Source organism: Spinacia oleracea, chromosome 3, assembly GCF_020520425.1.
Source record: "Spinacia oleracea cultivar Varoflay chromosome 3, BTI_SOV_V1, whole genome shotgun sequence".
In the NCBI taxonomy this organism is placed as follows: Eukaryota; Viridiplantae; Streptophyta; class Magnoliopsida; order Caryophyllales; family Amaranthaceae; genus Spinacia; species Spinacia oleracea.
In genome coordinates, this window is record NC_079489.1 from 146,604,960 (window position 1) to 146,677,048 (window position 72,089).

Here is a 72,089-nt window from a genome sequence, read left to right on the forward strand (position 1 = left end):
AATCGCATAAAATTTTAAAATTTATATTTAAAATTAATGACAAATTAATAAATATTATTAATTTCATAATTTTAGGGCGAAAAAATCGAAAATTTATTATCCAATTGATTTCCGATTGATATGGATTCAAGTCTAGGTCATAAAAATTTAAAATTTATCGTAAATTTACAATTTTTATGGTGGTTTTTAATCATAGGTTTCTAATTAAATTACAATTAATTATGAAAATCAAATTAATTCTAAATTATTCTAATTTTCAACAAATTAATCATAATTACAAATTAGATTGCATAATTAACAAGACTAGGCATTCAAACTTGTTAAACATATGCAGTAGGTCAATCAAAAATTCAAGATTTATCAACAGGAATAGCAAATATTTAATTTAACATCTTAAATTTACGAAATTTTGCATTCGAAAAACTAAAACCTTCGAAAAGTCATAGTTAGGCTTCGAATTTGAGAATTCTGGGTTCGGCAGAAAAATACTATTTTTGTCAAAATTTTAGAATGCCTTTTACATGCGGAATTGACACAAAAATCACTCAATTCGGATGAGTAATGAAGAAACTGCCGAGAAACTGCGTACATATAATTAAATAAACGCAATTTGCAATTAATTAACAATTACGAAAATTAATCACCCCTTTTAATTCTTGCAAATTTGTAATATTTAACCATGTTCATGCAATTTAGATTATGAAAATAATAAGGGGCTCGTGATACCACTGTTAGGTTATGATACATATGACACTACATAGATCATGCGGAAACAACCATTAACCCAGGACAACATATTATTTACACATAATCATATAGCATAGTTTAGATGCATACTCTTTGTTGCGTGCCCTCCCTAGCTGCGCCCGAACCGAACAAGAACAAGTCTTTTAGGACTCCAAGTGTCGTCCCTCCGTAGATAGTCCACAGCACGTCCGGATTCGCCTTAAGATTGACCAACTAGAATCGCCCTTAAGGTACTAGAAAATTTCGGCACTTTTGAGCAAGATGTGTGTTTGATTTTCTCTCAAAAAACTCACTTTTGAATACTTTGAAACTTGTGTATAAATTATGACCCCTAGGCCTTTATTTATAGAGTTATGGAAAAGGAATCGTAATCCTAGTAGGATGCGAATTAATTGGAATTAGAATCCTACATGAATTCTATTTAATTAATTTATCCAATTAGGAATAGAAATTTAATCATACACTGACTCTTGTAGATTCAGGAATCACGCATGAGCACAAACTCACACACACACGGCAGCCACAAGGGCTGCCCATGCGCGTGCGAGCAGCAGCCCGCGCAGCACGGCCCACGCAGCCGTGGCCCTTGGCGCGCGCTGGGCCTGCCTTGCGGTAGGCCTGGCCGCTGCCTTGGCTGGGCTTGTGGCGCGCATGCTTGCTGGGCGATGGCCCCGGCTTCGTGCTGGGCCTTCGTCCGGCAAGCCTCGTCCGATGCTAATTCGTACGATACGTTTCCGATTAAATTTCCATTTCCGGAATCTATTTCCGATACGAACAATATTTAATATTTCCGATTCCGGAATTAATTTCCGTTTCGAACAAATATTTAATATTTCCGTTTCCGGAATTATTTTCCGATTCCGGCAATATTTCCGATTCTGACAATATTTCCGTTTCCGGTAATATTTCCGATTCTGGTAATATTTCCATTTCCAATAATATTTTCCGATACGTACCATGTTTCCGTTTCCGGCAACATCTACGACTTGGATAATATTCATATTTCCGATACGATCCATATTTCCGTTTCCGGCAATATCATCGTTTCCGGAGTATTCATTTCTTGCCTGTGACGATCTTAGCTCCCACTGAAACCAAGATCCGTCGGTTCCGAATATTCATAGATGGAGTATTTAATGCCATTAAATACTTGATCCGTTTACGTACTATTTGTGTGACCCTACGGGTTCAGTCAAGAGTAAGTTGTGGATTAATATCATTAATTCCACTTGAACTGAAGCGGCCTCTAGCTAGGCATTCAGCTCACTTGATCTCACTGAATTATTAACTTGTTAATTAATACTGAACCGCATTTATTAGACTTAACATAGAATGCATACTTGGACCAAGGGCATTATTTCCTTCATACACTTGCTTGGATATCCTTTACATCAATCTAGTAATAGTTTTCGCTCAGCGAGGTGTTACTTATTGGTCCTAAAGGGGCAAGGTACACAAATAATTGTGAGTACATGTTAGTTTTGGTGAAACTCAACGATATAAGTAAGGAGTCCTTTTACGTCGTGGCAAAATCGATAGGTTTACCTAATAAGTTCTTAAACGTACCTATCAACCAAGAATAGTTTCTAGACTATTAGCAAAAGGCTTTTGCTTACCTAAGATGTTTTAGGATTAAGTCGACAAACTGTTCTTAGGTCTTCAATGATTTTAGGATCTTGGAATCATTTTATTCACACCTGCCGGAACACATAACTTGAATAAAATGCTTAATAAACATTGAATTATGCATGTATGCTAGAATTTAAGTTTATTAAGAGAAACTGTGAATGGTTATTTATTTGTTTATTCTTTTCAATTGTAGTTTTAAATATGGCAAACAACAATTCATTCAACATTCGATCAATTCTCGAAAAGGAGAAGTTGAACGGGAAAAACTTCCTTGACTGGCAAAGGAACTTGCAAATAGTTCTTATGCAGGAAGAAAAGGAGTATGTCCTAGAAGAGGCGATGCCCGAAGCCGCAGGCGACGGGGTCACTCAGGCAGCCCTCAATCGTTGGATTGATGCCAACAAGGATGTGAAATGTCTAATGCTCGCCACCATGAGTGCGGATCTGCAGAAAACGTTCATCAACTCAGATGCTTTCACAATCATCAGTGAGTTGAAGAACATGTTCCAAGATCTGGCTCGAGTCGAAAGATTCGAGACTCATAGGAAAATTCTTGAGACCAAGCTTAAGAAAGGCGAGCCCGTAAGTCCACATGTTCTCAAAATGATTGGACTCATTGAGAATATGAGTCGGCTGGATCAGCAATTTTCTCAGGAAATGGCTATAGACACCATCCTCCATTCTCTTCATAACGGGTATGATCAGTTCAAACTGAACTACAGTATGAATAGTCTGGACAAAACGCTCACTGAGCTTCACGGTATGCTGAAGACCGCTGAAAAGACGCTCAAAAGTGATAAGCAGGATGTGCTTATGGTGCGTGGGGGCAAGTTCAAGAAATCTGGAAAGAAGAGGAATGCTAAGAAAGGTGGCAACAAGGCCAGCCCAACTAAGCAAACTGGCGCCAAATCTGTAAAGAGGAAGGTCAGTCAACCCACTTCTGAATCCGAATGCTTCTACTGCAAGAAGAAGGGGCATTGGAAAAGAGATTGCTTGAAGCTAAAGGAAGATCAGAAGAACGGAACAGTCGTTCCATCTTCAGGTATTTTCGTTATAGACTGTATACTTGCTAATTCAACTTCTTGGGTATTAGATATAGGTTGTGGCTCACACTTATGTTCCAATCCACAGGGACTAAGAAGAAGTAGAAAGTTAAGCAAGGGTGAAGTCGACCTACGAGTGGGAAATGGAGCACGGATTGTTGCATTAGCTGTAGGAACTTACTATTTGTCGTTGCCCTCCGGGCTAGTTTTGGAACTGGAAGAATGTTTCCATGTTCCAAGTCTTACTAAAAACATCATTTCAGTTTCTTGCTTAGATGCTAAGGGATTTTCCTTTTTAATAAAAGACAATAGTTGTTCGTTTTATTTTAAAGAGATGTTTTATGGATCTGCTAGATTAGTCAATGGACTTTATTTATTAGATCACGACAAACAAGTATATAACATAAATACCAAAAAGGCCAAAAATGATGATTCAGATCTCACCTATCTGTGGCATTGTCGATTAGGCCATATAAACTTGAAACGCTTAGAAAGACTTCAAAAGGAAGGAATTCTAGAACCATTTGACTTAGAGGATTATGGTAAATACGAATCATGTTTACTTGGCAAAATGACAAAGCAACCTTTCTCTAAAGTTGGAGAAAGAGCAAATGAACTATTGGGTTTAATCCATACAGATGTATGTGGACCAATGAGTACAAATGCTAGAGGTGGTTTCAGCTACTTTATCACTTTCACTGATGACTTCAGTAGATATGGTTATGTCTACCTAATGAAGCATAAGTCTGAATCCTTTGACAAATTCAAGGAATTTCAGAGTGAAGTAGAGAATCAATTAGGCAAGAAGATTAAGGCACTGCGGTCTGATAGAGGCGGTGAATATCTGAGCTATGAATTTGATGACCATCTGAAAGAATGTGGAATTCTATCAGAATTGACTCCTCCTGGAACACCACAATGGAACGGTGTGTCGGAACGGAGGAACAGAACCTTGCTAGACATGGTCAGGTCAATGATGGGTCAGGCCAAACTTCCATTAGAATTTTGGGGACATGCACTAAATACAGCTGCACTCACTATAAATAGAGCTCCGTCTAAAGCTGTCGAAAAGACTCCATACGAATTATGGTTTGGAAAGCCTCCAAATGTGTCTTTTCTGAAGATTTGGGGATGTGAAGTATACGTCAAACGATTGATTTCAGACAAACTTCATCCAAAATCTGACAAATGTATCCTTGTGGGCTATCCAAAGGAAACAAAGGGGTATTACTTCTACAATACATCTGAGAACAATGTGTTTGTTGCTCGAGATGGTGTCTTTTTGGAGAAAGATCACATTTCCAAAATGACAAGTGGGAGAAAAGTAGACCTCGAAGAAATTCGAGTCGAACAACAAACTCTAGAGAATGCTCAAGATGACATTCAAGATGAAACTTAGAGATCTTTAGAAGAATCTGGTGAGAATCATGGCCAATCTAGAAATGTTACCCCGCGTAGATCGCAAAGATATAGATCTCAACCGGAAAGGTACTTAGGTATTTTGACGAACGAGAGCTATGACGTTCTATTACTTGAAAGTGATGAACCTGCGACTTACAAACAAGCTATGACGAGCCCTAGCTCCAAGCAATGGCAAGAAGCCATGCAATCTGAATTAGACTCCATGTCTGAAAACCAAGTATGGGATTTGGTCGATTTGCCAGATGGCTACCAAGCCATTTGAAGCAAATGGGTTTTCAAACTGAAAAAGGACATGGATGGGAAACTTGAAGTTTTCAAAGCTAGATTGGTTGCAAAAGGTTACAGGCAAGTCCACGGTGTGGATTACGATGAAACCTTTTCACCAGTTGCAATGCTAAAGTCTATTCGGATAATGTTAGCAATCGCTGCATATTACGATTACGAAATATGGCAGATGGATGTCAAAACTGCTTTCTTAAACGGCGTTTTAACAGAAACTGTGTTTATGACACAGCCTGAAGGTTTTGAGGATCCAAAGAATGCTAAAAAGGTATGCAAGCTAAAGAAGTCAATCTACGGATTGAAGCAGGCATCCAGGAGCTGGAATATACGTTTTGATGAAGCAGTCAGTGACTTTGGTTTCATCAAGAACGCAGACGAATCTTGTGTATACAAGAAGGTCAGTGGGAGCAAAATTGCTTTCCTAGTATTATATGTCGACGACATATTACTTATCGGAAATGACATTCCTATGTTGAACTCTGTCAAGATTTGGCTTGGGAAATGTTTTTCGATGAAAGATCTAGGAGAAGCACAGTACATATTGGGCATCAAGATTTACAGAGATAGATCTAAAAGGATGATTGGACTTAGTCAAAGCACTTATATCAATAAGGTGCTTGATAGGTTCAAGATGGCGGACTCCAAGCGAGGCTACCTACCCATGTCTCATGGAATGACTCTAAGCAAGAATCAGTGCCCAAAAACACTTGATGAGCGTAGACGAATGAATGGGATTCCATATGCATCATTGATTGGTTCAATAATGTATGCTATGATATGTACACGCCCGGATGTTGCGTACGCACTCAGTGCTACGAGCAGATACCAGTCAGACCCAGGAGAGGCACATTGGACTGCTGCCAAGAATATTCTGAAGTACCTGAAAAGGCACAAAGATGACTTCCTGGTCTATGGTGGAGATGATGAATTAATTGTTAAAGGCTATACGGACGCAAGTTTCCAAACCGACAAAGATGATTTCAGATCACAGTCTAGGTTTGTCTTCTGCCTCAACGGAGGAGCAGTAAGCTGGAAAAGTGCTAAGCAAAGCACCATTGCGGATTCTACAACTGAAGCGGAGTACATTGCTGCACATGAAGCAGCAAAGGAAGCTATATGGCTAAGGAAGTTCATAGGTGAACTTGGTGTAGTCCCCTCCATTAAAGGACCAATAGCCCTGTATTGTGATAATAACGGAGCTATTGCACAGGCAAAGGAGCCTAGACACCACCAGAGAGTCAAGCATGTACTTCGTAGATTTCACCTTCTACAAGAGTTCGTTGAAAGAAAAGAAGTCGAGATAAGCAAAATTGGAACTGATGACAACATATCAGATCCATTGACTAAACCTCTGCCGCAGGCGAAGCACAACTCGCACACTGCAGCTATGGGAATCAAGCATGTTGGAGAATGGCTTTGATATCCTTGTTTAATGTTTTAAAGTTTTAGAGTTTAAATCTTTGTAAAACATTATTGGTTAATCATTCACAATAAATGAAAAGAATTCATTTTTCCATTTAATTTGTGGTTTATTAAATGATGAGTCCCTTCAATTTGACGATATATTCAAGATAGACTGTCAGGACCAGTCCTGTGACTAAGAAATGTCTATCAAGTGAACTTGAATGTCAAAGGTTGAAAATGGTCCCTAGTCGGAGTTTTCTATAAAATTAGACGCATAGAAAACGTTAGACGACTAGAATGCAAGATGACTAGTAGTTCTGTTTCTTGAACTATGTGGACATGGCAATGTCATAATCATTTGCATAGATACTTACTTTGGGAAGACTAGTATCGGACAAGACCTATGAAACTTTACTGTAAGAGATGAAAATCTGTCATAAGTAAATTTCATTAAAATTATTAGACACTAAATCCTCAATACCTGAGTGATTTGAGATTACTTGTTTGAGAAACTGGTTGCTTTGACGTTAACCAACCGTCGCACCGTAAAAGGAGGCTATAAAGGCAACGCTCAGGTAATCACCTATCAAACGAAGTCTAATCTCAAGATCGCAAGATTGGGATTGTCCTCCCATAAATCGGGATGAGATGCTTAAAAGTTGTACAAGGCCACTCGGAGAGCTAGAAACTGTGAAATGCATGGCCGTGCTCGGATGAATCATAGGCTATGATTATCTGTTTATTTGATCAGTTGAACTCTGAAACCGAGGAACACCTCTGGACATAATAAGGATGACAACTCTTACCTTATGTTCAAGAGCAAGCATCGAGCGACAAAGGAATTAGGAAATGCACACTTGTCCCTAAGGACAAGTGGGAGACTGAAGGAAATAATGCCCTTGGTCCAAGTATGCATTCAATGTTAAGTCTAATAAATGAGGTTCAGTATTAATTAACAAGTTAATAATTCAGTGAGATCAAGTGAGCTGAATGCCTAGCTAGAGGCCGCTTCAGTTCAAGTGGAATTAATGATATTAATCCACAGCTTACTCTTGACTGAACCCGTAGGGTCACACAAATAGTACGTAAACGGATCAAGTATTTAATGGCATTAAATACTCCATCTATGGATATTCGGAATCGACGGATCTTGGTTTCAGTGGGAGCTGAGATCGTCACAGGCAAGAAATGAATACTCCGGAAATGATGATATTGCCGGAAACGGAAATATGGATCGTATCGGAAATATAAATATTATCCAAGTCGTAGATGTTGCCGGAAACGGAAACATGGTACGTATCGGAAAATATTATCGGAAATGGAAATATTGCCGGAATCGGAAATATTGCCGGAAACGGAAATATTGTCAGAATCGGAAATATTATCGGAATCGGAAAATAATTCCGGAAACGGAAATATTAAATATTTGTTCGAAACGGAAATTGATTCCGGAATCGGAAATGTTGAATATTGTTCGTATCGGAAATGAATTCCGGAATCGGGAATTTAATCGGAAGCGTATCGTACGAATTAGCATCGGACGAGGCCCGCTAGACGAAGGCCCAGCACGAAGCCAGGCCATCGCCCAGCGAGCCAACACGCACCATCGCATGCCAAGCCTCGACCAGGCCCAGCGCAAGGCCAGGCCTAGCCAAGGCCTGGGGCGCGCGCGCGAGAGCACAGCGGCAGTGGGCCGAGCGCTGTGCGCCTAGCTTGGGCCGCAAGGCTTGCGCGGGTGTACGGTGCTCGTGCAATGCTTGTGCGGGAATCCTAAAGCAATCAGGATTCGAAATATGATTAAATCCTAAAACTATTAGATAATGATTATTTAATTAGAGTCCTAGTAGGATTATAATTTAATTAATTAGTATCCTAATAGGATTCCAAATCCTTTTCCATAACTCTATAAATAGGTGCCTAGGGTCACATATTTACCGAGATTATTCAAGTATTCAAAGTGAGTTTTTGAGAGCAAAATTCAATTACACAATTGCCTAAAAGTGCCGAAAATAATAGTACCTTAAGGGCGATTCTAGTTGGTCAATCTTAAGGCGGATCCGGACGTGCTGTGGACTATCTACGGAGGGACGACACTTGGAGTCCTAAAGACTTGTTCTTGTTCGGTTCGGGCGCAGCTAGGGAAGGCACGCAACAAAGAGTATGCATCTAAACTATGCTAAATGATTATGTGTAAATAATATGTTTTCCTGGCTATATGGTTTTTCCGCATGATTTATGAATTGTCATATGTATCATAACCTAACAAACCCAGACTGTGATCTGAAATCATCTCTGTCGGTTTGAAAGCTTGCGTCCGTATAACCCTTAACAATCAACTCATCCGTACCACCATAAACCAGAAACTGATCCTTAGTCCTTTTTAGGTACTTTAGGATATTCTTGGCAGCAGTCCAATGTGCCTCACCTGGTTCTGACTAGTACCTGCTCGTTGCACTGAGTGCAAACGAAACATCCGGCCGTGTACAGATCATAGCATACATGATGGATCCAATAGCCGAAGCGTATGGAATTCCACTCATCTTTCTACGCTCATCAGATGTCTTGGGACACTGAGTTTTGCTTAGATATGTGCCATGTGACATGGGTAGATGGCCTCTTTTGGCTTCCATCATATTGAACCTAGCTAGCACTTTGTCAATGTCAATGCTCTGGCTTAGTCCAATCATCCTCTTAGATCTATCCCTATAGATCTTGATGCCCAATATGTACTGTGCCTCTCCTAAGTCCTTCATTGAGAAACACTTTCCAAGCCAAGTCTTTACAGACTCCAACATAGGAATGTCGTTTCCAATAAGCAGTATGTCATCTACATACAAGACTAGCAATGCAATTTCACTCCCACTGACCTTCTTGTATACACAAGATTCGTCCTAATTCTGGATGAATCCAAACTTATTAACTGCTTCATCAAATCGTTTATTCCAACTCCTTGATGCCTGCTTTAATCCATAAATGGACTTCTTAAGCTTGCATACCTTTCCTTGGTTATTTTGATCGACAAAACCCTCCGGCTGTGTCATAAACACAGTCTCTTCAAGAACACCATTCAAGAAGGAAGTTTTGACATCCATTTGCCATATCTCATAGTCATGAAACACGACAATCGCAAGGATTATCCGAATAGACTTAAACATCGCGATTGGAGAAAAGGTTTCATCGTAGTCAACGCCGTGAACTTGCCTGTAACCTTTTGCTACCAATCTAGCCTTGTATATTTATACAATTCCATCTTTGTCTTTCTTCAATTTGAAGACCCATTTGCATCCGATAGGTGTGTGTTAGGTTATGATACATATGACAATTCATAAATCATGCGGAAACAACCATTAAGCCAGGAATACATATTATTTACACATAATCATTTAGCACAGTTTAGATGCATACTCTTTGTTGCGTGCCTTCCCTAGCTGCGCCCGAACCGAACAAGAACAAGTCTTTAGGACTCCAAGTGTCGTCCCTCCGTAGATAGTCCACAGCACGTCCGGATCCGCCTTAAGATTGACCAACTAGAATCGCCCTTAAGGTACTATTATTTTCGGCATTTTTAGGCAAATATGTGACTGAATTTTTCTCTCAAAACTCACTTTGAATACTTAAAAACTCGTTGTAAATATGTGACCCTAGGCACTTATTTATAGAGTTTATGGAAAGGAATTATAATCCTATTAGAATACAAATCTATTTAATTATAACCCTACTAGGATTCTAATTAAACAAAGTTTATCTATTAGGATTAGATTTAATCATATTACGAATCCCGATAGCCTTAGGATTCCGAGTAACACACACGAGTGGCGTACAAGCACCGCACGCCCGCACGCAGGCCTTGCGGCCCACGCCGAGCGCACGGCGCAAGGCCCACTGTCGCAACCTTGTCCGCGCGCGCGCCCAAGCTACGGCTGGGCCTGGCTTTTGCGCTGGGCCTAGTCGTATGCTTGGCGTGTGGTTGTTGCGCTTGGCTTGCTGGGCGATGGCCCGGCTTCGTGCTGGGCCTTCGTCTGGTAGGCCTCGTCCGTTGCTAATTCGTACGATACGCTTCCGATTAAATTCTCAATTCCGGAATTCATTTCCGATACGAACAATATTTAATATTTCCGATTCCTGAATTAATTTCCGTTTCGAACAAATATTTAATATTTCCGTTTCCGGAATTATTTTCCGATTCCGATAATATTTCCGATTCTGACAATATTTCCGTTTCCGGCAATATTTCCGATTCCGGCAATATTTCCATTTCCGATAATATTTTCCGATACGTACCATGTTTCCGTTTCCGGCAACATCTACGACTTGGATAATATTTATATTTCCGATACGATCCATATTTTCGTTTTCGGCAATATCATCGTTTCTGGAGTATTCTTTTCTTGCCTGTGACGATCTCAGCTCCCACTGAAACCAAGATCCGTCGATTCCGAATATCCATAGATGGAGTATTTAATGCCATTAAATACTTGATCCGTTTACGTACTATTTGTGTGACCCTACGGGTTCAGTCAAGAGTAAGCTGTGGATTAATATCATTAATTCCACTTGAACTGAAGCGGCCTCTAGCTAGGCATTCAGCTCACTTGATCTCACTGAATTATTAACTTGTTAATTAATACTGAACCGCATTTATTAGACTTAACATTGAATGCATACTTGGACCAAGGGCATTATTTCCTTCAGTGTGAACCTATCCGGCAAATCTACCAAATCCAGAACTTGATTTTCAAACATGGAGTCTATCTCGGATTTCATGGCCTCTAACCATTTAGTGGAGCTTGGGCTCGTCATAGCTTGCTTGTAAGTCATAGGTTCATCACTATCTAATATGAGAACGTCTAAGTTTTAAGTCAAGAGGACGCCTGTCCATCTGTCCGGGTGAACCTTAGTTCTATTTGACTTACGAGGGGAACACCGTTTTGAGGAACTACTCCCACTGGCTCTTCTAAAGGCCTTGGAGGTTCTTCATCTTGAACTGCTTCTAAAGAGTTCTTGGTTCGTTGTTCGTCTCGAATCTCTTCGAGGTCTATTATTCTCCCACTTGTCAATTTGGAAATATGATTTCTTTCCAAAAGACACCGTCACGAGCAACGAATACTTTGTTCTCTGACTTGTTGTAGAAGTAATACCCCTTTGTTTCTTTTGGATACCCAACGAAGAAACATTTGTCAGATTTTGGTTCGAGCTTGTCCGAAATTAATAGCTTGACATATGCTTCGCAACCCCAAATCTTTAGAAAAGACAACTTTGGAAGCTTTCCAGTCCATAATTCGTATAGAGTCTTTTCAACAGCTTTTGACGGAGCACGATTCAGTGTGAGTGCTGCTGTTTGCAACGCATGTCCCCAAAATTATAAAGGAAGTTCGGCTTGACCCATCATTGACCTGACCAAATCAAGTAAGTGAAGGAAATAATTCCCTTGGTCCAAGTATGCATTTAATGCTAAGTCTAATAAATGCGATTCAGTATTAATTATACAAGTTAATAATTAAGTGAGATCAATTGAACTGTATGCCTAGCTAGAGGCCGCTTCAGTTCAAGTGGAATTAATAATATTAATCCACAGCCCCTATATTGAGCTTTTTCAAAATTAGATTTTTCACCCAAAACTCTCTTCCAAACCTCTCCTAACCAAACACTCCCAATTAGATTTTTCTAAATGTCAAACCTCTAATTCACCCCAAAAAACTCTTTCCCCCTCAAACCTCGCCTAACCAAACACCCCCAATGTCTTGATGAGTCTGGATATTGTGACCTATTGCGACAACATAGACTGCTGCGCAATTGGCTTTTCGATTAATGTGGCGAGAGGAAGAAGTCTCAAAATATTGTAAAAGTTGATTGACATCTTTCATTAGCACCTGAATCTTCCATGGGCAATGAACTTGACCTTGTAAAATATTAATAATCAATAAGTTATCACCTTCTATGAAAACATGATGAATGTTATGTTCAATGGCTAAAAGAAGACTGTTACAAAGAGCCATAGCTTCAGCAAGGAGAGGAAACAATGTTCCAAAATTGTAGGATCTACTACGCATTTTCGGTGGTATCACTCAACTTTCGATATTTGGTTTTCGAATTTTGAAATCTAGGGCGTGTTTGGCGGTAGCGTTTGAGGTAGCGGGTAGCATTTTGACCTAGTCAAAACGCTACTTGTAAAATTTGTAAGTATTTGGTAAAGTAGCGATTTAGGTAGCGGTTAGCGGTTGAGGTAGCGGTTGGGTAGCTTTTGTTAAACGTTAAAATTAGTAGCGTTTAAGATAGCGGGTAGCCTTTGACAAATTTATAATAAAGTTTTAAATAATATTCTTGCTTTTATTTTTATTTTTATAATATCAACCGCTACTTTTACCGAATACTCGTATTAGTTACCGCTACTTTGACAGCTAATCGTTACCCGCTACTATTCACCGCTACTCGCTACTTTAACCGCTACCCGCTACTCAACCGCTAACCGCTACCCGCTACCCGCTACCGCTAATTTTGCCGAACAGGGCCCTAGTATAATTAGTCATATTGATACATTCTTAATCCGTTTGGCATGAGAGACTAATACTACGTACAAGATTCCAAAGATAATTCTAATTGAACAACTCATAGAATTACGAAACAAATTGGTTAAACCAATCATTTTTTCACACACGACATTCATTTATTCAGTCATTCATTCATTCATAATGAATCACTCTCGGCATTGAGACTTGTTGTTTTACATATAATATTTGAAATTAATCGATCAATAATGTATTGGCCTAGTGGTTAACACTGATCCCTTGTGTACGATAAGTCTCATCTTTGCAATATACGGAGTATATTGTAAATTGGCAAAGGCTAAAAGAGTAGCATCCCAGTTGAGACAATCAGTAAAACATATCCAACCCAGTTGAGAGAATTAGTAAAAAGAAAGACTGGCCCGACCACATAAAAGCCTAACAAAAGCCTTGATGAGAACTAACTTTTGGGCCAGGAAACTGAGACCAACACAATATTGATGCACAAAGCCACAAAGGATGAAGTAAACTAATTTTGATTAAGAAAAAATTACTACCAAGTATAAAAACTCAATCTTGTTCTTGGGTACAAATAAACAACATAAAGTCTACCTTACCCCTTTTGGCCCTTCAATTCTTCCTTATTATGAATTCCTTAAGGCCAAAAAAGGCTTGGGCCATTTTATAACTAAACTTAATTTTAAGTTGTCCAAAATCCATTAAAATAATTTTAAATCAGGCCGGGCCAAAATAATGGGCTTGAAATCTGCCAAAATCCGCTATTTCTCGGGGAGGGGCGAACGGGTTTAAGTTGATGAGGTCTAGTTTCAGGTCCAAATAAGTGCAGATACGTTCTAACTAGGTTAAGAAACAGTGGCATCACGTCCACATGATTTAATAATGAATGATCTATATTTTAGTAAATTCACTTTTGGTGTCTCCCTTGGACTACTAAAATACCAGCTACACTTATATAATAGAGAACATAATGACAACCTATCTAATAGGAAAAAGCTCAAAGAAGCAATTTAATCAATCTAGCCCCTTAAATAAATTCTTACTATTTTAATCAATCTGTTTATATGCTTTCGGCTCTATCTAACTTATATGTTTCTTATATTCGCACGCTTCGAATTTATTTTATATTTTTTTACATACTCCCTCCGTATTTTTTTAAGAGATATACTTGCCTTTTCCGGTCGTATTTATTTAAGAGATACACTTGCCATTTTTAGTAACTTATCAACCCCACCATCTAATTAAATAATACATCTAATATACCTATCACCCACCATCCTATTAAACAAATATTTTCATAAACTCACCCTACCCTCCACCCACCAAAATGACATGGTCCCCACATATTTAATTATTAAAATATCTATCCAACCCCACTTGCTTTATTATTTTATTTCATTCAATTATTCTTCTTAATACTTGTGCCCGGCCAAGTGTATCTCTTAAAAAAAAATACGTAGGGAGTATTATTTAGGTTCGTTTCTTATATTCGCACGCATCACGTGCATATAAGACTAGTGTTAACTAAGACTAGATGGTAACATCATTAACAAGAGTGTCCACCCAACAACGGTACAAAAGCATATCGACGATGACGACGGAGATGCGGCTAATTGTTATGAGTTATAACAGGGGCACGATATACCATTGTTTATTTTATTTTATACCATTGTTCTTTTTTCAATACCATTTTTTTTTTTTCGCAGTTGTTTTCATTTTTGATGTCATTTAAAGTTTAATGTATTTATAGAATTGACATATTATGTTTTTACGTACTCTGTATCGTATACATAACAATTATTGAGATTTACTTCCTCGATCGATGATGGTAGGGGGAAATTAATGTGATCAATAGATGAACAAAAGGCAAAAAGGCAATTTTACATACAACGTAACTCTTTAATTTTTATCTCTCAAAATCTACAATGATTTGGTATGGATCAAAGTGAAGTCAGCCATACATTAGTAGCAAATCTAAGGACCATGATAGTATGACGAAGACGACGACGACGGAGGTGGAGGTGTTGATGGAGAAGTTGATGTAATCTTTTCTAGAACGTGGAGGGCGTCTTTCATTGAGGGTCTCTTTTGTGGCACATTTGAAATACAATTATACCCTAACTTTAAGCAACTTAACAAAGCCTCCTCTTGACCTTCCAAGTCACCCCGGATAGTCGGGTCCGCCATCCGGAGCATCCGAGTCCGATCCTCCAACCCAACTGCCAACTCGGCTAATACGGGCGGCCCATATTCGTCCGATATCACCACCTTACCCGTTAGTAATTCAAGTAGCATCACCCCGAATGAGTAAACGTCCCATTTTGAGTTCGGCTTTAGGCTCCGTAATGATTCGGGCGGGTGGTAAGGTGAAACTGACCCGATGGAGCTTCCACTCGGGCTTGGGGTGGCCCCAACTGAATAGTCTTGGAAGCTCTCCCTTGAGGCTGTGGATCTTTTGCTACCAAAATGACGGGTTGACCCGCCGGGTATAAAACTAAATTTACCCATGGATAGTCTCTCAAGCCCAAAATCACTAATCTTGGGCTCCATATCTGCGTCCAGGAGTACGTTATTGGGCTTGAGGTTACCATGTACATTCTTCTTTTCGTGAATATAATTTAGTCCACGGGCTATCCCTTTTGCTATTCGGAGCCGAACACTCCATGGTATGTGACATGGTGAGGACCCGGTTTTTCCTGTCAATTACAGATCAAACATATTAGGGTCTACTTTCACTTTATTCTTATTGTTTATTAGATCAGACTGGAAAATTATATCAAAAAAGTAAATATCAGACCCGAACATACCAGATCAGATCAGAAAGAGTCATAAAATACCATATCAGAAACTAGAAAAAACAGACCAGACTAGGTGAAGAGAAAAGAGCATTACTCGGTACTCTTTGTTTCCGGAAACGTTAGGGCAGATGTATTGCATATTAGTCAAATACTTCAATGCATGCTTCTTAATTACTCTAATTTGCATTTTTAAAAAAAATATAGTTAATGAAATTTGCATCAACAAAATTTAAAATAAAATATGAGGTATGAACCTTTGCATTGAAAAAGAGAGTCAATGAAGTAGTTTCTAAGTCAACACCTTTTCTCGTTTTCAATGGTGAATTGATTAACTTAAGACAACTACTCCTTAGTTCTTGTAATATTATAATCACATTAATCTAACAAAAATAACATAATTTGAGCATTCCTAAGATATGACTTGAGTCACTTTGACTTTTTCTATTTTATAAGGTCCAAATGTCATAGCTTGCTTGTTAAACCCTATAAAACCAACTTAATAGAAGTCTAAAAGGTTCATAATCAATGACGGAGCCAGAAATTTTATGTATTGTAGGCGGAAAAATAAGGTCTAAGTTATTTTGCATTAAAAATGATTTTGATATTAAAAAAAAAAAAAAAATCTATGGGGATGGGGGCAACCCCGATTGCCCCTGTCTCCGCCACCGTTCCTAAGGAGTATGATATTTTTATAGGATAAATTGGTTATAATTAATTTGATATTTTTTTCTTTGTTTTATGAAGGAAATGGGTGTAATTTTATTGAATGGACATAGACGAATAAAAAAGATGAACAGAATTTCAAAAAATTAATAATAATATGAAACCAAAAAAGTTACAGTTCTTTGTAATAAGCTAGTTGTACGTACATGCAGAAACTGCATGTGAAAATGGGAGTAATTCCAAGTATCATTAATTCACAAGGTGTAATTTCGTAATGAAGTTAAAAATGATATGACGTTCGAACACATCATATACAGTATAATCTTTTATTTATTTATTTTAGTATTTTATTCATTAAGTTAATATGTAATTACCTCATTCTTGAATACTCGCAACACTTGCAACACTTTCTTTATTGTAACAACGTTTTGTTGTTTTTCACTCACGCTAACCCTAATTGTGTCAATTCTTTTTTTAAAAATTAAAAAATAATCTCATACGGAGTACTCCATACTACCTAAAAACTTACTCCATACAAAATTACGAGCAAACATAAGTGTTTTGAATATTTAGAAACGGAGAAAGTAATATTTATTTAATCCAAAAAAGAAAAAAACAGAATTGATAAATACAAGCGATTTCCTTCAATAATGCTTGAATATTCGTAAATTCCCAAAATACGCTACTTTTCCACTTATTTCTCACTCTACCGTCCACGTCAGCAACAAAAGCCGGTCTAATTTTTTTTTATAAAATCTACAATAAACCGCTATCTGAAACAGCGGTTTAAAGGGGTAAACCGCTATCTGAAATAGCGGCTTACGTATTTAATGAACCGCCATTTCAGGTAGCGGTTAACCGCTTAAAAAATCGCGCGGTTTTGTTTTAAAACAAACTGCTATCTCAGATAAGTAGATAACGGTTTATACCATTGAACCGTCATCTGAGATAGCGTTTATACCATTGAACCGCCATCTGAGATAGCGGTTTGTTTTAAAACAAAACCGTCAACTCATATGGCGGTTCAACGCTGAACCGGAAAAAATATTACTTTTCTTTCTATCTTGCTGACGTGGACGATATGTTGAAAATTAAGTTAGAAAGTAACATATTTTGATAATTATTGAATTTTTATGCAATATTGAAGGAAATCGCTAGATAAATACATCCATCCAGCAGGCCCCAATAAGAGTAAATATAGCAGTGAAGTGTGAACCTAAAAACAGAAAATGTACAGTTACGTGTTTAATAAGTCTAAGATAAAATTGATAATGGGACCAAATAAAAATTGGCAGGCAGTTCAACTTCAATGTACAGTTACAGTACGTGAGAATTAACACCATTAATTTACGAGCATTTAAAAATAGTGAATGATTTCCGTTACAACCACTCTACCACCTCTTGTTTCCTCCTCAAATCTATTGCAATGTGTCCCCTTCTTTCCCCACTTTTCTCTAAAATATCTTTACAGTACATCATTATTGATGGAGTTATTTTATTTGTTAAAAATGTTCTGGTCCAATTAGGATAATTACAAGAAAAAAGGACCTTTAGACTCTTAATTAAATTAATTAATAAATAATGGATATTCGTAATAATTTAAGAATGTACGACAAAATCTATCATGTTGAACAGTGTTTTTCGTTTTGAATGCTTAGACTCTGTTCTGTTCGACTTATTTTGACTTATTTCAGACAAAATAAGTTCAGATAATATAAATTCAGCAAAAATAAGTTTTTTCAGTTATTTTTACACACAAATAAGTTTATTTCAGACAAAATAATTTTTTTTCAAATAAAATAAGTTCAGATAAATTCAGTTAAGTTCAGATAATATAAGTTCAGCCAAAGTAAGTCCAATAGAACGGAGCCTTAATAATTTTTAAATGACGGATTATGCACTAAATGTTGCAATACTATTTTCCTAAATTTAATTATAATCCCTTGATAACTCTTTATTCTTTCTAAATATGTAATATTGAATCTTGTTTAAGGATTAGAAACAATACATTAAGAGTCTGTTAATTTCAACTTAATACGTATATTAATTTGTTGACTTATTTTAGCAAAATTAAGTCTGGGTAAGTTTATACGAAGTATAAGTTTTGATAAGTTGAATTCAACAAAAAAAAAAGTTTTTTCCAGCAAAAAGTAGTTCACTTAATTTCATTCAAATTCAATTGAACAAAACAAAGTCTTTTTGAACAAAGGTTAATTGACTCTTATGAAGGATTAATATTACTATGATTGACTAGTTCATAGTTTGCCTCCAAAATTCACATGAATTACAAACCAATCACATTCATGTTCTGTTTTTTCTCATGATTGTGCAATCATCCCTTTATAATGAAGTAAGTAGATGACAAGTTTGTGTGACATACTGCTTAAGCCAAATTAAGACATGGACCATACCTAAAAGACCCCCCAAAAAACCAATGGAAAAAGAGCACATACACCATTATACATACACCCAAATCTGATTCAAAATAAACGATGAGAACAAACCTAGATAATTACTCTATTCGTTCATTGAAAATATTTTGGTTTCTATCAAAATAAACGACGAGAGCAAATTCCAGATAATTACTCTATCCGTTCCTTGAAAATATTTTGGTTTCTATCAAAATAAACGATGAGAACAAATTCCAGATAATTACTCTATTCGTTCCTTGAAAATATTTTGGTTTTTGTTTTATGCGTTTTACAATTGCAACTTTAATCATTGTTATATGTAGTTCCATATAAATAAAAGTTATAAAAGTTATAAAAGTTTAAATTTGATACAAATACGACAAGATTATACAAGATAATTTACGAGAGGCGGTCAAAATTTTATAAATTTGACCAAATAAAAAATAAACTGAAACATATTTATGGAACGGGGTGAGTAGTGAGCACATATAGCCATATAGGGAGTATTATGTACGTTTTAAACATTTAAAAAGGCTTGTCAAAAACAAAAGGCAAATACAAAGTCAATTACAAGATCATAATAAAACACATGGTCTAGCACTAGATTTAAAACTTCATGAGTCAAAGTACGTGAGCTATCTGGAGAAAAGGAACTTTACACCACATTCCTTTAACTTCCTTACTACTGTACTTATGGAGTAATTTGTAAAGTATTCTTAAAATAATCATTACTCCGTACTTGCTAATAACGATTTAAACTAATAATCTCTTCATTACTAAATCATACCTCCGTTTCATAATGTTCTTTACAGTACTCTTTTACACAAAAAGTAGGAAAAGAGAGAACACATGATTGTAAAAAGGTAGATTAGTACAAGAAAAATATACATAAGATATTGGTGAGTATATATGTGTAAAAGAAAAAAAGATAGCGTAAGCGAGAACGCGTCAAAAAAGTGTAAATGTTGTGGAGTAAGATGGGTAAAATAATTTTCATGTTCAAAAATAGTACTTCGTACTTTGTATAAGGACTTTGTTAAGATCATCATGAAACGAAGGTAGTACGTACTCTGCAGTAATTATCACTTTAACTAATTTTATAGGGGTTTAAATGATTGTCGCTATTAGCTAGGTATAAATGTAACTAGCTTCAACTTGGATTAGTTAAATAATTGCATTGCTCACTTTATGGAATTGACTTTGAGATATAAAGACATGCACTATGCAAAGAAGTACAAACACTGCCTTAATTAATTCTAAGCTTGTATGATAAAAAGATTTATTTTGCAGCTATGTGTAATGCCGTAGGCTATTGCTTAACATAACTGCTCATTATGACATGCAGTTCCACCAACTCCTTCATTATAACTAGTGGTTATAGATACGGAGTAAACTCTGTTGTTCAAATCTGAGTTACTTACTTCGCCACATTTTAGGTTATGTTCTGTTCGACTTATTTTGACTTATTTCAGACAAAAATAAGTTCAAATAAATTTAGTTAAGTTCATATAAGTTCAAATAATATAATTTCATCAAAAATAAGTTTTTTAAAACATTTTCACACACAAAATAAGTTTATTTCAGATAAAATAAGTTCAATAATATAAATTCAGTCAAAATAAGTCTAATAGAACGGAACCTTACTTGCTCTATTCTAACTCGAAAACTCACAGAAGTTGATAAAATGAAGCAAGTGAAATGAGACGGACAAAGAAACTGTACAAAAAAAATTAAAAATAAAACAAATGCATTCATCTAAGAGATCGCTAAGGTATTGACCTGGTGGTGATAGTCTGTGTACGATAGTTCCCAGTTCGAATACTACTCCCCCATTTATAAAAATTTGCCCTTAAAAATAAATCCAAAATCCAAACCATGCATGATGCAATGCAAGAAACAAGAACACAAAACCAGAAGAAAGAAGAAGAAAAGAGAATACAAAACAATAAGAAAAAAAGTACTCACTGTAACGGGCGTTGGCGAGGCTACCATTGGAAACATACTCGTAAATCACCAACTTCTCATCAGAACCCCAATAGAACCCACGAACCTTAACCAAATTCGGATGAACAAACTTCGCAACGGCCCGAACATGACCCTCAAAATCCTTCATCTTCTCCACACTATTCGACTCCCCAACTCTCCTAACTGCTAAAACAGTCCCATCTTCTAGAACAGCCTTGTATGTTATGCTTGTACCACTTGCTCCTAATATATAGGCTGACGCTTTTAAAAGCGTCTCTAATTCTAACTCCATCTCTCCTCCATCTACTGTTACTAGCTTTCCTTGCTGTTGTTGGCGTTGCTCGCTTTTTCTGTCGTCGTCGGACCTGCATTCTGATTCTGATTCTGTATCGTCGTCATCGTCGTCGTTGTTGTTATCGTCGTTTTTTACTTTTCGAAGACAAGACCATTTGGATATTCCTTTTGATTCCGATGACGATGAGGATGACCTTGATGTTGACGACGACTTATGAATATCATCTCTCCTAAATCCTGCTGCTGAAGCTGGACTTCTGTTATTCAGAGTTTTTACAGTGTTTATAATGGTGTCGTCGTCGTCGTCACTGTTGTTTTTTCTTTTACAAGCGTAGAGGAAAACCATGGCGAGGATTGCAATCCCGGTTAAATCGCCGACGACAATGGCGGCGATTATACGAGGGCGAAGTCCATGATCTTTCTTCGGTGGGGGGTTTTCTTGATTTGGGCCGCCGTCGGGGGAGGTGGCGAAGGATTTGGGAATGGCGGCGAAGGCGGGTGGTGGAATGGGCTGACTTGTGGTGGCGGTAGGGAGACTAGTTGGACTTGAAGGGATCGCGCATGGGTTACCCGAAGGGGGCCCACAGAGATCCGGATTTCCGGCGAAGGAATCCTTTTCCTGAGAAACAAACACATTGGAATCCGGAATCTCACCGGTTATATTATTGTAGGAGAAATCTAAAGTCGCGTTTTCTGGTATTTTATTACCGAAAATCGGAGAAATATCGCCGGATATCCGGTTGAAGGAAAGGTTAAATCTCTGGATTTGTTCACCCCCTAAATCAACGGGGAGTGACCCGTTTAACAAGTTGGAGGATAAATCCATAAACCGAACCCGGTTAAACCCACCCGGAATACTCCCGGAAAAATAGTTACCCTTCAAAGAAACGAAGCTTAGATTTCTCAACGTCCCAAGATTCCTCGGAATATTCCCGGCGAGGGCATTTTCGGAAACGTCAAGCACCTCCAAACTCCGTAACCCGCCAATAGAGTCAAGCAGTTCCCCAGTGATCAAGTTATTTGACACGTCAAGAACACGGAGATCCGGTAAGCTAAATAGCGAGTCGGGGATTGACCCGTTTAGCGAGTTGGAGGATAAGTTAAAGATTTGGAGGTGGTTAAGGAGGCCGAGATCGGCGGGTAATGACCCGAGAAGTTGACATCCAGGAAGAGACACTCCTACAACACGAGGGGTGTCTCCTCCTCCTCCCCAACCGCCATCTAAGGCGGTCAAGTTAAAAGAACTGCTATTACTATTACTACTACTATTACAACTGACGCCGCGCCATAAACATGGCGTGGCGTCGTTATAATCCCAACCCTCTAAGACTTTTAGAGGGTCGTTTAAGATGGAGTACTTGAAAGAAAGAAGGAGAACACCGTCGGAATTGAGACTAGAAGAGATGTGTATTGTAGAGAGGAAGATGATGATGGATAGTAGTAGTAGTAGGATGGTTGATGATGTTGGCATCATTTCATCATCATCTAGGGAACAATTATTCCACCATCTTTAAGGGTTAAAGATAGATAAATTGGAAGAAAATAATGTTTAAGAGTATAATTCTTTTTTCAAAGGCAAAAAAAAAAGAGGGGCAAGTATGTATGGGGGGAGAATATTTGTAAGGGGATAGGAGGGGAAACCATGTGAGGAGGAATTTGTTTTATGAAATTAAAGAAGTAACACTACACAGCTCACTAGACAGTAGACACTAGTTAATTAACTACACCCAAATAAACTTTTTTTTTCTTTCTTTTAATACCTCGTTCAATTATTATACTGCTTCCCTTCACATTGCTGAAAAAGGGTAAGTAATAAATTACATATGTCCTACTTAACTTCTTGGTGTGACTACAAGAGGGCAAGAGGCAAAAATGATCAATAGGAGTAGTAAGTAGTTGACAGATTTTCACACTTGGTTACTACTTCGTACTTCCTACCACTATAGATAGAACAGGTTTTAAAAGCTGACCCGATCTGTAAGATTACCTATAATCAAGCTTTACCGGTCTATTTCGATTTGAATAATTCTAGATTCTAGATCGACGTGCACTTGGCTCGAATTCAACCTGAATCATTTCGACTCAGATAATTTCAGGCCTGAAACCGACCTAGACTCGACCAGAAATCAACATGAAACCAGTTAGACTCGGTAAACTAACATTTGTAATTGTTATATTTTTCGATCCAAAGTCAACTCGAACAGATCACCAGTTATTTATATTTAAAATAGATAGGGTATAAAGGTTGACTTATTCAGATTTAATCAAAAGATACACTTGTTTTTTTCATACTGTTCAAAATTTGACTTTTTTACATCGATCATTTTTCCTAAAAAAATAAAAATCAAAGTCAAAGTCAAAGTAATATTGAGTAGCTTATACGAATAATGGCCTTAGTCAAAAGGTTTTAACTAATAAGAAAAAAAGAAATACGTATCAGCTTTAAGATAGATTTCGGGATTTTTTTTAACAAATCTCTATTATATAAGTGAAGAGGTGAAGTTATTTTAGTAAATCCACTTTTAATGTCCTATTGGATTACTAAAATACCCTCCACACTTATAGAAAAGATAATATAATGACAACCTATCCAATAGGAAAAATCCAAATAAGCATTTTAATCAATCTAGTCCATTAAATAAAATCTTACCGGCCATTTTAATCAATCTGTTTATATGCTTTCGGCTTTATCTAACTTATATGTTTCTTATATTCGCACACATCACAATTATATTATATTTTTTACATGTTATTTTAGGTTATAATGTAATTACACAAATCTGTTTCTTATATTCGTACGCATCACGTGCATATAAGACTAGTAATGTCCTGTGGTAAACACTTGCTAAAATTCATCATACTATCCAAGAAATTAAATTATTGAAGATATGAATTTTCACCTTATTTTCACTTACTCTAGGGAAAATATGTTCAGAAAAAATAAGAGTTACTCGTGAATATAATTTATAACTACTAACACATTAATATAAGTAAAAATCAACTGAATAGTCTACCCTAATTAAGAAAACAATTGTTTTCAATCATAATTGTACAATTAAAAAATATAGACATTGTATTAAGACTATGTTTTATTCGACTTATGTTATCTAAACTTATATTATTGGAATTTAACTGAATTTGTCTAAATTTATCTGAAGTGTAAAAAACTTATTTTGACTGAAATATAGTATTCCGTACTTATTTGTGTGTGAAAATTGTATGGAACAAAATTTTTTTTGCACTTAAATTATCTTAACCGAACTTAGCTATCTGAACTTATTTTGTTTGACATAAATCAAAATACGTCGAACAGAGTTCGGTATCGCTGCCAGTTTACTGTTTTTAATTTTTTGGTTATAAAAGTCATATGGTTTATATTGAATCGTGAACTAAAAAATAGTCATACTTATAGTAATCATGTTGATTTTGAAAACTGAAAACTATTTTTTGTGATTTTCTTATTTTGATTTAGTTTTGTAAAAAACAAAAAATTGAAAAAAAAAAAAAAAAAAACACCGAACGGAGCCTAAGCTATAGAACAAAGCCTAAGTTTCACAATTTCCTTGTTTAGGGATTTTTCTTTAAACTTAACGGCCAAATTGCCAAAAATAAAATGTGGATGAGAAAAAAGAAAAAAGAAAGGAAAAAAACGATTATGCAATGCCAGATAAGATTTTGTTGGTTGAAAATTGATTCCCACGTACGTATTTTCAAATCTTCCCATCATAATTGTAGAATCATCCCACGTACATTCTAATATACTCTAGAAAAAGTTTTAGTAAATAATGAATTAATGATATACTCCATCCGTCCCGGAATACTTACAACGGTTTGACGTTTTCCACTATTCACATAATTCACTTTGACCCTATTTCATTTATAATATATGAAAATAAATGTTAGTATATAATATATTGTTGGCTTCATCTTAATATATATTTTCAAAATATTAATATTTTATAAGTTTTTATAATATATAATTGAAGATATTGGTGGTCAAAGTTGTGCATTGGCAAATGTGTTCAGTAAAACTGTTGCGAGTATTCCGGAACGGAGGGAGTAACTAATAATCTAGAAATTGCAAAACAAAAGAAAAAGTAAGGGATGAGATGAATTTTGAATCTTTTTTACTAGGTTATCTAGTAATCTGCGTATGATTACAAATCAATTAGATCATTATTCCCAAACTCTATTATGAATTTCTGACCACATACTCTATATTCTATAATCCCCTCTCATGATCTCTTACTTCTCCAAGCTTAGGTTATGGAAGAAGGAGAGGGAGGTATAATATCAACAACAAAATACAAATGTTTCATCATAGGATAACACATGATATCACTAGAAGAAAATCGGGTTCTAGCGATTGAACTACATAGTCACAAAATCAATTAAATCCCTCGTAAAAATGAAATTGCGACTCATCAAGTAACTTTTTTTTTATAGATGTACTTCATATTCATATACATGTTCCACTACAAGAAATTGTACTATTAACGACGGGAAATCCCGTCGTGAAAGGCCAATAATCGTTGATTAACGACGGGATTTCCTGTCACGAACCCGTCATAAAAGGGGGCCGTCGCTAATAGAAATCCCGTCGTAAATTCGTCGTAAACCCGTCGTAAAAGACATTTGCGACGGTTATTCCCGTCATTATTTGGTTGTTAGCCCCGTCGCAAAAGGATTTTACGACGGGATTTTTGACCCGTCGTAATTAGGTTGTCGTTAAAGATACAAATTATTGTAGTGTTCATATTGATGTGCTTCATATTTTTTTTTAGCCATTTAAAAATAAATTCTCATTTCATCTATTTTTAGACATATTATACATAATACTCCTCATTTTATTATTTTTTTGTCATGTTTTCTCCAGTTATCTTATTTTCTCATTTTGTTTTCTTATTCTAATATAATTCTACTATTTTTATAATTTACCATTATTTTCTTAGAACAATCTACTACGTACTATTTACATCAGTTTATTATTATTTTCTACAACAATTCATTACTTACAATCATTTAATTGGTTTTTTTGGAAAAACTAGTGAGAACTGAGAAGCATGTGCCATGCACTTGTTGGACCGACACACATTTATAAATTTTACTACTCATATTTTAATTAAGTTGTTTTCTATAACTTAATTTTTTTTGCTATAATGCAATTAGGCAACATGCTTGTATTAAAATTTTAAATTTGTCATTGCACACATATTAGCATATCTAAAAATCAAGATTATAAATTAATTTATATTTGCTAATTAGGCAACATGCTTGAAATGCCGGCCTCAAAATTATCTTAAGAACTCCCTATATTATATTGACACTTAATTAATTACAACGTGATGAAGTTTTTTGGATGAACTTTTATCTAATTCAGAGTACACTACTACGATATCTCATAATCATATCTATCATATCCCCTCCGTATTTTTTTAGGACTCACAATTACTATATCCGATCGATAATTTTTTAGGAGTCACAATTCTATCTTTGGAACTTTTACACTCACTCCCCAATTGTTTATTATTTTTTACTTTCCTATGTCCCCACTTAAATCATAATAATTCTATTTTTGCTAACTTTTACACCCCACTTATTTTTTTATACTCCGTATTTCTTTATTGTCAACTACTCCACTTGCATCATTATATCAAATTCAACTATGATTAATTAATACTTGTTCCGATCAACATGTGACTCCTAAAAAATACGGAGAGAGTATTAAACTTGATCCATGATCAGCACTTGACAATCATAAAAATAAAAATGAAATCAACTAAAAAGAGATTGTTTAAACAAAAAATAGAAACAACTAAATTGAGATTGTAATAAGTAATTGAATGAAGGGACAAAATGTGAACAAAAAATTACGCAAAATGTTGCAACTCTTTCGGCTTTTTATAGAGGTGATGAAATAAAATGTAACTATATTTTTAAGGAGGTGTACTCGGTCGATCTGAAACTTCTATAACATGACCTATGGAGGAGTGTGTAAAAATCGGTCCGGACAGAAAAAATGGAGTAGACTGACCGGTCTTCGAGTCGAGAAATAATACTTTTGGACTTCATCCTGTTCCGTTCCAAATCCCCATTACAAGAAAAAGCTAGCTCATATAACGACGTGACCAAATCCGTCTCTAAATTGGTTAAATCCGTCGCTATATGTGCTTAGGGACGGATTACATTCGTTATTAAAAACCTTGTCACTAATTCAATTTAGGGACCGATTCCATAAAATCCGAATCTAATATTTAGAGACGAATTTTTGAATCCGTCTCTAAAATTTAGGGACGAATTCAAAAATCTGTCTCTAAATTTAACAAGTAAAAATAATTTCTACCTATTGTTAATGTTCGGTTCAACTCGGTCCCATTACTAGTTCGAAATCTCGCTTAGTTCAACCCGATCCAGCTTTGCAAGGGGAGGGGATAAGGGGAATCGAACTTGTGACCTTAAGGAGAAACTCCAACCAACTACACCAAGTACAACTTGTATACTTCTATGTGTGAAATTGAAAATAATTAAAAGAAATATTATGAAAATTTGTCTGTAAATTAGGGACGAATTTAACATTCTGTCTCTAAATTAGGGACGGGTTTAAAATTCCGTCTCTAATTTAGAGAAATTGCTAAAACACATTAGGGACGAATTTTAAAATTCCATCTCTAATTTAGATCTAACTTTCTACGAAAAGTCTAGGAGAAAAAGCGTTAAACAATTAGTTTTCTCTATATATTTTTCTTTTTTACCATATGTTGCAGAAAAAACAAAAAATATGTAGAAATTATTCTCAACCGGTCCAAACCAGACCGATTTTTCGGGTCCAATTATAACCGGTCAGGTCTCCAGATTTTAAATCATCAAATTTCCGGTCTTCAATTCTGTGCGGTCCAGATCGGTTGGTTCCGGTCCGGGTTTGAACCGGTGAACACCCCTAGACCTACGAAGATTGATACGGTGTATCTTAGCCTGTTTCTAGCAAGATTATTTTTTTTGTATTAGCACCCGATTCACCCTTATGGCTAATCCGGATTCGGGGCGAGTTCTGGGTGGATAGGTTTCAGCCCCCTCCCAATTGTTGTTGTGGGGGATCGAACACGAGTTCTCCCTACCAAGTTCAGCCCCAATCACCACTAAACCAACATACAATTGGTTGTTTCTAGCAAGATTATACATGCGTTCGACTCGTACGGCAGGCTATATGTGTTTGTCCATTCCCAAAACGAAAATAAAACTTTGTGTCTTTGGTTTATTTTTGTTGGCCCAGTACTTCAGTATTCGGTCTTTTTGTTAATTAGCTGGAGTAATCGACCAGGACATACAATTTGGTATGATAATGAAAGACTAATTACCTCCTTGACCTGTATTCAAATAATTCAATTACATAATGTCAAATTCAAATATACTTCAACAAAGTCCTTTTCGAACAACTCAATATGGGTCTGTCTAGGAAGTACTATATATATATTCTTTAAGACGTACCTTTAGGTCATAGCCTGATGTATTCTATAATTTGTACTTTTCAAGATCAATAAATCTTTCATCTTCTGGTTGTGGACGTATCTAATTAACACATAGTTAGTGAACCACGTTAAACTTCCTTGTTCTTTATTTACGTTCTTAATTATTTTTCTAGCCAGCTTCCGTTATAATATGAACCTAGATTCAGTGTTTTTACAAAAAATCGGATCTTTGAGAAGAACAATAGGGTTTGATCCGACCATAACATCAAAGGGGAACATGACGTAGATAAAAAAGAGTACTCCGTAAATTATCAGTTACAGAATGACAACAAGCGCATTACAATGTTACGAGTAATAAAGTTGCAATATATGATAGTAATTAAAAGTGATAAAGGTGACAACTTGCGATAAATTATTAACCGGTATTAATGACAATGGTAGGCTCGTAGCATATTGAGTGAGTATTATTTATTGATGTTGGTATGTTTTATATGAGCAGTAGGCTGTAGGTTTCCAGCTTATGGCATCCACAATAGATGTTATGGTCGGATCCAATTAAGTTGTCGTCAATTGCTCACATGCTGATTGCTCAGTAGGAACTGAACAAATTTGGTTACTCCAAATTAGTACAGTATTATGATACGTTTTCAACTCCATAGTGGTACCAAATTGGTGCAAATTAGTCATAAAGGTACGGAGTAATTAATACAAACAACAAAGGAAAAGTCATGATTTAAACCTGTTACATATATATCGTATACATGCTCTCGTGATTTAAACCTGTTACATATCGTATACATACTCTCAATCTTAACTACTACTACGTACGTTAAAACCTCATTGATATCGATTAATCGATAAGAGGAAACCCCAATTTTTTTTATGTGTGAGAGGGTGGTACATCCAAGTGGTACAATTGTTATATAAGAAAGTATCATTCTAGCTTTCATTCACTATATACATAGCTAATTAGCTATCTTCTTCTAACCAACATAAGTTGGTGGAGTTGGTGGGGAACTCACCTTGTGACTTGGAGGTCACAAGTTCGAGCCCCATCAACTGCGTAATGCTTGGGAGTGGCTCAAGCGATGACCTGCGGAGCTGGGCTGGTTCACCTGTGCTAGGTGCTGGTTCAGTTAGGGTCCCTTTTTCTTACCTATTAAAAAAAAAAAAAAAAAAATTAGCTATCTTCTGATCATTATTGACTTAACCAGCGGATGGGGTCGGATCTTTGAATCACTCCAAAGGTAGTTAACGTATTTACGTTCGGTTCTTTTTGGCTTAGTTGCAGTTTCAGGATATATTTGACTGTTCAGATCAGTTCAGCTCTAAAAAACAGGGTCTTACTATCTAGTTCCCTATCACATACTACGTACGTAAGAGACAAAAGATCAGATTAGTACCTAACACTGTTCCCATTCCACACCCAAAACATATATATAATCCGTAGTATTTTGAAATGATGAAAGTGATGAAATTCTACAGAGTAAAGTTAATAATTAATACATCCATTTTGTTGGCCGGTGTGGGGGTCGGATTTGAATGATTGAAGAGAAATGTACGTAGGGTTCTTAGAACACCATGATTATATATATCTTCCAACTTGTTTTCTGAATCGCACTTCCTGTAGCTAAAAAGTCAATATTTTTTGGAAATTTCGACAAAATTCAAGGCTGCAGATATTTCACCTGAAATTTTCTCAATAAGCTTTGATTATATACGTAAATACTTATATTTAATAACTTATGGAGTTATCCTATTCAACAAAAATTTGCTAAACCTTAAATTACTTTTATTGTCTAAACGGGATCCAACTAGATATACACCTAGTGTACAAAGCATCTTGTATACCATGCTTTTTTATTGGTTGAAATGGCATATTTATTGTCTTTCATTTTCATTTTTTAGTGGGTTTGATGATGTGTCAACAAATTAATGATGGGATATATATTAAACCCTAAAATTTCTATTCGAGATCTGAATAGTTATTGAGCAATTCTAACATTTGAATTGGGATGTAGATCGCATTCGAAAGTATTTGTGTTAACCTTAAAAGGCGTACGCCATTATAAACCTGCACGGTAGGGGTTAAAATTTGCTTATAAGACATTTACCTCATATAACAGCGGCATGTTATTCTTATGAGATCTAACCAAGTATTATCCACTATTCATCTATAATTATTTTTATATCAAAAGTTAATTACCATCATTATCCCATCTCTAAATTGATGGATCTGCAATACGTATTAATATGGAAAATTAATACTTTCCTTGAGAATCTGATCACTTTCTTTTTAATCATGTGACAAGGAATACTTATTTCTCATTTTCCTGCAAAGGTAAATCTATCTAAGATTCTGATCGAGAAGTAGTGATGGCTAATTGGCGATTACTTCCAAACTAAGGTTTCATGCTTATTTTCTCCAAAAGTTATTATATATTACTCATATTATTGAATAATAATTTAACCGTATTTTTTTGTTGGATTAGAGATCGAGACTTTAAAATTTAAATGATGTAAACGAGATTTAATTTTAGATTTTATTCACAGTATTCAAAACTTTAATCAACTAATTAATTAGTTGACCATCTATTACACGTAAATAGTTAAACGTATTTAAATTACATCGGGAAAGATATTAAAGAACTGAGGAAGTATTATCTATTACGTCCCGGCCTTTTATATCTTTTGTGAAATTAATTTGTTTTACATATAGCTTACTGCTAGTTACTGTGGCTGATTGATTGATTTTGTAACGTTATGTTAGTCGTTATTATGTACGAGCATAATACTTTATTATAATTAAGAAAATAAAATTAAGTACAATTATTTTATTTTATTTTATTTTATTTTATTTTAGGTACAAAAATATACTTATATTCTGCATTTGCTGCATGTCAGGGAAACAAAAACAACAAGAAAACAAAGGGAAAATGGTAGAATGTAAATGTCATCCCTCGTCATCTTTCTTGATTTGTTTCCCTAATTGCATATGATTAAAGAATCTTCATTAGCAGCAGCTTTTCTTTACTTTTATTATAATCTGTTTTATTATTTAGTTATTAATTAACGTTAATTTGATACAGAAAAGATCTAAGCTAGATACAAAAACCTAGGTCATGCAGTTAATCTTAGTTGTCTTATACTCTTATACCACATCTTAAGCTTTTGACCATTAACTAATTCTATAGATTACTATTAATTAATAGTAAAAATATATTCGGAGAACATATTAATTAAGCGCATTTTAGTTAACCATCTTTATAGTGACCAAACTAAAAACATTGTACTTTGCAGTTCTCGATCTCTCTCAAACCCTAGTCCTATTACTTAATTTTAGAGGGACTTTTATTGCTTTTTACAGGTGAAAACACACAACCTTTGTTTAAGACCGTTGATGTTAGCATAAAAAAAAAACTATTTGATTAAAATTAAATATAAGTATTTGATTGAAGAGTATAATTAATAATAGTAAAATATAACTATTTGATCACGTTGAATCACTACAAGATGTTGTACTATTAAGGACGGAAAATCCCGTCGCGAAAGGCCAATAATCGTTGATTAACGACGGGATTTCCTATCGCGAACCCGTCATAAGAGGGGGCCGTCGTTAATAGAAAATCCCGTCGTAAACCCGTCGTAAAAGACATTTGCGACGGTTATTCCCGTCATTGTTTGGTTGTTAGCCCCGTCGCAAAAGGCTTTTGTGACGGGATTTTTGACCCGTCGTAATTAGATTGTCGTTAAAGATACAAATTCTTGTAGTGAATGTTATTTGATTAAAAAGTATAATTATTTGGTAAGAAATTGATTTTATACCTAAGGCCGTCTTATACAAGTGTTTGTATGACATTTTTTTGGTGCTTTTTATTCTTCCATAGTTCCATAGTTCCATTTTATTTGTTTGCAAATTTACAATAACTATATATAACGGTACAAGTTGGTGGGTTTGTAGTGGGGAACTCACTTCGTGATTTGGAGGTCATACGATCGAGCCTCATCAGCTGTTAAAGGTTAGGAATGACTCAAGTATAGGCCTAGGTGTTGGTCTAATAGGTCTGGCACATGCGAATATGCGATATATAAATGTTGGTTCAGTATGATCATTTTTCTTACCTACTAAAAAAAATTACAATAACAATTTCCCCTTTTTGAAAATAATTAAATTTTCTCACTAGCTCCAAAAACATAGTTTTTGTTCTCCTCCCTTCAAAAGAGACTTTTTATGTCCCCCACAATGCAAGATTTACATAATAATTACTCCTTGCGGTTTTGATAAAGGAAACCATTTTCTATTCCACTTTTATGTGTTTTATTAATAAATTGATTTTACAATGAATAAAAAAATAAATATTTGCAAAAATGGGTAACTTTGTTTTATCCTTTCACACTTTCGCATCATGTTAAAACTTTCAAACCTGAAAAAGAGAGGCTATACCTCCTTTTTCTTTATTTTATGTCTAATCTTATTTTCCTCCTAAATCCTCTCTCGTCTTGTCTTCCTTTTTTTTTTTTTTTTTTTTTTTTTTTTTTTTTTTTTTTTTTTTTTTTTTTTTTTTTCAAGAGAGAGTGGAAAAGAAAGGGAGCATAAAGCATAAGATCTTTAAACAGAAAAGGAAAAAAATAAAATGTACGGAGTAAATTAACAAAAGACCATCTCATTTGATAAATAACGTACAATAATGTTCACAAGTAGATTTTCAGATCATTAATACTTGTGAACATTATTGTTAATTAATACGCTTTACAAAAGTTTAATTACATGCTCCCTAGCTTCGATCCCTAAATAAGATTGTTTTTTTCACGTCTGAATTTGACTAGCTAGCTCGTAAATAAATAATTAATGTTCTTCAATGTTCAATTCTTAGTTTTGTATGGGCCAATCACCTTGACTATTTTACCATTCTAGCTACTTACTACACTACGTGGTACGTAGCGTAGTACTTTATAATTAAATCATAGAGAATGTAAATAATTTTATGGTATGTTTGGATATGGGCATTTCATTTCAAATGATGAAATTGGCCAAATTTCCTTGTTTGGAAAGAGATGGAATTTGTCATTGGATTTGGCTCAAATCCAAGCCAATAAAGAAATAAGCCCATATTAATGAATTTGAAATCCCAAGTCAGATGATGTAATTTCAATTCCTTTCTTCATTCTCAACTTCTTTTCTCTCTCCTCTCTCAAAGCCAGAAAGTTCTCTCCTCTATCAAGTTGGCCACCACCACCGCTTCAGCCACCAGATCTCCACCACTCTCTCCCCTCTCTTGCAATCAACTTTCTCCTTCACCCACCTATATAACCGTTGTTTCCATCCTCACGATTGACGACCATAACCACCATGTCTCTCCACTAAGTTCTAAGACTCCACCGCCGCCGCAGCCACCACCGCCACCACCGCCACCACCTCCAACTCCTTATCTTCTTGCTCTACGACCTCCTTCAAGACTATCATCTACATAACCACCACTTCACCACCATCACAGGCAACCACAAATGAAGAGATTATCAATTGTACGTTCTTCGTTGACGTTAAATTCAAAGTCGTCGTTCCTTCACTGCCGGAGCTACTGGCGGCTATGCATCCCTAATTTTATTGTTTGGTTTGCTAATTCATTTATATCCTGATTTTCAATTAAATCGGATCTTTTTCGTTATGAAAAGGTAGCAATAGGATTTCAATCACTTTTGATTAATTGTTATTGGAAAAAATGATGACAATCACTATCCACATTTTCATCGTTTTTGGACAATCATTTTTCAATTTCCAAATCCATATGAAATTTAATCAAATTATAATTATCTGAGATTACTCTACAATTATTGTGGAACTTTCTTTGGCAGCATGGTTGTGGATTCAGTTTTCGATATTTCTTTTATGAGTTGAAATAAACCCTTCAAAAACACTTCGTACCACTTACTTACCGAACACTGTGGTGGAACTGAAATGCGGGAATTGAAAATATTGATATTTTCCAAACACGTAATTTGGAATATAATTTCAGAATTTCAAATTTCACTTTTGAAATCCAATAATTCAAATGAATTTCAGTTACCAAACACTACCTTAAGCGAATTTGATCTCATTGAAATAGGAGGCCATACACTCTCACATACACTTACACTAATTAATGACGAATTACAAGTGTAAAGTTTAGTTTTGTTCGACTTATTTTGATTTATTTCAAACAATGTAAGTTCAAATAAGTCCAGATAAGTTCAATTCATAAAAATTACTGAGTAAGTTTTTTCAGACATTTTCATACACACATAAGTTTATTTCATACAAAATAAGTTTTTTTTTCTTTCTAGATAAGCTCAATTAAGTTCAGATAATATAAGTTCAGACAATTAAATGAACATGATAACACCAATTCAACCAACTTTCTATTCACTTGATTTTCACTTATTTTTCCTAAATGTACTTTATCTGAATTTATTAAAATTTATCAAAACTTATTTTAGTTATAAATTGTATTTTTAGATAACCCATATTTTTCATGAGTTTATCTTATTTAAATGTAGTTTTACTTATCCAAACTTATTTTTTCCTAAAATAGGTGAAAATAAGGTGAACATAACATGACCTTAATTCTAAGTGAATTCATAATTAGACTAGTTTACTTTATACCTTATTCTTTAATTTACACCTTAATTAAATACAAGCTAGCGTTACATAATGGATATAACTAATAACTCCTATCTTTTAATCATATTTACTCTCTATTCTGTTCGCTAATTATTTAGGAAAAATAAGTTTAGATAAGTTCGAGAAAAATGAGGGTTGATCAAATACAATTTACAATATATTAAAAGAAGTTTTGATAAGTTCAATAATTAAGTTCAGGAAAAATAAATGAAAATCAGTTGAATAAAACGTGCTTTTGATTACAAAGAAAAGCAGTCAAAGCATAAAGAGCCAAGTCATTATCTAAAGCACGTGGTTAGTGCACTCACAAGCAAATGAAATTACAAGTAACTAATAATTCCTTAATTAAGATCAAGTCTTAACTTTAGGGATAAGTCTACGAACTATCTAGGGAATCAAAACACAAGAATGTGGGAAAGAGTATTCAATTCGAACACTAGAGCGCTTCCTTTGCAAACTTTGATGGGAAAAGTGGAAAACTAGTACGGAGTACTCTCTCAACTCCAAGAAATGCATTGACATATGAATTATGAAGTCGTCCCCGTGAATTAAGTAAACCCATTTCTTCGTGTTTGTTACCCATAAATTAAACAACGATTGAGCTTATTGATGTACTCTTTCCATTCAAAATAAATCAAATAACGATGTGATATGTACTCGCATGTAGGGTGCAAATGAGCCGAGACTCTCAATAAATTACTTGGGTTCGGGTTCGGTTAAAGCTCGTTAATATTCGTTTATTTAATAAATGAGCTGAGCTGGAACAACTTTTGAAACTCGTTTAATAAACGAGCTTAAACATGAACGTATATTCGTTTATTTAGGTTCATGAACAACTCGTTTATTTATGTTCATGACAAGCTCGTCTATTTGTTCATAATCAAACTTTCCATACATAATTGTATGATTATAGATAAAAACTGTATTCTGACTTAAACTTTAACAACCAAAAAGATAATAGAATAAATAATATTTTGAATTTAAATGGCTAAATTAGTGCACATTCAAAATTATATTTTCAAATGGTTAAACTTTAAAGTGCAAAACTCGTTTATGAACCCGGCTCATTAATAAATGTAACGAGACGTTTATGAACCATTCACAAACACAAAATATCTTAAATGAATCGAGCTTGAACAAGTTTTGTAGCTCAGTTGAAAGGTCGGGCTCGAGCTCGCCTAATTTATGAACATAAAACCATGAGTCCATGATGCTTGGGCAAGTGCTAATTTATTATAACAGATGGGGGAATCAAGGAAGAAACATAAACTAGATACGTTTTCAAGTGGCAATAGGAGGAATAACCCACTTATTTTATAATCTAGAAGTTCTTTGCTACATCTTTCGATGTGGAACACAATACTCACACTTACTTTCTAACATAATTATTCAACTTCTTTCAACCCATAATGAATGGCCGTTCTTACTTAACCAAGTTATTCCCCTACGGTCTTACAACCAAAAATTGATAACTCCGCTGGTATTAGAGTAAATTTTCACTTTTATAATTTTAAAAGTAATATAATTCAAATTGAATCACGAACTAAATTTAAACAGTTTTAGATACGTGTTAATAGCTTCATATAAGATATATCCAAGTTCAATTTACGACTAATTAAAATGACTTTTAAACTATCAGAAATAATTCAATTAAGAGTTACTACAATACTACGTATATAGATTAACTTTAAATAAGTGAAATTAAAGCTATAAGTGAAAAGCTAATGAATAAAAACATTCCCCTATGGGCCAAAAAAAAGTTGAATTGTAGCATGGAAAAACTTTGGTTTTTGGTAAAAGAAAATATTAATGAATTACTCGTAGGTTGTACAACATTATTTGGATTTTTTGGTATTTACTACCTTAAAAATACACCACTTTTGTATTTACTACCTTATGAAAATTTTATTTTAAATTACTACCTTAAAGTTCCATTTTTTTTGTATTCACTACCATTTTACAGTTTTCTCATCTTAAAATTGAGATATCTCTTTCGTTTCTTAATCATTTTAAGTGATTCAAAGCTCATTCTTCTCATTTATATGTAAGGATTCCACAGGGATCTTACCTTTTAACATTTCGTAAAAGTTTAAACAAATTAAATATTATTTTTAAAATTTTAAAATATTTATGAATTATCAAACGAATTTTTTTGAAATGACATTCTCAATGAAATCCCTATAGAAAAAGGAAAATAATGAATTTCGAATCACTTTAAACGATTAAGAAACGAAAGAGATAACTTAATTTTAAAATGGGAAAACTGTAAAGTGGTAGTAAATAAAGAAAATCTGGAAGTTTAAGGTATTAATTTAAAATAAAAATTTCATAAGGTCGTAAATACAAAAGTGGTGTATTTTAAAGGTAGTAAATACCAAAATTTCCACATTATTATTAGATGCAAATTTCTCGTAGGAAAATTAATTAGATCGTAGCATGGGGTATAATGTTATGAGTACGTGGGAATTTGTCACTTTAACATGTGAATAGAAAGAAATAAAACAAGGTTTGATCTGGCTAGCTTTTTAGATGATGTCGCACATGAAATAAGGATGGAGCAAGTTCTAATGTCACATGAAGGCCAGGGTGAACATAGAATACTCCGTATGTTTTTGAAGGGCATATGTCATATACTCCCTCCGTCCCGGAGCACAGGTTTGATTTTTTGCACCATTACATAATTTACTTTGATCCTATTTTATTTTTAGTATATGAAAACAAAAGTTAGCATATAATATATTGTTGGCTTCATCTTAACATATACTTTTAAAATATTAATATTTCATAAGTTTTTATAATATGTAGTTAAAGATAGTGGTGGTCAAAGTTGTACATTGGTAAACGTGTCGACTCGAATCGGTGCGAGTATTCTGGGACAGAGGGAGTAGATGTTTATTCTCAAGGTCACCTAAAGTATTAACATATGGTAGCAATCGAGATCCATAGGGTATCTATACAATGCCTAAAAACTAGAATGATATTTTAGGGGTGTAAACGAACTGAGCTAGGTTTTGTATAGACCTGATCAAAATGAGTTCGGTTCAGCCCGACTCGATTTTTTTGCGGGTTTGGGCAGATTTTCTCGGCCTGAAAGTTTGAATTTTTTAACTGATTTGGGCAACATAAAACTTCACTTTTTAGTTGTAAATTTAGACCGGCCTGAAAATAGCCCGAAAAGTCCAATACTTTAGGTCCAAAATAAGGGGCTTGGGCACAAATTTTTGGCCCAAAACTTGGCATGACCCAAAATACAGGGCTGATTTTTTATCCCTCAATCCGGCCTGCCATTTGATCGGGCCTAATTTTGTATCATTCGATATATTCGATCTAAAACTGAAGTAGTCTAGTGCGAGACATCTTGAGTAGTTTTACACTTGGTGACAATTTTTTTAAACAAAAATTGCTAGACATAGTTAGATAAAGTATACATGAAAAGGATGCGGCATAGTTATGTTAAAGGATCAAGCAATATCTTGGCCTATCAATAGGTTGGAGGTTTAATCCCTATTATCGGAGTATATAGCCGCTAACTCGGATCTGGTTGACCTATGTAGAGTTCCTGTCCAATAGCATTTCATCTTTAAACAAGAGTATCTTGTGTGAACTATACTTCATCCGTTCTTTTTTAAATAACACAATTATTTAAGCACGTTTGCCAATGCACGATTTCAAACATTAATATCTCTAATTTTTGAAAAGAAAAAATTATAAAAATTTATATTTAAAAAATATTTATTGAGACGAATCTAATAATACCTCACACGACTATGTTTTTTCTTAAATATAAACCACAAAATCAAGTCAACGGTACTTGTGTGAATAGTGTCCAAAACCCAATTATATCATATAAATAAGAACAGAGGAAGTATTACGTACGGAGTACTATTCTTCGATAACTTATTTGTCACGCTATTATTAGTTATCACATCAACTCATCAACACCGACTAGTAACTACTCCGTATTAAGTCAAGATAGAACTATTTATCAGCAAAAACACAACCCTAGTTTTACGTCATCAGGTTCGCAGGTTGATTGATTCTTTTTGTGAATATCGGCATAGTGTTTTAAGGATTGTCCCTTTAATTGCATTTCGGCGGATCATCTATGCACGGGTTCAACATTTATTCTGCCTTGGGATTACCAATCAATAAATAGCAAATGGATAATGCAATTCATGATCGAACAGGTTGGTTCTCGTTCTATCTTTAGATTTTGTTATTCCTATTAAATCAGATTAGGAAAATCATATTTATATCAGACCATATCAGAAAAGGCAAAAAACACTCACAATATTCACAAAAAACATTCACATCAAACCGAACCACAAATAATCAGACCAAAAATTAGAAAATCAAACCAAATGAAAAGAACAAAGTCATACTTTACATACTTCGTATGTGAATTATAGGTAAAAGAAAATATAATCACTATAAGAGCTATCTGTATTTTCATGATATCAACTTTTATAAACAACTTTTACTTTTACACAATACTAAAAACAAGTGCGAACCAGTATACGTGAAAGAAATAAAAATAGATGAAAGTAGTTATACCAGTGGGCCTAGAATAGACTTCAGGATCCTTGGGCCTCCCACCCTAGGCTAGGTGATAAGTTAAAAACAATGCGTGAGGCGAAATAGCATCGGGTTCTTTAGGCTCCAAAACAATACTATGGGCCTTCAACCCATAAACCTTAACCCCTAACTGTTGTATACGGGTACAACCAGCTCTTGCTATATTCAAAAAATGACGCGTCAGTGTTGTTTGTTCTTTTTCATTGTATTGTTCGTTGGATTTTAAATTAATCATAAAACTGTTCATAATTGTTGTATTGTTTGTTCTTTTTTTTTTTTTTTTTTTTTTTTTTTTTTTTTTTCCTGGATTTGTATGTTCTTTTGTATATCGTTTGTTATTTTTTGTTGAATTATTTATTCTTTCTTGTTTATTTGTTTGTTCATAATAACACTAGTGGAAAAACAATCATTTGCGTCGCTATAATTGCCTCGCTCATTGTAATGTGTGACGCAAAAATACTAATTTAACTTTTAAAATAGGACTTGCGTCGCTGTTTTACTGGCCTATGACGCAAAATTACCAAATACGAGAATTTTTTGTCATCTGCGTCGTTGTTTTGCTAATCTACGATGCAATGTACCTCTTGTTTGCGTCACACCTCATTAACCTGCGACGCACAACTAGGAATCTAGCTGGATACTGCGCTAGGTTTACGAAACCTCTCCATCACAATTTCTCTGTCTCCCCTCTCTTTCTCTTTCTCTTTCTCTTTCATCTTCCTCTCTCCAGATCTCCATTGTTGAGACATCAACCTTTCTTTATCTCTCCTAGATTTCAAATCTCCTCCCCAAACTCCGTAACTCTCCTCTCTAAATTTATGTTAGTTTGTGAATTTGAGTTTTTTTTATTGAGATTGTTTGAACTTTAAATTGAGGATGCTACTTCTGAGAAAGGGACGGGTGACGACGAAGACGCCACCGTCGACGAAGATGCTGTTGGTTCTTCTTCTAAGACTACTATGGTCGTCATTGATCACTGGTATACCTCTCTTTCTTTCTCTTTCCTCTCTATAATTTTTTCCTTTGTTTTTAGGGTTTATGTGTTTTCTTGCTGTTAGATTTGTTGTTGGGTAGAAGACAATGGATTTTAATTTTCTGGGTTTCTTTGTGATTTTTTGGGCGATTTTTCCGGCTTTTCTTTAGTCAATTTTGGGCAATAATGTTCGTCATTTTCGACTCTTTTTGCTAGTATTTGCTGCCCTATTTTCTTAAAGATTTATTGATTTTTTGGGCAATTGTGCACGTATGTTGTTTGATTTTGTTGCCATTGTCTGAAGCTCTTTTGTTGGTAACTGATTATGTGAATTTTTTGCTATCATTAGATATTTCATGGATAGAAGAGAATTGGGTTTAAAGAAAAATTGGTCTGCATTGTTAAATGTAATTCTCTGGTAATTGATTATTTGAATTTTTGGCCATCATCTGCATACTATCGTTTGAAATTATTGATTCATATCTTGATGCATAAAGTACATGGGTGAATTTAGAGTGGTTAGTGTCACTGTACAGTTCGACTTTGCATAGGGCTTTCGTGTAATTTGTGATATTAATCCTTCCCTTAACAGTTTATGAATCTGCTATGAATTTTTGTTTGAAGTCAAGCTTTAACAAATTGAGATGTATTACTAATTGAGTTTGCATCAGGGTACTATTTGTGTTCGATGTTGTTAGTAATATCATTAGGTTTTTTTTGTGTATATAAGATTGTGCTTTTGGCTTTACTATTCTTGGGATGAGGTGTGGGTGAAGGAGATATTGGCTGAGAACTTCATTGTTGGGTTTTTTACAAGTGGGTTGTTTGATTTTTGATGAATTATGACCAATGCTTTCCATTACAAGTGGGTTGTTTGATTTAATTAAAAGAAATTAACTACATATTTTAATTTTCTACTCTACAGATTCGTTAATTCACTAGTCTTCTGTTTAATGTGTTTATTTGATTAATAGATTTTGCATTTCAAACAAATGAGAGAGAGAGAGAGAAATGGCAGAGGTCAACAAGAAGAGACGCTCAAGCCTTAATCCACTCTCTCCGTTCTTCTTATGCCGCCACTCCGACTAATCTCAAGGTTATCTCTTTCGCTCTCTTCACTTCTAATTAACCTGCTTTCTCTATTTTTATTTCCTGACTTTTTCTTTGCAGTGGTTGTTCTACAGATCATCGACCTATACAATGTTTATTCTACTCTACTACTCTAATTCAGGTACTTCTCTTATAGACCTGCTTATTCTAATGCTTTGGTTGTTTTGAATTTTATTGTTTTTTGATGGATTTAATGTACTTGTCAATTGAATTGGAAGTTTGTAACTTAAGGTTGTTGATTGGAAAGAAGTCATGAACTATGTAGTTTTATTTATGGTGTTTTGGGTTTTATTTATGTATGCAAGGGAGAAGGACTTTTCTTCTGAGGTAGCTTAATCATTTCAGTGCGTAAATTTAATGTCAGGTTTTGAAACACCCTCATGTAAATATGTAATGGCTCTTTTAGGTGTTGTGCGTGTTAGAACTATACAATTGAAACTTGTATATAGCATAGTATGTGTCCCTCTGTTGTGTCTAGAAAATGTTTACTTATGTTATTTTTCCTTCAGTTGCTTTTTCACCATATGCACTCCGAGTAGTTTAACTTCATTGGAGTGGACTTATTCTTTCTTCAGCAATTTAGGGTGTTAATAGGAAGAAGGCATGAATACTTGAGGAAGAAGCTGCTATTTCTAGCCTACTTTAATTACTGATCGTATCGCATGCCTTATTTCAGCTTATGCCTCTTTTATTTAGTATTTGTTGCATTTGTGGTATCTCAGACTATGGACTTTTCATATTCTAATTTCTACATGCTTCAATTTCCTTCCATTGTTTTTTCTAGGATTTTACCGTGGAACAAGATAGTGTCAGACCAGCTGATGGTTGGAAGGCTTACTATGCAGCTACAAGAGCAATTGTGAATATTAATGCAGAGTTTTTTAGAATTCTCAGGGAAAGATCACTTCCAACAATGAGTCGTTTCTGGCGTAATGCAGACTATGTGAAGTGCATTAATTCTTCAGGGGAGCTTTTTACTGGGTATGATGCCTTGTTTTTGTTTATTGTAATTTTGATGTACGTGGTATGAGTGCATTTGGTGTTATAATCCCCCACCGCATTCTTCTAAGATGCTTTTTAGTTCACTTGAAGAAATAACATTTGAGGAAAATTCATACAATTGGATGCAGCTTGTCAACAGAACACTAATAGGCTTGTACTCTATGCACATGTCATTGTACATATGTTTATGAGAACTGATTATGCATTACTGTCAATTGCTGGAACTGATTATGCATTACTGTCAATTGATTTTCCTGGAACTTTAGTTGCTTAGAACTTGTATGAGCCTTTTTGCCTACGAAATTCTGAGTGTGGGCATTAGGGTGAGTTTGTTTAAAAAGTAACTGGAACTATGAGGAAACATGAAAGTATTATAGTAGATTTACGACACACAAGTCACCCAGCTTTTAAGCTGCAGGTGGCTTGTTTTGCTGGACAGAAATGATGTCTGCCACGCTGCACTCTTACACTATCCCTACACTGTCCCTCCCATGCTGTAACTTTTTTTGTCGCAAATGCAGACCTTGGCTCCAAGTGATATTGATATGAAGCAAGCTCTGGAGTTGCTGACTTGTTAAAAGATATGATGCCGTTGCTGACTTGTAGGATCAGTTAAAACTTTTGACACTTGTTTTTTAGGGTGTTTTGATTTTGGCTTTATTTTGGTATATATTGCAAGATATTATTTGCACCCCTATGTTATGAGTATTTTTGTTAATTCATGAACTATAGTTAATTAAAATTAAGAAATGAGCTGCACATTTTATACTTTATGCACTATATAGCATAAAATATAAAACGTGTAGCTCAATTTTTTTTAAATAAAAACAGTCATTTGCGTCGCATGTTTAGCTAAACTGCGACGCAAATGACCTTTTTTTTAACATGCTGAAAAGTCATTTGCGTCGCACTTTAGCTAATGTGCGACGCAAATGACTTTTCAGCATGTTAAAAAAAAGGTCATTTGCGTCGCAGGTTTGCTAATCTGCGACGCAAATGACTCTTATTTGCGTCGCCCAAATGTGCGACGCAAATGACTTTTTTCATTTGCGTCGCAGCCAGTTACGTCGCACCAATGTGCGACGCAAATGGGCTTAAATGACCGACGCAAATGACTGTTTTTCCACTAGTGTAATCATCTAGTTAATGTTTATAATGAAATTAAGCTATTCATTGATCTTTTATGTTTTTACAAACGCCTGTATTGTTTGTTCTTTCCTTTTGTATTGTTTGCTCTTTCTTGTTGTACTGTTTGTTCTTTTATGTTTTTTTTAATTGATCATAAAATTGTTCGTAATTGTTGTATTGTTCGTTCTTTATTCTCGAATTTTATGTTATTTTTTATATTGTTTGTTCTTTTTGTTGAATTTTTTGTTCTTTCTTGTTTATTTATTTGTTCATAATAATCATCTGGTTAATGTTCATAATGAAATTGTTCAGACTTTTTGTTTTATTTGTTCATACCTTTTGTATTCTTTGTTGTTCTATTACTGAGCATCTTTTAAACCCTTGTTCTTTCTTTTTAACCTATTTGTTTTCTTTGCATGCTCATCATTTTCTAATCAGTAAATCTTCATTTTTAAATTAGTTGTGATCATCATATCAAATTACTTGCTATTTTCATTTTCAGCCTACAGTAATGAGAAAATTGAAACCGTGAAAGTCAAATATAATGGGTTAGCTATTATAAGGGATTACAAGGTTTTTCTTAATGGAACAAACTTATTATAAACAATTTATTACATAGGGCATCCCATCAAGTCTCACGACTTCATAGGTAACACTAGCACTTGTGGATAATATAAGTTATATTGCACTATTTTTTGTTGTTTGTAATAACTTTATTAATCCCCTTCTCAAATTATTATTCTGGTAAAGAAAGTGAAGGAGACAATCCAAGTTTTGATACCTGTGACCATAGAAGGTGTTTACATGTTCGGACCAAAATCATATATGAAGTACGGAGTAACATTTTGGTTAGTAGCCGTGAAAGTCAAATATTGTGTTCAAATCACACTTCATACACACGTTCAAAAGTATAAGAACTCGAGACTACATCAAAAGCAAGATTCAAGATTGAAGATATAGAAAAATAAGTAGATAATTTCTACAAATATCATGTAATTCAAGTACAATTTTACATAGGCAATGCCTAAAATGTTTAATTTTTTTGGTAAAATATGTTATTTGACATTTTAATTGCTCAATATATGTAAATATATGTTCAAAGTATTAACATAGTAATGCAATAGCTAAGTTCATTTTAAAATCAATAAATACTCATTTCACATCAGTAGATAAACTAGTATAGTACCCGTGCGATGCACGATGTATGATATGAATATTGAATTTGCATATCTAAACTTTTACTAAACTATAGCTATAGGCAATTATCATCAAAATAGAGCTTATAGATAATATTATTATTGAAACGAATGATGAATAGATCTGTTATTGCCTCATTCCTTGTCTTATTTATTTAACAAACTCAAAAAAAAAAAAAAGGGTTCATAGATAAATTTATGTTTTTCCCCTTTAACCCATGTCAAACATAAATTTATTCCCATCCGCTCTTTACTCCGATAGTCATACCCACTTAATACTCCCCTACCATCTACATCATTAGCCGATCATTTAATACCCACTCCACCATATACCTTGTTCAGCTAGAGATAACTTTGACGCGGGGTGGGTTGGTCTCTCAACACCTGTACCTGCCTAAAATTTTCATCCCCATACTCGTCACCACGATAGGTATGATACTCATCTCCGTCTTAAACCCTGTCTCGCGGGCGAAAAATAAAATTAACTCTGCTTCATCACCCGTCCGTGTATCCACACCCGCCTCAAACCAAGCCCTAGACAACTGATCTTGACATTAGTTTTTGATAACAAAGTTTTGACTGTTAAAACTTTAAGAGTATGTGACAATTTGTTTGTCTGATTACATTATACTTTTGACACATGTAACTTATAAATATTTTCCTAATTAAAGCTAATTATGGATAAATTTGTTATTGCCCCATTCTGTGTCTTATTTATTAAAAACAAAAAACAAATAAAGATATATAGACAAAATTATTTTCATTCTCACTCATCACATGTGTCAAACCTAGCCCTAAAAGGATGGACCCAACAATATTTTCTGGTAAGAGATTTTTTAATTTTAAAACTCTATTCTAGAGTATTTGACAACTTGGTTGTCTGATTAGATTATACTTTGGACACATATAACTTAAAGATATTCTCATAATTAAAACTAATGATGGATAAATTTTTTTTTTGTCCCATTTGGTGTGTTGTTTATTACAAATAGAAAACAAATAAGGGTACCTAAACACAATTATTTTCATCCCCATTCATTACATGTGTCAAACCTTGCCGTAGACGGCTGGACTCGGCAATATTCTTTTGGTAAGAGAGTTTTTAATTTTAAAACTCTTTTCACAATTTGATTGTCTGATTACACAATACTTTGGACACATATACCTTATAGATATTCCCAAATTAAAATTAATGATGGATAAATTTTTTATTACCCCATTTGGTGTCTTATTTATTAAAAAAGGAAAAACAAATAAGGGTACATAAACAAAATTATTCTCATCTATTCAACACATATGTCAATCACGGTGTTTCTCATCCACCTTTCACTTCGATAGTCACACCTATTTAATCATTTTATATTTACATCATTACCCAATCACTTAATACCTACTCACTATTTCCTTTATTCATCTGTCATGATTTTGAGGTTGGTCGTTGTATTCGTACTTGTACTCGTCTAAAATTCTCATCCATATCCCTGTCACTCACAATAGGAAAGATACTCACCCCTGTCAATCTCCTTATTAAAGGATAAAAAATATAACTCATCCTCGATTTATCACTGACCTGTGTATCCACACACACCTCACACCCACCCCTGGACTAACATTTTTTTTTGGTAAGAGAGTTTTGAATTTTAAAATTCTACTATAAAGTCTTCTACAAAGACAATGTCTTATTATAATAATTGAGTAAATAAACAAAAAATTATAATATGTAATCTCTCCATCCAAATTTAATCATTGCAATAGTCTTTTCACGGAGTTAGATGCGATAAGTTATTGTAAGCTTATATATTATAACTTAATAGAAAAAATAGGCATGATGGGAGATAGAGAAATTTCTTTTATAGAATCAAGTATAAGAGCGACAAATCAGAGAGCGATATAGCTCCACATAAATTTCGTTATCCAAAATTGTGCACAAAGATTTTTTATTAGATTATAATGTAAAATAAAGGCAAATATATTACCCATCAAATAATCAAATACAAATAAACTAATAAAAATGAAATTATAAAATTCTTAAAATATTTGAAAGATTCAGGAACAATTAAATAAAAGGATACGTAGAAATTTAAAATTCGAGAAAGAAAAAATACAAAGTTATTAAACAATTTTTTATTCAATGAGAATATTTTACACAACATTGATAAATGCTTCTTCAAATATTAAAGCAAAAGTAAATATTCGTTATACATATCCACAGTCAATATAAGACACATATTTTAAATTAAAATGGACAATGCATGCAATTGGTCATTAGTAAATTTAAGTTCAATATTTTAATGCATGCTAAGAGATGTTAAAATATTTTAAATAATTAAAAAGATGTTTTGGCCAACCTAGTTAATTTTTTTTATTTTTTTTATTTTAAACATATTATTGTCATATTGTAAATATATTATTGTGATATTGAAGTAGATTCTTAGTATATTTGCCATTTATTTTCTATCCCTTTTTATTTACCATTTATATATGGAAAAAATATATTCTTTTGTATATTATGGAAATAATATATGACACTTAATAATAATTTGCTAAAAATGATTTTTTTTAAAATATTTTAGTCAAATCGTTCGTATAAGATGATTATAAATGAGTACCTTCAAGATTTATTGGTAAATAAATATTTCAGTGAAATATATTACTAAAAAAAGTAGTTAAATATTTTAAATATCCGTGCATACACGGGACCTAATCTAATTTTAGTAAAGTTAGAGCTTTATATTTAGCCTATGCATAAAAGTATGTATATTTTTATTATGATTCCATAGTTGCAGACTAACTTGTAGCATTATAGAGTTTTATATTTTTCCATTCTCAATTCTCATGCATACTCAGATTTACTTTTGGAGAAATTTTTACTGACATAAGTATATCCCAAGATATTTTGACACAGTTAGATATGCACTATTTAAAATTTGCTTTACTATAAATTTCTAAAGTACCAATTACATGTTTAATTGTCTAGTATAATTGACATGCACTTTATGAAAATCCCTACACCAAACATAGACGCACCACACACATTTACAACCACTATACAGTAGTTTAATATCAATATCACGCCCTCATATAAAATTCATCAAATTTTACGATATTATAATAATATTATAACATCTAAAATTATAAGCGAAAGATCATGTATTAATTTGATAAATATAATTAAGCATGTAATCAAACTATTTTTGGAAGTAATTATCACGCATAGCAGTGAACATATGTGATGTATATTTATTTATGTTATTAGATCCTTTATTTTTATTTTAAATTTAATTATTTATATTAAAAGAGAGGCCAATCAATGAGTGACATTTGTCATCACCACATTGATTTCCTCTCTTTTAGTATATTATATAGATGTTCATTTCTAAATTGGTTGAATAAATGTGGATTTCCAAAATAATTAGATAAACCTTCATATTTGAATGAGTAGATAAATATTCATTTCCAAATAAATAAATAAAAGTTCATTTCCAAAATAGTAAATGTTCCTTTCCAAATAAATAAATAAATGTTCATTTCTGAAATAGTAAATGCTCATTTTAAATGGGGGTACAGGCAGCTCTGAATGTACACGGATACAACCAAAAATTTGCGCATAAAATCTACATAACGACGAAAGCAGGGCCAATTTGGAAGACCAAGGCCCAAGATCCAACACAACCGTGTTAGCATTAATAACTCGTCCACCATCCAAAACTACCGAGTCAACTCGCTCATTTTTAAACCCTTCTCTCTCTAACCTCCCAATCACCGCAAATTTTGATGGTGAAGGAGTGTGCATCGTGCTCTTGGTGCACTGGTATCAAAACGACAACCATTAAATACAAAACGCGCGTTTACGGGTGCTTGACTACTTGCTGAGCGCAAATTTTTGGCTGTACCTGACAAAGCTGGCTGTACCCCCATCCAAAACGATGTCGTTTTGTGTTGTTTAAAATGAACATTAATATACTGGTACAAAAATGAACATTTACTATTTCGGAAATGAACATTTATTTATTTATTTGGAAAGAACATTTACTATTTTGGAAATGAACATTTATTTACTTAAAAAACTGAACATTTACTATTTCGGAAATGAACATCTATTTATTTATTTGGAATGAACATTTACTATTTTGGAAATGATCATTTATTTATTTATTTGGAAATAAACAATATAGGCGCTTGTAAAAACATAAAAGACCAATGAAGTGAACAATTTCATTATGAACATTAACCATATATTTATTGTGAACAAACAAATAAACAAGAAAGAACAAATAATTCAACGAAAAAGAACAAACAATATAAAAAAGAACATAAAATTCCAGAAAAAAAGAACAAACAATACAACAATTATGAACAATTTTAAGATGAATTTTAAAGCCACATGAAAGAACAAACAATACAACAAGAAAGAACAAACAATAAAGAAGATAATTATTATGAACAAACAAATAAACAAGAAAGAAAAAGTAATTCAACAAAAAAGAACAAACAATATAAAAAAGAACATGAAATTCCAGAAAAAAGAACAAACAATACAACAATTATGAACAATTTTATGATGAATTTTAAAGCCAACATGAAAGAACAAACAATACAACAATATGTTTGATGAATGAATTTAAAAAACAACAAGAAAGAACAAACAGTACAACAAGAAAGAATAAACAATACAAAAAGAAAGAATAAAAGATTAATGAAGAGTTTAATTATGAACATTAACCATATGATTATTATAAACAAACAAATAAAGAAGAAAGAACAAACAATATAAAAAAGAACATAAAATTCCAGAAGAAAGAGCAAAAAATACAACAATTATGAAAATTTGATGATGAATTAAAAAAACAACATGAAAGAACAAACAGTACAACAAGAAAGAACAATCAGTACAACAAGAAAGAACAAACAGTACAATAAAAAAGAACAAACAGTACAATAAAAAAGAACAAACAGTCGACAAGAATGAACAAACAATATGAGCGCGTCGTTTTTGGGGGTACAACCAGAGCTGGCTGTACCCGGGTACAACAGTTAGTTATTGCTTGCTGAGCCCCTCACTTTCGTTTCTAGGGTTAGAGTTCCTAGCTTCTTCACTCTTGCCTAATTTCTCTCTCCTCCCTTATCTTCGATCTCTCCTCCCTTCACTCAATCTCTCATACAATCAATTCCTTTTTTTTTTTACTTTTTTTTATCAAATGCGTTTCTTTACTTCTCGGCGTTCCTCACCATTGACTGAGAGATTATTTTGTACAAAAAGTGCGACAAATATAGGAGTTGATGAATTTGGGGTTGCATTTGAAGTCCAGATTTTCGAAACGCATTTGAATCGACAAATTGATTTCGCTGGTAATCGGGTCACAATACCAGTTTCTCCCCTCTCACTTTTCTCTCTCCTCACAATATCATTTTCTTCGGCCAACGACGAACGGCGGCGCTCACTGCCCCCGAAAATGTGCAGCAATCGCGATCAAGTATTCCGGTGATAATTTGAAGAAGATCGAGTATGATGTAGCAACCAATGTCGTAGTCGTCGCATCAGACGTTCTCTCACGAATTTCCACCACAACAGAACGAAGTTTTCTCTCAAATCTCTGAAACTCCATGATGCGATCCTCATTGAAAATCACGTTGTTTTCCTCTTTCCTCTTGATTTTTCTTGCTTAATTTCTCATATTATCTGGTGAAATGTAACTTAGATATTGATTAAAATTCTAGAAAATTTTGAAATGATTTTATTTCTCATCAATGGTAAGCAAACTTTTGAAATGATTTTACTTCTAGGGGTTGTCGGCTATCATCCATTGTGAACTGATTTTCTTTAGAAAGAATCGATTGATATGAATTCGATTAAAACCAAAGTCGAAGTCGATTGGCATGAATCATTTGTAGATAACAGAACAAAAATGAGCTAGGACGGAAACCACCAACTGTACTAGAGCAATCCACATTTGGGGATTTATCAGCGTTTTAGAGATAATTTTTATTCAATCAAAAACCCAAATTCAATTTTTGGGTAATCCGCGGCTCGGTTTTACACTTGCTTTACTCTATTCCCTATGTATTTCTCTTTCATTTATGATTACTGCATCTCCCATTCTATCTCCTTCATTTTCGATTTGAATTGAATTTTAACTGAAATTTTGTTTCTTTTGTTTTGAAAATTTGACAGTCCCAAGCCATTCTCAAGCTCAAGAAATCACATAATAGGTTGGTCGTTGATGAAGTCGTCGTGGCCCATCAATGATGACAAATTGACAATGTAATTGCAATTGTTGTTATGCATTTCATACAATGGAAAAACTTAAGCTCTTTCACGGTAATAATTTTATCATCAATGTATAATTTTTAGCATTGATCTGTGTTTATTTGGTTATATTGTTATAATTTCTGTTGTTTCTATTGTTCGGTTCCAAGTTTGTTATGATTCTGAGAATTTTATGTCTATTAAAGTTATGCTGGTAATATGTTATGTGTATAACTTTATTATATGGTTATTGGGATTTTGTTAGGAATGTTTGTGAATTTGGTTGCTGGGACTCAGAGAATTTTTCCCTTTATTGAAGGATTTGGAGGAATTTTACTAAAAACGTTATTTAATTTACATTTCAATTACTGAGAAGAACACAATTGGTTTGGGTTTCCAATGGTGCATCATTATGTGTCACTGTTTGGTGTGAAGTTGTGAAACAAATGGATAATGAAAAGGAGTCTATAGGAGGTAGAGGATACTTTGGAGTTTGTAGGTAGGACCCCTGGCTTCTCTTGCGGTTATCGAAAAATATATTGCGGTTCATCAATTTAATCTTAGGCTCCTAACTGATAATATCTAAATTGGAAAAGAAGGGTAAGGCAAAGACATGAAAATAGTAGAGGAGGGTCTATTGAGATTCTTTTTTCATTTTGAGCCACTATCGGCTGTTTTCTGATGGTTTCAGTGCCCAAACCCTCTTTCTTTGTCAGAACTTCTGTCAGCCACCTCTGATGGTGGTTATGGGTAGTAATGGATGGGGTGTTGTGATGATGGGGTATGAGTTATTGTTTTCTTTGTTCATCCAATTTCCCCCTTCTTCAGTACACATAGTAACGAGAGGACAAGGAGCTAGAGTAAATCGTTGTTGTACTAACATTATCTACAAGAGACAAGTATGTTTGAGACTCTTAGGGGTAATTGTTAATTAATTTGTAGTTTTTGCATGGTTTAAATAGGCTTGGACCAGTGGTTGGGAGGAGAGGAGTGATTGTAGCTAATGACAGTCAGGATCAACCCGTACCAGATGCATATGATCACCGACAACACTACCCGGTTTAATTTTGCCGTTATTTAGTCTTTTTATTTTTATTTTTTATTTTTTCTGATTCTTATTAGTTGATTTGTGTGAATATTCACTCATGTTTTGATTTTATTTTGAAATTTGTAAGTTACAATGCAAAGCGCATGAAGGAAATAATGCCCTTGGTCCAAGTATGCATTCAATGTTAAGTCTAATAAATGCGGTTCAGTATTAATTAACAAGTTAATAATTCAGTGAGATCAAGTGAGCTGAATGCCTAGCTAGAGGCCGCTTCAGTTCAAGTGGAATTAATGATATTAATCCACATCTTACTCTTGACTGAACCCGTAGGGTCACACAAATAGTACGTAAACGGATCAAGTATTTAATGGCATTAAATACTCCATCTACGGATATTCGGAATCGACGGATCTTGGTTTCAGTGGGAGCTGAGATCGTCACAGGCAAGAAATGAATACTCCGGAAACGATGATATTGCCGGAAACGGAAATATGGATCGTATCGGAAATATAAATATTATCCAAGTCGTAGATGTTGCCGGAAATGGAAACATGGTACGTATCGGAAAATATTATCGGAAATGGAAATATTGCCGGAATCGGAAATATTGCCGGAAACGGAAATATTGTCAGAATCGGAAATATTATCGGAATCGGAAAATAATTCCGGAAACGGAAATATTAAATATTTGTTCGAAACGGAAATTAATTCCGGAATCGGAAATATTAAATATTGTTCGTATCGGAAATGAATTCCGGAATCGGGAAATTAATCGGAAGCGTATCGTACGAATTAGCATCGGACGAGGCCCGCTAGACGAAGGCCCAGCACGAAGCCAGGCCATCGCCCAGCGAGCCAACACGCACCATCGCGTGCCAAGCCTCGACCAGGCCCAGCGCAAGGCCAGGCCCAGCCAAGGCCTGGGGCGCGCGCGCGAGAGCACAACAGCAGTGGGCCGAGCGCTGTGCGCCTAGCGTGGGCCGCAAGGCTTGCGCGGGTGTACGGTGCTCGTGCAATGCTTGTGCGGGAATCCTAAAGCAATCGGGATTCGAAATATGATTAAATCCTAAAACTATTAGATAATGATTATTTAATTAGAGTCCTAGTAGGATTATAATTAAATAAATTAGTATCCTAATAGGATTCCAAATCCTTTTCCATAACTCTATAAATAGGTGCCTAGGGTCACATATTTACAGAGAGAATTCAAGTATTCAAAGTGAGTTTTTGAGAGCAAAATTCAATTACACAATTGCCTATAAAAGTGCCGAAAATAATAGTACCTTAAGGGCGATTCTAGTTGGTCAATCTTAAGGCGGATCCGGACGTGCTGTGGACTATCTACGGAGGGACGACACTTGGAGTCCTAAAGACTTGTTCTTGTTCGGTTCGGGCGCAGCTAGGGAAGGCACGCAACAAAGAGTATGCATCTAAACTATGCTAAATGATTATGTGTAAATAATATGTTTTCCTGGCTTTATGGTTTTTCCGCATGATTTATGAATTGTCATATGTATCATAACCTAACAGTGGTATCACGAGCCTCTTATTATTTTCATAATCTAAATTGCATGAACATGGTTAAATATTACAAATTTGCAAGAATTAAAAGGGGTGATTAATTTTCGTAATTGTTAATTAATTGCAAATTGCGTTTATTTAATTATACGTATGCAGTTTTTCGGCAGTTTCTTCGTTACTCATCCAAATCGAGTGATTTTTGTGTCAATTCCGCATGTAAAAGACATTCTAAAATTTTGACAAAATTAGTATTTTTCTGCCGAACCTAGAATTCTCAAATTCGAAGCCTAACTATGACTTTTCGGAGGTTTTAGTTTTTCGAATGCAAAATTTCGTAAATTTAAGATGTTAAATTAAATATTTGCGATTCTTGTTGATAAATCTTGAATTTTTGATTGACTTACTGTATATGTTTAACAAGTTTGAATGCCTAGCCTTGTTAATTATGCAATCTAATTGTAATTATGATTAATTTGTTGAAAATTAGAATAATTTAGAATTAATTTGATTTTCATAATTAATTATAATTTAATTAGATATCTATGATTAAAAACCACCATAAAAATTGTAAATTTATGATAAATTTTAAATTTTTATGACCTAGACTTGAATCCATGTTAATCGGAAATCAATTGAATAATAAATTTTCGATTTTTCGCCCTAAAATTATGAAATTTATATTATTTATTAATTTGTCATTAATTTTAAATATAAATTTTTTAAATTTTATGCGATTCGTTCATATAACTTGCACGCACAAAGCAATGGACGCTACGTGTTACCCTTAAGGGGTGTTGTATAGTGCGGGCATGTGACGACGAGCAAGGGAGCTCGTCGCCCATGCGGCACGAATGCAATGAGCAAGGCCATGGTGCACGAGCACAAGGCAGCAGCCCTGCCTTGTGCCGTGGGCTGTGAGCAATGGACGAATGGGCGAGGGCGAAAGCAAGGCACAGCAGTCGCGTGTGGGCAGCAAGCGAGCTGCGCCACAACGCGCACTGCCTCGCGCAAGCGTGCGAAGCCTCGCGCGCAGCGAGCGCAAGCTCGCGTGCCACGAGTGCTACGCCCAGCGTCGATGCCTCGCGCACCGAGCGCTGGCTCGCATGAAGCGAGCGCTGGCAAGCGCGCGCAGCGAGCGATGGCTCGCATGAAGCGAGCGCTGGCGAGCGCGCGCAGCGAGCGCTGGCTTGCATGCAGCGAGCGCTGGCGAGCGAACGCAGCGAGCGATGGCTCGCGTGCATCGAGCGCTGGCGCGCGCGCAGCGAGCACCAGCTCGCGTGATGGCTTGCGAAGGAAAGCAGCAACAGCGATGCGACGCAGTGCATGGGCTGCGCGCACATGGCCAGCGATGGCTGTGCGCGTGTGGCCCATGGGCGTACGTTGCGTGGGGTTGTTGCGTTGCGATTGGATCGTTTTGAAATTTTAATTTGAAATTTTCAGTTTACGTAATTTTAATTAATTTTAAAATTAATAATTTAAATTATTTTCTTGGATTTTAATTTTGAATATTGTAATTATAATAAAATTTATTTATTCTAATTATTTTACTAAAATTAAAATCATGAATTAATTTAAATACGACTGAAATTAAATTAAACCTTTTGGATTCAATTATAAATTTATATGAGCTTTAAATTTTAATTAAATTTGTATGTTTCCGGTTAGACTAGAAATACATTTTTATGTTTAAAATTAGTAAAGCATATGAATTTATTGGTTTAAGTGGGAGCCCTTTTAGTCATAAACTCTTGATTAGGTCTACAAATCCTTAAGGTTAAAACAACTTGATTAGAATTAATAAGGACTGAATAATTGGTAGATTATTGGTGCCCTTGATTAATTGCTGCAAATGTTTACGTGATGCATAATGTGTTTTACTAACTAGCTATGTGGGCCATTCATGATAATGAATGGGTGAATGGTATATATTGTATATGTACTGTTTTGCAGGTTATGAAGTGACTAGTATGGCCCAAATAGGATAGAAAATATGGTCTGCGTACCATTAATTTGAATGTAATTGGTCTAAAGTACCAAAGTTGTTTTTCAATTCAAATATGGTCTGCGTACCATCAAATAGTTGTAATTAGTTATAGCTTATCCTATTTGAAGAAAATGGTGCCTCCCACGGAGATTTTCAAGACGGACTTTGAAGTTAAAGCTTCAAGATGAAGTCGGGCCATACTAGATCACATTTATCTTATGCATGTTTTAAGTTATTTATTGCTTTTAAATATGTCTTAAAATGCATGAGATCAAAAGCTTGATTATGTTGCATGATTAAGGATTTTAGTTCACTTAAAATCTAACCAACATAGTAAGAGCCTTAAGTTCCAAACTTAAAAATTGAGTTATAAGGTGCCATGCCAAAATATACACTTGCTTGGATATCCTTTACATCAATCTAGTAATAGTTTTCGCTCAGCGAGGTGTTACTTATTGGTCCTAAAGGGGCAAGGTACACAAATAATTGTGAGTACATGTTAGTTTTGGTGAAACTCAACGATATAAGTAAGGAGTCCTTTTATGTCGTGGCAAAATCGATAGGTTTACCTAATAAGTTCTTAGACGTACCTATCAACCAAGAATAGTTTCTAGACTATTAGCAAAAGGCTTTTGCTTACCTAAGATGTTTTAGGATTAAGTCGACAAACTGTGCTTAGTTCTTCAATGATTTTAGGATCTTGGAATCATTTTATTCTCACCTGCCGAAACACATAACTTGAATAAAATGCTTAATAAACATTGAATTATGCATGTATGCTAGAATTTAAGTTTATTAAGAGAAACTGTGAATGGTTATTTATTTGTTTATTCTTTTCAATTGTAGTTTTAAATATGGCAAAGCCTCGACCAGGCCCGCGTGCCAAGCCTCGACCAGGCCCAGCGCAAGGCCAGGCCCAGCCAAGGCCTGGGGCGCGCGCGCGAGAGCCCAACAGCAGTGGGCCGAGCGCTGTGCGCCTAGCGTGGGCCGCAAGGCTTGCGCGGGTGTACGGTGCTCGTGCAATGCTTGTGCGGGAATCCTAAAGCAATCGGGATTCGAAATATGATTAAATCCTAAAACTATTAGATAATGATTATTTAATTAGAGTCCTAGTAGGATTATAATTAAATAAATTAGTATCCTAATAGGATTCCAAATCCTTTTCCATAACTCTATAAATAGGTGCCTAGGGTCACATATTTACAGAGAGAATTCAAGTATTCAAAGTGAGTTTTTGAGAGCAAAATTCAATTACACAATTGCCTATAAAAGTGCCGAAAATAATAGTACCTTAAGGGCGATTCTAGTTGGTCAATCTTAAGGCGGATCCGGACGTGCTGTGGACTATCTACGGAGGGACGACACTTGGAGTCCTAAAGACTTGTTCTTGTTCGGTTCGGGCGCAGCTAGGGAAGGCACGCAACAAAGAGTATGCATCTAAACTATGCTAAATGATTATGTGTAAATAATATGTTTTCCTGGCTTTATGGTTTTTCCGCATGATTTATGAATTGTCATATGTATCATAACCTAACAGCGCATGCATTGGCGTCGTACAAAACTCGGGTTCTGAGGTGTTTTCCAATTTCTAGAATATTTTGTTTTTCAATTTCAGTAGTATAGTATTTTGTTTTTTCCGATTAATTTTTTTTTCTAATTGTTGGATAAGGGTGTTTGAAACTAATTCACCAGGTTATTATAGAACAATGAGTTAAAATATTGGTGGAGTAGACTAGATAGAGCGATCACGGTGATTCATTGGGTTCCGCAGATCGTGGGTTTGATCCTCTAATTGCAGGCCCAAGTAGGAATGCCAATGTATACTTTGGGTTTGATTGATAATTGAGGATTTATTTTATTTTAATTGTGAAGCTGCAATTGTTGGAATACAGATAAAGGTCGAAGGGGAGCTAACTGTTGATGCAGTAGTCTGCATGGCTTAAATTTTTTCTACTTCGACAATTATCTACTTTTGTTGTCTATATTGAATTTTTGATATGATAGTTGAAAAGTAGTATGAATAAGCATGCACATGATTTAGCCAAATGAAATTTAGTCAGTAATTATGACATCGGGACCTAAAGTTGTTAGAGGATTGTCAAGCAGAATGCATAATCGACTAAAGTCTTTACTTCTTTAGTAACCGATGCCTGTTTGAGATTATCCCTCTTCCCCAACACCTACTCTTCTTTACCTTCTTGCTTGATTTTTAATCTGCTGAGTACTCATCCTTCTGAAAGAAATAATTCCCTTGGTCCAAGTATGCATTTAATGTTAAGTCTAATAAATGCGGTTCAGTATTAATTAACAAGTTAATAATTCAGTGATATCAAGTGAGCTGAATGCCTAGCTAGAGGCCGCTTCAGTTCAAGTGGAATTAATGATATTAATCCACAGCTTACTCTTGACTGAACCCGTAGGGTCACACAAATAGTACGGTCACGGATCAAGTATTTAATGGCATTAATTACTCCATCTATGGATATTCGAAATCGACGGATCTTGGTTTCAATGGGAGCTAAGATCGTCAAAGGCAAGAAATGAATACTCCGGAAACGATGATATTGCCGGAAACGGAAATATGTATCATATCGGAAATATAAATATTATCCAAGTCATAGATGTTGCCGGAAACGGAAACATGGTATGTATCGGAAAATATTATCGGAAATGGAAATGTTACCGGAATCAGAAATATTGCCGGAAACGGAAATATTGTCAGAATCGGAAATATTATCGGAATCGGAAAATAATTCCGGAAACGGAAATATTAAATATTTGTTCGAAACGGAAATTAATTCCGGAATCGGAAATGTTAAATATTGTTCGTATCGGAAATGAATTCCGGAATCGGGAATTTAATCGGAAAGCGTATCGTACGAATTAGCATCGGACGAGGCTTGCTAGCCGACGCCCAGCAAGCCACACGCTTCCAACAACACGCTGATGCCTCGACCAGGCCCAACGCAAGGCCAGGCCCAACCAAGCCTTGGCGCGCGCGCTCAGCAATGGGCTGCGAGTAGTGGGCCTCAGCGCCGTGCGCTCAACGTGGGCCGCGAGGCATGCACATGGGCGTGAGGTGCTCGTGCGGTGCTCGTGTGCGTGTTATACTCCTAAAGCTATCGGAATTCGTGCATTGATTAAATCCTAATCCTAAAAGATTAAATTAATTATTTAGAGTTCTAAAAGGATTCTAATTAATTAATTAGTATTCTAACAGGATTCGAATTCCTTTTCCATGGTCCTATAAATATATGCCTAGGGTCATGAATTTATACACGAGTTTTTAACAAGTATTCATACAATAAAAACAGTGATTTTTGAGCAGAAAAATCAGTCACATTCTTGCCCATAATAGCCGAAAATTATAGTACTTTAAGGGCGATTCTAGTTGGTCAATCTTAAGGCGGATCCGGACGTGCTGTGTACTATCTACGGAGGGACGACGCTTGGAGTCCTAAAGACTTGTTCTTGTTCGGTTCGGGCGCAGCTAGGGAGGGCACGCTACAAAGTGTATGCACCTAAATTATGCTAACTGATTATGTGTAAATAATATGTTTCCTGGCATTAAGGTTTTCCGCATGATTTATGTTTTGTCATACGGATCATAACCTAACAGTGGTATCACGAGCCCCTTATTATTTACATAATCTAAATTGCATGACATGGTTAAATTTTACAAATTTGCAAAGAATTAAAAGGGGTGATTAATTTTCGTAATTGTTAATTAATTGCAAATTGCGTTTATTTAATTATATGTACGCAGTTTTTCGGCAGTTTATTCGTTACTCAACCAAATCGAGTGATTTTTATGTCAATTCCGCATGTAAAAGGCATTCTAAAATTTTGACAAAAATAGTACTTTTCGGCCGAACCCAGAATTCCCAAATTCGAAGCCTAACTATGATTTTTCGGAGGTTTTAGTTTTTCGAACACAAAAGTTTGTAAATTTAAGATGTTAAATTGAATATTTGCGATTCTTGTTGATAAATCTTGAGTTTTTGATTGACCTACTGTATATGTTTAACAATTTTGAATGCCTAGACTTGTTAATTATACAACCTTATTTGTAATTATGATTAATTTGTTGAAATTCGAATAATTTAGAATTGATTTGATTTTCATAATTAATTAATAATTTAATTAGGTATCCATGATTAAAAACCTCCATAAAAATTTTTAATTTGTGATAAAATTTAAAATTTTATGACCTAAATTTGAATCCATGTTAATCGAAAATTAATTGATTAATAAATTTTCGATTTTTTGCCCTAAAATTATGAAATTAATATGATTTATTAATTTGTCATAGATTTTAAATTAAAAGTTTTAATTTTTATAATATTCGCTCATAAACGTTGCACGCACAAAGCAAAGGACGCTACGTGTTACCCTTAAGGGGTGTTGTATAGTGCGGGCACGCGAGGATGAGCAAGGGAGCTCGTCGCCCGTGCGGTACGAATGCAGCGAGCAACCAAGCACGGCGCGCGCGCGAGGCAAGGCTGCCTAGGCGTGTGTGCTGTGTGCATGGGCGATGGGGCGTGGTACAAGACGAGGCGCGCGCGCGAGAGCGAGAGCTGGGTCGCCCAGCGATCGCTGCTCCGCGCACCAACGAGCGCTGCCTCGCGACGAGGGATTGCTCGCGCCTAGCGAGCGATGCATCCCTTCGAGAGCTGCTGCGATGCATGCGGGCGAGCAGGCTGCGCGCAAGCGTGGCTTGGCTTGCTGCGTTTGCGCGTGGCCGCTCCTGCATTGTGCCATGGCCATGCGATCCATCGTGCACTAGATGGGGCTTGGGCGCAAGCCCAAGTGCTCGTCGAGTTACGATTGAGTCGTTTTGAATTTTAATTTGAGATTTTCAGTTCGGAAATAATTTTAATTAATTTTAAAATTAATAATTTAAATTATTTTCTTGGATTTTAATTTTGAATATTAAAATTATTATAAATTTTAATTTATATTCATTATTTTACTAAAAATAAAAACCTTGAATTAATTTAAATTCATTTAAATCAACTGAAAATAAATTAAATTAAATGGATTCGATTATAATTTTGTATGAGCTTTAAATTTTAATTAAACTTGTATGTTTCCGGTTAGACTAGAAATACAATTTTATGTTTAAAATTAGTAAAGAATATAAAGTTATTGGTTTAAGTGGGAGCATTTTTAGTCATAAACTCTTGATTAGGTCTATAAATCCTTTAAGGTTAAACAACTTGATTAGAATTAATAAGGACTGAATAATTGGTAGATTATTGGTGCCCTTGATTAATTGCTGCAAATATTTATGTGATGCATACAACGTGTTTTACTAACCAGGTATGTGGGCCATTCATGATAATGAATGGGTGAATGGTATATATTGTATATGTACTGTTTTGCAGGTTATGAAGTGACTAGTATGGCCCAAATAGGATAGAAAATATGGTCTGCGTACCATTAATTTGAATGTTATTGGTCTAATGCACAAAAGTTATTTTTCAATTTAAATATGGTCTGCGTACCATCAAATAGTTGTAATTAGTTTAATTATAGCTGATCCTATTTGAAGAAAATGGCGCCTCCCACGGAGAAATTCAAGAAGTTTCCAACCATTTTCAAGACGGACTAGATCACATTTATCTTATGCATGCTTTAAGTTATTTCTTGCTTTTAAATATGTCTTAAATGTGCATGAGATTGTGGCTTGATTATGTTGCATGATTAAGGATTTTAGTTCACTTAAAATCTAACCAACATAGTAAGAGCCTTAAGTTCCAAAGCCTAAAAATTGAGTTAAAAGGTGTCATGCCAAAATAACACTTTCTTGGATAACCTTTACATCAATCTAGTAATAGTTTTACGCTCAGCGAGGTGTTACTTATTGATCCTAAAGGGGTAAGGTACACAAATAATTGTGAGTACATGTTAGTTTTGGTGAAACTCAACGATATAAGTAAGGAGTCCTTTTATGTCGTGGCAAAATCGATAGGTTTACCTAATAAGTTCTTAGACGTACCTATCAACCAAGAGTAGTTTCTAGACTATTAGCAAAAGGCTTTTGCTTACCTAAAAGATTTTAGAATTGAGTCTAAATACATAATGTGCTTAATTCTTCAATGGTTTTTAGGATATTGGAATCATTTTATTCACACCTGCCGGAACACATAACTTGAATAAAATGCTTAATGAACATTAAATTATGCATGTATGCTAGAATTTAAGTTTACTAAGAGGAACTGTAAATGATTATTTATTTGTTTATTCTTTTTCAATTGTAGTTTTAATTATGGCAAACAACAATACATTAAACATTCGATCAATTCTCGAAAAGGAGAAGTTGAACGGGAAAAACTTCCTTGACTGGAAAAGGAACTTGCAAATAGTTCTTATGCAGGAAGGAAAGGAGTATGTCTCGGAAGAGGCGATGCCCGAAGCCGCAGGCGATGGGGTCACTCAGGCAGCCCTCAATCGTTGGATTGATGCCAACAAGGATGTGAAATGTCTAATGCTTGCAACCATGGGTGCAGATCTGCAGAAAACGTTCATCAACTCAGATGATTTCACGATCATCAGTGAGTTAAAGAACATGTTCCAAGATCTGGCTAGAGTCGAAAGGTTCGAGACCCATAGGCAAATTCTTGAGACCAAGCTTAAGAAAGGCGAGCCCGTAAGTCCACATGTTCTCAAAATGATTGGACTCATTGAGAATATGAGTCAGCTGGATCAGTAGTTCTCTCAGGAAATGGCTGTAGACACCATCCTCTGTTCTCTTCATAGCGGGTATGATCAGTTCAAGCTGAACTACAGTATGAATAGTCTGGACAAAACGCTTACTGAGCTTCACGGTATGCTAAAGACCGCTGAAAAGGCGCTCAAAAGTGATAAGCAAGATGTGCTTATGGTGCGTGGGGGCAAGTTCAAGAAATCTGGAAAGAAGAGGAATGCTAAGAAAGGTGGCAACAAGGCCAGCCCAACTAAGCAAGCTGGCGCCAAATCTGAAAAGAGGAAGGTCAGTCAACCCACTTCTGAATTTGAATGCTTCTACTGCAAGAAGAAGGGGCATTGGAAGAGAGATTGCTTGAAGCTAAAGGAAGATCAGAAGAACGGAACAGTCGTTCCATCTTCAGGTATTTTCGTTATAGACTTTAAACTTGCTAATTGAACTTCTTGGGTATTAGATACAGGTTGTGGCTCACACTTATGTTCCAATCCACAGGGACTAAGAAGAAGTAGAAGGTTAAGCAAGGGTGAAGTCGACCTACGAGTGGGAAATGGAGCACGGATTGCTGCATTAGCTGTAGGAACTTATTATTTGTTGTTGCCCTCTGGGCTAGTTTTGGAACTGGAAGAGTGTTTCCATGTTCCAAGTCTTACTAAAAACATCATTTCTGTTTCTTGCTTAGATGCTAAGGGATTTTCCTTTTTAATAAAAGACAATAGTTGTTCGTTTTATTTTAAAGAGATGTTTTATGGATCTTCTAGATTAGTCAATGGACTTTATTTATTAGATCACGACAAACAAGTTTATAACATAAATACCAAAAAGGCCAAAAAGGATGATTCAGATCTCACCTATCTGTGGCATTGTCGATTGGGCCATATTATCTTGAAACGCATAGAAAGACTTCAAAAGGAAGGAATTCTAGAACCATTTGACTTAGAGGATTATGGTAATTGCGAATCATGTTTACTTTGCAAAATGACAAAGCAACCTTTCTCTAAAGTTGGAGAAAGAGCAACTGAACTATTGAGTTTAATGCATACATATGTATGTGGACCAATGAGTACAAATGCTAGAGGTGGTTTCAGCTACTTTATCACTTTCATTGATGACTTCAGTAGATATGGTTATGTCTACCTAATGAAGCATAAGTCTGAATCCTTTGACAAATTCAAGGAATTTCGGAGTGAAGTAGAGAATCAATTAGGCAAGAAGATTAAGGAACTTCGATCTGATAGAGGCGGTGAATATCTGAGCTATGAATTTGATGACCATCTGAAAGAATGTGGAATTTTATCAGAATTGACTCCTCCTGGAACACCACAATGGAACGGTGTGTCGGAACGGAGGAACATAACCTTGCTAGACATGGTTAGATCAATGATGGGTCAGGCCGAACTTCCGATAGAATTTTGGGGACATGCACTAAATACAGCTGCACTCACTATAAATGAGTTATGGTTTGGAAAGCCTCCAAATGTGTCTTTTCTTAAGATTTGGGGATGTGAAGTATACGTCAAACGATTAATTTCAGACAAACTTCATCCAAAATCTGACAAATGTATCCTTGTGGGCTATCCAAAGGAAACAAAAGGGTATTACTTCTACAATACATCTGAGAACAAGGTGTTTGTTGCTCGAGGTGGTATCTTTTTGGAAAAGGATCACATTTCCAAAATGACAAGTGGGAGAAAAGTAGACCTCGAAGAAATTCGAGTCGAACAACAAACTCTAGAGAATGCTCAAGATGACATTCAGGATGAAACTCATAGATCTTTAGAAATATCTGGGGAGAATCATGGACAATCTAGAAATGTAACCCCGCGTAGATCGCAAAGATATAGATCTCAACCGGAAAGGTACTTAGGTATTTTGATGAACGAGAGTTATGACGTTCTATTACTTGAAAGTGATGAACCTGCGACTTACAAACAAGCTATGACGAGCCCTAGCTCCAAGCAATGGCAAGAAGCCATGCAATCTGAATTAGACTCCATGTCTGAAAACCAAGTTTGGGATTTGGTCGATTTGCCAGATGGCTACCAAGCCATTGGAAGCAAATGGGTTTTCAAACTGAAAAACGACAAGGATGGAAAACTTGAAGTTTTCAAAGCTAGATTGGTTGCAAAAGGTTACAGGCAAGTCCACGGTGTGGATTACGATGAAACCTTTTCACTAGTTGCAATGCTAAAGTCTATTCGGATAATGTTAGCAATCGCTGCATATTACTGTAGACACCTACTTTTGTCCCCATTCCCGAAAGGGAAGGTTCGATGATGAAAGCATAAATCTCCACTTGACAACGCATCTCCTATAAAATAACGAATCTCAATCACCCTTTTCATTTCACCCGAAACCTGTTATTTATAGAAACCTGCTATTTATGGAAACCTGCTAAAAATAGTAACTGCCGTAATGGGTAGTTGTTAAAAGTGGCAAGTCATAAAAGATAGAAACCTGTCAGAATTAGGTGTTGCACTCCAACATAAATCCTAAATGAGATAGAAATTGCGAGAGAATCCTATTCCTAATACGATTCGAAAATAAGAGTTACGTATTAATTAAAATCCTAACGAGCCTAGAGTTCGTAACGGGCCCAAACGCATTCCGTCATAAGGTTAATACGCACTAAAAGACTCGATTAAGTATCAAACACTCCGGATTCTAGGAATCCGAATCTGACTAAGAAAACAGCCCATATCCTATTTTCAGCGCCTGGCTCTGGGCGCTGAAATTACCTGGGACGTGTTCTTTCCTAATTCCTCGTGGATTAGAGCTCTACAATTCTATTTTTTCGCGAACTCTTTTCTATAAATGTAGCCCAAGTTCGACGTGAAAAAAGAACACACAACACACAATTATTATTCTGAGTATTGACTAAACCCCTAAGCCTAAGCCTCACGCTGCAAAAACTGATCACACGTTCTGTCGCAATCGATCCATAAATCGAACAGAACGTATCCTGTTCCATAACTTGAGATTCGTTAAATAAAAGGAGAAATAGCAAAGTCAAAGTGGTTAGTTTTCTGAGAACCGTGACGCACCTCTCAAGGGTGCGTCGTAATGTGTCCCTTTTCTATGATTTAATTGCTTTCCTCGCCCTTTTTATGAACTGTTAAACTAACTAAATCTGATAGTTCTATCACGCCTAATAAATATGATATTTTTGGGAAATTGGATTATCATGCTAGGTCCCTTAATACAATCTAAATCAGATAATCGCGCTCGATCTAGTACTATATGTTGCATATTGTTAAAATCAACTCAGATTAGTTTAATAGTTAACACATGTCCCTTCAATTATTTATGCTGAGCTAGTAAGGATATCCTGCCTCTGGAGTTATCGAATAGCGAGTACTCCTCTCGGTAGTTACAGTCCCCCGAACCCTCAATCTCTACCTTGCGGGTGTATGTTGAGAGATCCCCACACCAGGGATCACAAGGGAACCTACGGCCGTCGTGGTCAAAGATAATTGCACTCCCTTTATGTTTCGATAACAGGGTTTTGTCAGTTTTTCTCATTGTTGTTAAAAACTGAATGACGACTCCTATATTACTAGTCAATTGGGAGTAAACTCACAGGAAATCCAATTACACTTGATTTGACAAAAAGAAACGTCACACCCACGAGGGATAAGGTCACGCATTAGCCTCGTGCTTTTTCGACCCCCTCACAGTGGCGACTCCGCTGGGGATAGTGAAGGAAATACTCGTGCTTGTAGGTAATCAAAATAGCCAAAGGGTGAAACGATCCTACCCCGCGTTTATTTCCCCATCAAGTTGGGACGACCTGAAAATCAACATATTAATGTGAACGGACAGAACCGCATAACGAATCTTGGCTCCCTTGGATGTTTCATCCCGGGAGTTGGGACTAAGGATACCCATCGCCAACCGGGGGGTGCATACGCTTCGAATGTTGTCCACTCGGCACTTTCGCTAGTAGTACACCCGTCCCAAACCCAATCGCTCGCCCATTAGGTCCCTCTCATTGGTGCATGCCCCCTTGGCTTACATCGTGATTGGCCTCTTGGGCGAAATTCGTCTGTTGAAGACACTACCTCGACCGGCGCATGTGTTGGATCTGCGATAGAAGCGGTACCAAGCCAGGCGCAAATAACTACCCATAGAAGCCTATCATAAACTACATGACATATTATTATTTCGCCTCATGGTGTAATGTTAGTTATGTGTAGCGAATTATGTGATTGTGTGTGACATATAATGCTAGAAAACCAACGACCTTAAAAATTTCCCAAACATCCATAAACCAATTGGCCAAAGAGTTATACCAAAATACGTGTTACTCAAACCCGAACAATCGCCACAAAAATAAGCGACGCTCGGGATGGCCTGTAACGAATCCCACAAACGCTGCACAACGCGTAAAGGACGTTATAAGGCAAGCACGCAAAATTAAAGTCGCAAAAACAAAAAGTATACGCAAACAGGAAACGAACACCAGCCAGGGACGCATTTTCAACGCCCCTGGCTGGGCGCCGATATTTCTCACGCCCTTTGCTGGGCGCTGAAGTTGCTGCCTGGCCTTTTGGTCAGGCGCAGCAGCCTCGGTGCCTGCGCATGAAGAAAATACTTAGCAAAAAAAAAAAACTTTTCGTGATTTTTTTTTTGCTACGAGGGCGTATGAAAAAGCACTCGGTTCTAAAAGCGACTCATAAAAAAATAAAATATAACTCTTTATGTCGTTGTTAGGCCTCCTACGACGACAATGTTCGGCACCAAAACCAAGCATGCTAATAATTCTGAATGTCACACGGGCAAAGTATTCAAAAAATAATGTTCAAATAGAGTCCTCAAGGAAAAATAATGTTCGAATAAAAAATAAATCCGAGTCTAGACTAGGCTGTGCCAAAGTACAATCTAAATCCTAAGTCTTAGTTGTCTTATCCATAGAATCGATCCTAACGCTTGGTGTCGATCTGCAAGTTAAAAGGTTAAACCATATTGAGTCTCCCTTCCTAACATTTAAATCAATAAGCACCCATATGTAATTGTCATCCCTTGCTAAGAATCCACGGCCTCAATACTCTCTCTCACCAATAAAAAGAATATATTATAGTATTTGCAAAATGGAAACAGTCACATTCTGAAAATCATTCCCCCATAGTCGCACAACCCCCAAAGTGAACCTAAGGTGTCAGTACCATTAGCAAAAAATTAATGGCCTCAAGGCTTATGATCACATTGGGTCACGACTATCATAGTCCTCTCGAGCCACTCGCTCCTTTAAATACTCCTAAGTACGGACTAAAAGATTTTCCATGAATGCAACATGACCAACCATGAAAATACCCAGATCGCTATACCATAAGGCTACCATTGGGGTAAAGCAATACACACTAAGAGGGAAGCCGCACTGATGATTCTAGTCTTGCAAAAATAAAAATTCGATCTCCCCAACTAACTACCTTGCCAACATTAAGCAAAATGGCGCATGACAAATGAACACCCAAGGGTTAAAATCTAAAGTGTTAACCAACAAAAGTTATGGTCCAATCAGCCTAAGTCTAAAAGTCGCTTGGTCAAGTATTATAGGCTTACGCCACGTCATTATTTTGAGTCTAGGCCACCTCCTTGTATTCATACACGGGTTATAATCAAAAAAATTAATGAAAGTTCGAGTCTAAATCACAACTTCCAATTAAATCCCAGAAACTGGAATCTGAAAAGAAACAATTTTTTTTTTTATTTTCGATGTAATTCTTTCGTTAAATTTCAATAAGGTGAAAACAAGATTTCGAATCTACGCTATTTGCACATTTTAAGAAACGACTAAATACGCTTGCAAAGTAAGACAATTAAAAGGTCCACCCTAGGCCTATTAAAGCTAAAGGTCCACCCTAGGCCTACTAAAGTTAAAGGTCCACTATAGGCCTACCAAACGAGGCTCACTCAGTCTCGCCTCGTGACTTAAAGACCACAACCATCTACCTTTTAGCCCAAATAAAAAAAAATTTGAAGGATTTATGTTGGGGAGAAATCCCAAGCAAAAAGAAAAAATAGAAAGAGAAAAGGGAGAGCGAAAAGAGCAAGCCATGAAATACTTAAAAAGAAAGAGAAAAAGGGAGAGCGAAAAGAACGAGCCATGAAATACTTAGCCCGTACCTCCCAAAGTGCGAAATTTACCCAAGTAAACGAAGGAAAAGAATTGAGTCAACCAATCCAAATCATAAAATTCTACGATGTCTACCCTTTCCAATCCTTATGTTCTTAGACGCCTTCGCTTTGGGGCCCCTGTTCAGCTCATTTAACCCATCCATGTTCTCATTGCCATAACCCAAGAAACCATTACCTCGACTCTTGTTCTTGAACTTGTTGTCAACCGCAAACCACGCACGGCCATTGACACGTGCGTCATACCCATTATTTCCAAAGCCCAAACCTGCTCTTACACCACTATTAGCATAATGATCATATAACTTGTTTGGATACATCCTGTTGATATACCCTTGAGCCGTCCCCATGCTATTCACTGGCCTTGGTTGATGTAATCCTCGTGCTTGACTAATACCTTTACAACTCATTCAACCCATCTTTCAAGCTGTCTTGAGTCACGAATAAAAAAAAAAAAAGACCAATGAAAAGTACAAAAAAAATGTAAATAATAAAAAAGCAAACTTTGCAAAGCACCTTTAAAGTTCTTCTAAAAAGAAAAAGAGCATTTAGCGCACCAAAAATATCCGCACAGAAATCATTTTCAGCGCCCAGGGCTGGGCGCCGAAATCTTTAACGCCTCGGCCTAGGCGCTGAATCTCTCTGCCTGCCAAATTTTGTCCAGAAGTGCTCGTCATTTTATCCGCACATGCACGGAAAAGTAACGAACACTTGGAGGGGTACAACACGTATTCAGATATACGTACCACCAAAGAAATACATGTACTTAATCAAAAAAAAAATATAAAACAAATTTTTAGCTTACGCAAGGCAGCAGATTAAAATAATAATAGACTTCACTTATTCTACCGTTTCAAATAATATGTTTCCACCTCAGAACATACTTATCGAATTCGGCATTCTAAGAAACCATTTCTAGGCTAAGAACTACGCAAGACCTGATTCCAAATTAAATCTATTTAAGGCGGATACGTAGGCAATCCATGATTCGGTCCAACCAATTTGCAAAGATGTTAGAGCCTATAGAATAACAAGAAAAAGAAATAGAGTCCCTTATTGAAATTTAATTACTTGCAACCCAAGTCGAAAGAAAAATTCGAAAGAAAAATTTGAGTCAAAGGAAGAATCCAAATCATCAAGATGCCAAAACGAGCACACATCGAAAAATAATAAGGGCACGTACCCTTGCCAGAAGGAGCACTCACACTCCTAGGCACTTAGCCAAGACTCAAAAGATCGCTTTGCCTCAATTGAATGGGGGCTAGCGCAAGCGTCCATGACCCCTAAAGTACTCGACCCCTAAAGCGAACTAACTCACTTAAAGACCTTCTTTCACCACTAGACATAGTCGTTCGCTTAAAGACCTTCTTTCACCACTAGACACGGTCATAACCGCCAACAAGTAGTAAAGGCAGTAAGCTTGCAATAAAGAGGATTGTTCTACGGCATCGCCCATCGTCCTTTGAACTCAGGGTATCCGTTCATGGTAATTCAAATGCTTGCGAATCCCCTTCGAAAAATCAGACATTTTCAATAGGACTTGGCACTTAACCAAGGCTCACCCTACTCAGATATATGACACGGGCATCTAAAATCGAAATCAGAAAGCATCATTAATGGGAAGACATAATAGCAACTGGGGGCTAAAAGATTGAAATGAAAGAACTAGGGAAAGAAATAAGACCTTTTGTACAGACCTACACCAAGTAAATCTAAGTCAATTTGAAAGCGGTTCATATTCCTGCAATTTTGGAAAAGATGGCCCTAAAAGCCCAAAGCATGTGCCACACGGGCACAAGTAATACCTTGACGCCTGCACCTTGGCTTCCAGCAAATCCTTAGACAGCATTCCAAAAATCATAACAGTATTTTTATTCACTCATGTAATCCTGTACGAACCCTTCTATATGTCAACTTACTTAGGACACCTCGGATTGTACACAGTAGGACTCGGGTTTCAAATAATTTTCAAAGACCTCTTCGAACATAATAAAGTGTCATTGGTTTAAGCTAAGTATGCGTTTATCTCGATGTTGCAAGTGAGTAAAAAAGATTTCTAAATATGATTATGGGTAAAGAAAGGCACCTAGGTGTTGGCCAAGGCACACTTCAACATGTGACTACCTTGACCATGGCAATGTCGCACAATACGACATTTACAAAAGGAGTAGCAAATCACTACTCGAACATACCTCGCACTAAACGAGTCTGGTTCAAACTATTCAAGATCCGTGTCACCATGAATGCATAAAAACGTATGCCATGCATTATAGCACCAAGCCAATCCCGTAGCTGAATTGGGGGCTTGAGAAAAACACTCTAAAAAAGCTCGAAATGACGATTTTATCGCAAAATCTCGACGCTAATGCTATACACACGTCATAGGGGCACCATCGATCCTAAGGTTTAATCGTGTAAAATGAACCTTAGAATGACTACAACCCCTCCCAAATTCTAAGCGTTACTTAGAATATATAAAGTCACCCCACTAACAAGGGTAACTGAAAATCGCGAGTCACCAAAACTCCGATCAAACTAATGCACAAGCGCCCGTTACACAGTCTACCTCGTTCCAAAGCAAAAGCGAAAGAAAAAAAATCAAGGATAAGAACTGTCAAAATATACCCAGAAATCATTTTCAACGCCCAGAGCTGGGCGCCGATATCTTTAACGCCCCAGCCTGGGCGCTGAATCTTTCTGCTAGCCAAGTTTTGCCCAGATATAAAGAAAGAAACATCTATGAATCCTCGCATCGAACGAAGTAATAAGCCGTGCACACCCACGCAGAAGGTGCTACACTTGTTCAAACACCTGAAAGAGGCGTGATGAAGTACTCCAATGCAAAAAATAATGACGATATCCCAACACCTGGAGGAATGTTCTAAGACACGCCGTTAGGCCACACAAGCCTACATCGCACCATAAGTTCAACCGACCCACGGTACAAGTCTAAAAAAAGAGAATAAGGCATATTGCGCTAATGCGGACACGACCAAGAACATGTGTAAAAGAGGCAAAGACTACTTATCGCCCAAATTCAAAATGCAAGCCACACGACTTCTACATTAAGGATTAAAGGTAGCAAAATATTACCTACCACAAAAGGGATAGCTCCCACCTACACGAGCGGAACCCCAGGGCATCTTTCTCGAAAGAACCTA

At 35.6% G+C, this 72,089-nt stretch overlaps 2 protein-coding genes across 2 annotated transcripts; one reads left to right on the plus strand and one right to left on the minus strand.

Moving 5' to 3' along the window:
• Positions 1 to 14,877: 14,877 nt before the first annotated feature.
• On the minus strand, positions 14,878 to 23,021 carry LOC110777261 (probable LRR receptor-like serine/threonine-protein kinase At4g37250). Its single transcript, XM_021981866.2, has 2 exons — positions 20,886 to 23,021; positions 14,878 to 15,744 (listed from the first exon to the last, which is right to left on the minus strand). Exons 1-2 carry the CDS (start codon positions 22,651 to 22,653, stop codon positions 15,023 to 15,025), a joined length of 2,490 nt encoding a protein of 829 aa, XP_021837558.2. The 5' UTR covers positions 22,654 to 23,021; the 3' UTR covers positions 14,878 to 15,022.
• An 18,813-nt stretch (positions 23,022 to 41,834) lies between these two features.
• Positions 41,835 to 43,059, plus strand: LOC130469681 (F-box protein SKIP8-like). Its single transcript, XM_056839108.1, has 3 exons — positions 41,835 to 41,947; positions 42,022 to 42,082; positions 42,746 to 43,059. The coding sequence occupies exons 1-3, from the start codon at positions 41,922 to 41,924 to the stop codon at positions 42,989 to 42,991; spliced, it is 333 nt and encodes a 110-aa protein (XP_056695086.1). The 5' UTR covers positions 41,835 to 41,921; the 3' UTR covers positions 42,992 to 43,059.
• Positions 43,060 to 72,089: the final 29,030 nt, after the last annotated feature.

Coding starts and splice junctions, on each gene's coding strand:
- LOC110777261 (XM_021981866.2), bottom strand. CDS start 22,653: ATGATGCCAACATCATCAACCATCCTACTACTACTACTATCCATCATC. Junction 15,745..20,885: donor CCTCGCCAACGCCCGTTACA/GTGAGTACTTTT, acceptor TGTAATTGACAG/GAAAAACCGGGTCCTCACCA.
- LOC130469681 (XM_056839108.1), top strand. CDS start 41,922: ATGCCGCCACTCCGACTAATCTCAAG. Junction 41,948..42,021: donor CCACTCCGACTAATCTCAAG/GTTATCTCTTTC, acceptor TTTTCTTTGCAG/TGGTTGTTCTACAGATCATC. Junction 42,083..42,745: donor ACTCTACTACTCTAATTCAG/GTACTTCTCTTA, acceptor TGTTTTTTCTAG/GATTTTACCGTGGAACAAGA.